General features: G+C 43.7%; 1 long non-coding RNA gene across 1 annotated transcript; it reads right to left on the minus strand.

The window, feature by feature from the left end:
- Window positions 1-10,598: 10,598 nt before the first annotated feature.
- Window positions 10,599-34,370, minus strand: LOC102554003 (uncharacterized). The gene is made up of 3 exons (XR_015627406.1): window positions 34,088-34,370; window positions 14,346-14,447; window positions 10,599-11,594 (listed from the first exon to the last, which is right to left on the minus strand). It is a non-coding gene; the product is annotated as an uncharacterized LOC102554003 (long non-coding RNA).
- Window positions 34,371-72,089: the final 37,719 nt, after the last annotated feature.

Genomic DNA, 72,089 nt, shown 5'->3' on the forward strand with positions numbered 1-72,089 from the left:
AAGACATAACTCCTAATGGGTTGAAGTTGAAATCAAGTCTCCCAAACCCCAAAAGCTATTTTGATGTTATTACTACATCAAGTAGGAACTTTGACTCTAGGGATGTTTATATGTCAGATAGAAAGCTGGCCTTGCTGGGTGAAGGTAGAATGAGCCTGCTCCAAAGAGCAGCTCTCACCATACCCTTGTCATGCCCAAGGGTCTTCTTTGGGCTACGTGATCCAACAGGGCTTTTCAGGTCAGTGCCTCAAGCCTTTAAAGATCCTTAACCATGCTTCCTAAGCAAAATTCTGGAGTCAGGGTTGACTTTCTAAGAATAGGAATTAAGCTGTCTGTGGTAGTGAGAAAAATCTAGTGTCTCTTGCATAATCCATCTGCTCATGACTGGAGTGGGGCTTGGTTAACCTGAGATAACTCCGCCTTAGTCTCTCCAGGAGGGAAACAAGTGCAGGCTTCAGTTCCCATCTTTGGACCCCAAACACAGCCAGTGCGATGCATAGAGAGAAGAGAAAGAAAAGGTGGAGAAGTGGTTCCTTCTCCATGCCCAGTGTCTTCATTCTTCCTAGAAACAAACAGGAAGAGAGTTTGAGAGAAGGAAGAGGACTTTGCCAGCCTCTCTCATCAGGCTCTGAGGAGCCAGGACTATCCCTAGGGTGCTCTTCAGTTAAGTGAGGCTCAATGGGGAAACTGAGGTTTAAAGGAGCAGCATAAATCAAAAGCAACACGGGCATAGAAGAGCTAGAGATGTGGCATGCAAACTATGAGATTTTGGACACCTTTCATAAGCTTCTGGGAAACGTGCTCATCAGATAACTGAGCCCATAGCTCCTTAGGATAGTTCAGGATGATAAAATGAACTTTATTTACAGAAATCTTAACATTCAGTTGTCTTGACTTGGGTGACTGTCCTCCACCCATGCTCTATTGTTTGATCCTTGCCTTAGGGCATAAAATATTTCAAGGTCTCAAGAATCATACACAAAATTCAGTCAGAGTCCATTATGATACTTGGAGTCAGTGAAAACAGTGCACAGTGCTTCTACGTCCCAATGAAAAGCCTCTGCCTCCCCTCAAAGTGCCTTTGCCTTTCCATCCCTGAGTTTGGGTATTCAATATGGAGGATAAAGAAGTTAGTCACTGAGAGTGTGCACTAAGCTTGCCCTCAGACTGGCAGTCAATCCATGTTTCTCAGAAGGAAGATGAACCTTCTTTCTGATCCCTTCTCCCTGGATACCAAACATGGAGGAATGTGAAACAGGAACAATTTCAGATTAACCATGAACACAAACACTGGGTGCTCTATCCATGCTACTCCCCAACAGTAAGCAAAGGGAAAGCAAGATACAAGGTAGCAGTAAACCCTCTCTCTGACTGTGGGACCCACTCAAGCTGACAGAACGACAGCATATGAAGATCCTCTTAGGCCATTTTCAGCACAGTGAGAATGTATGCCTGGGCCTTGAATTCTATCTGCACGAGAACCAGCCTTACATGAAACATTCTCAACTCGCCTTAGGTACTGCCACTTTTCGAAATATTATTTTATTAGTTTCAGTTATATGTGGATGTCTGTACATTCATGTGTACGCCCTATGTAAATGTGTGTGCCACATGTGTGGAGGTCAGGGCCCTCAGATTCCCTGGAGCTGGAGTTATAAGCATTTGTGAGCCACTTAATATGTGTTCTTGGAACTGAACTTAGGTCCTCTGGAAGAATAGTACGTGTTCTTAACCGTTGAGCCATCTGTCCAGCCCAACTACTAGAAAGGGTTCCCTCTTCTAGCCTACATGGGTTCCACATGCACATAGTACATAAGAATACATTGACAAAACACCCAAATACATAAAGCAACAATAAATAAAATCTTAATATGAGAATTTTTATAGTCAGAATTTTTTATATCCACAAAGAACTCAAAGAATGAGACTGATATACTACTTTAATCAGAGTAGTTAAAATCAGCTGCTTCATCAGACCCACCGTTTCTGTGATGCATGTTTGTTATTTATAGGAGAGGCCAATGTAAAGCATTCCCTTCCTCTAGTCTTTAGTTACATAACCTGAGACCCAGCTCTTTCTTGGAGGAGAGTGCGGGATAGTTTCAAGAGACAGATCTGCCCAGAACTTCTGCCTAGAGCTCATGAGCCAGAACTCAGCTCTGGGGCCCTAACTATGGAAGTCTTGGAGACATGGAGAAGTGCAGGGATGCTTGGTCAGTTTTGATGTGGATAAACAAATGGATGGCAATGATGCTGTGGGTTAAGCACACATTGGAGTTATAATAGGGGATGGATGTTGCACCATAGTAGCTTCTATGGTGGGTCTTGGCATTGTTCTATGGAATGTTATCTATCCCTTCTTTTCTTGAGACAGAGTCTCTCACTGGCCTGGAGCTCACTCGTTAGGATATGCTGTCTGGCCAATGAGGTTCAGGGATCCTCCTGGCTCTACCTCCCCAGCGTTGAGACTACAAGCACCTATCGCCATGTTTAGAACTTTTACATGAGTTCTTATGATCAGACTCAGGGCCCCTTGCTTAGAAGCCCCTTCCCAACTGAGCCATCCCCCAAGTCCCCCATTAATCATACTTTAAATTACAAATGCATAAGGATGGGGCATGTGGAGAAAGAGAAGTTTCCTTGTAGGAATATAGGAAAGCATAGGACAGAGTATGACAGGTGATCACCCCTCATACGAAACCGCAGTACTCCAAACGGGAGCTTTTAAGCATCAATGTAAGGTCAGAAAGTTCTACATGTAACATACCAGACCTCGTGTAACATACCAGAGTCAAAATGGTAGACGCTCGCAAGAACTATTGCATGAGGATGTTTGCAAGGTTCCTGCATGTGGAACCTTATATACCTAAATACCACATTATTTATATGCAAATATTGTAAAAATTAATTCATAAATACTGCTAGGTCCCACGCAGATAAAGTATGCTCTGCTTGAATATCCCATCTATAGACTCCCACTTTTTAATCCCATTTTCCAGAACAAAGTTTTGGGCTGTCTTTCAGGGATCTACGCTGCCGGTGAGGTGTGCTTTTTGTTTTCATGACTGTGCCCTTAGGGTTGGTGTATGTAGCTGCTCAGAGGCTTGTGGAGAGACAGGGCTAGTGCCTTAATCACTTTACAGGTGCTATGATAAGACACCAGGACCAAGGCAACTTGGAGAAGAAAGGTTTCTTTTGGGTTCACAATCTCAGAGGGTGCATGCACTGTTATAGTGATAAACGTAACAGCAGACCAGCAGGCAAGGTGCCTGAGTGGTGACATGTTAACCACTACAGAGGCAGGGGGCCCTGGGAGAGTGGAGCATAAAATGAGGCAGACCAACGTCTCATGCAGTAGCCAACTGTATTCAGAGCATCAGTATACTCTGAGGGCTAAGAAAGATCCCATGAGTACAGTTCTCACTAAGTTCAAGCTGTATATAATCATAATAACAAGCAAGCCACATGTGGCAAAAAAAAAACCCATGTTTTTCCATAGAACCATATAAAATTTAATTGAATAAGACCAGCAAGAAATAATTAGTAATTTGAAGTAAACTCCTATTCACCATACCTAGGAGAAACGTGAAACCACATTCCAAGAACAATTTTATGTTTTGAAGAAACTGAAGTCACAAAACTCTTTTTTTTTTTCTTATAAACACTCACAATGGTCCTCATATGATTCCACTCTTGGGCCTTGTTCTGACATATGCATAAGTAGCAGGTAGGCGAATCTAACTGGGAATGACATGACCTTTTGAAATCTCCCAAATCTGCCTCTAGTGACATGCCTCCTCCAACAAAACCACACCTCCTAAACCTTCCTAAAGAGTTCCACCAACTGGTGACCAACAATTCAAATATATGTGCTGATTGAAACAACCCTCATTCAAGCCAGCATTTCTGTTTCTGCTTCCCTTGTTTCATTTCAAAAGGGAAAAAGTGGGGACATAGAAGGAAATACTGGACCAAGGCAAGACTGAAATGCACCAGGACAAATTCCAGATTCTATAATGCCATGTCTGATGTCAATGAACTTAGAGGGCTCTGCCTTTCCAATGCTGTTAACTACAACCTGTTTCTTTCCTTTGGGATGGTTCCATAACCTGTTTGCAGCCCTCCTTGGCAGGTCTCCCACACTTCTAGAATCTCAATATCCTGGGTTCTCCAAACCCCCAGACTTTACTTTCAAAGCTTCATGCAATGGTCTCTCTGGACCTTCATATAGGAATTCTCTTGCCACACGCCTGACCTCAGTTGCTTCCCTTAACTGCAGACAACCCCCTCAGTCCTGTATCCTTCATGACTCTAACATCAGAATCATATGGTCCATGCTGTTGAATTCAGTCAGCTGCATGGGATAGAACCTGGCCTTCTCCTGGAATTACATTTGGAATTTCCTTTGGAAGTCTAGCAGGGTGAGGCCCTGCCCTGAGGATACCACTCTCTTTGTTCTTACTCTTTTTCATTGTCGAGCTGCATAAGAGTGATTACCAATAACCCAGTGATGAAGTCAGTTATTAGGTCATCTTGAAATCTCCTCTGCCAACAAAATTAATTCAAATTTTCCAGTTTTGCCTGAGGTAAAAATTTTTTGACAAGGACAGAAATTAGCTACATTCTTTGATAAAATATTACAGGAAAGATCTCTAGCTAGTTAATAATAATATCTCTCTCTTTCTGACACCTACTGAGCTGGGCCTCCACAATCCACATCACTCTCAGCACTATTGCCCTCTAAGCTCCTACTAAAATGGACCATTAAGCCCCACTTACAGCATTCAGCTGTTCCCTAGTTAAAAGTCTTCCACAATCCTCCAAAAAGAAAACAGACAAACAAGCAAACAAAACCACAGCAATGATCAGGCCTGTCACAGACATAGTACCAACTGCTGTCTTAGTTTTGTATTGCTGTGATAAGGCACCATGTCAAGACAACTTACAGAAGACATAGATTATTGAGAGATTTACAGATTCATACGGTGTGTCCATGACCATCATGGTTGAGAAGACAGTGGGCAGGCAGGCATGGTGCTAGAGCAGGAACTAAGGTCTTTTATCTATATTTTCAAAAAAGAGGGAGGGATGGAGGGAGGGAGGGAGAGAGGGAGAGAGAGAGAGAGAGAGAGAGAGAGAGAGAGAGAGAGAGAGAACACAGAAAAACAATGATTTTGTGATCACAAAGCCTATTCCCAGTGACACACTTCTCCAACAAGACCACACTCCCTAGTTCTTCATAAACTTTTATTAACTAGGGATCAAACAGTAAAATATAAGAGCCCACAGGGGTCATTCTCATTGAGTCTACCACAGATAGGATGCTGAAGCCCAACATCAGCTCCTTATTCCTAAGCTCTGGTAAAGCAAAGCTATAATTTCCTTAATGCCACACTGAACACACCCCACTGGGCTCTTGGAATTACCAGACCTGTCTTTTTCTAAAGTAGCCTGACTTTGGAGTCCAGAAGTGTTCTCAGACCTATGATTAGATTACATCTTGACAGTGATTTTCTGAATCAGACAACATCATTCCCATTTTATGGTTGAGGCAAACCACAAAGGGATTTGCAGGGATGGGGGGGGGCAAATAAAGCTGCCAAATGCTGTCCTTGATATAAAAGTGAGGAAGGGTTAACTCTTTTGTACCACCTCCTTAAATGATAGTATGAAAAGGCGGAAAAATGGTGCCAGGAAATGGGACCACTCTAAAGACTAGTCTAACAGGTTTTCCTAGAAACCATGTTTTCTCAGAGCTCTGACCTGCACACAGCCAACTGCAGAGGTAAACCATACGAGCATTGCTAAATGGAATGGCATCAACTTGCACAGAATGAAAATAAACTGGACCCAAATCACAAAGTAAAGGACCACATCTGGCCAGTAAGAGTACTAGCAAAGAGAGATGGTGCTGAGTAGGTGGCTCAGTGGCTAAGGGTACTTGTTGCACAAGAATGAGGGTCTGAGGTTTGGTCCAGTGCCCATGTAAAAAGCCAGACATGGCTGCCACTGGGGATGGTAGAATGCATATCCCTCATATTTTATATATGCCATGTGTGGTTCATCAGTAGAACGATTTCTGCTGCAAATGAGTGGATCCTGGTCTCTTCCCTCCCTTCTTATTTCCCTCTTCCTCCTTTCCTCTTCTCCTCCCCCCACTTCTCAGAGAGCCAGGAGGATTACTAAGGTATGTTTGCTGCTAGTATAGGACTGGGTTCAGTGAGAGATCCTGCTTCAAGGATCTTCAAGAGAGAGAGAGAGAGAGAGAGAGAGAGAGAGAGAGAGAGAGACAGAGACAGAGACAGAGACAGAGAGACAGAGAGACAGAGAGACAGAGAGACAGAGAGGAGGGGAAGGGAGAGGAGGGGAGGGAGAGGGAGAGACATTTAATGTCCTCCTCAGGACTCCATGCATGCCTATAGGCATGAATACTTACATATACACAAGTGTACATAGCACACACATAAAAGGAGAGAAGGCAGAGATGAGGGAAAGGAGGGGGAAGGGAGAGACCCCCTCGCTTGCAGTAAGGATCATTCTACTAGGGAACCATATATAACATATATAAAACGCACAAGCATACATAGCCACAACATTTTACATCCATCACACACTTGCTCACATACATGCAGAGTCCAGTGGACACAAACAACCTAAATAGTTTCTATTTGTCTTTACTTTGACGTGGGTGACTATGGTGACAGAAGAGGAAGGGGACAACCTGCCTTCCTTCTTCCAGGGAAGACAGAGATTGAGAAGGGAACGTGGGGTGTGAATAGACAGCATTGTGTGTCTTGCATCTCTGAGTCCCAGAGTCTCATTTCCTCTGTCGATTCCCAGAGCAGGCTACTTTCATGGCTTTTCCTTTCCCTGTGTGGCCCACAGAGCTTATCGCTGCTTAGAGGAGAACAGGGGAGAAGATTTTATTAGAGCATAGAAAACATATTGGTGGGAAACATATTGGTGGCTACACCACTGGAAAAATAATGGCATGCCCTTACCCGGCAACCATTAACTGACAAGGCTTCCTCAAGGAGGAGTGGGGCCTCATGGGGTCTCGTGCATAAGGAAATGTTGATGGAGCCACTCTTGTGCAGATCACCACAGCTATGGTGAGCTCATGAGCTCAATGGCCATGTCATTCCCAGAAGGTCGCTTTGACTACACATATCCCCACTCTCTGGCTTACATGCTATTTCTCTCTCATGCCAGTGAGCCCTGAGCTTTTGGGGGGTGGGGTGGGTAGAGATGTTCTGTTTAGGGCAGTATCTTTCAAGTTTCAACCTGCTTAATTCCTCAGCATCCTGCAGCTATTCTCTCAGAAAAATAGCTACCTCACATGTCCTGCCCATAAATGAACAAGCAGGAAGATCTTGTGAATGGCTCAGAGCTCTCAGCCACTCCTCCCTACCTTGCTTCAGTCACCCTTCATTGTTAAATATGCCACAGTCTTTCCTAAGACTGAGTCTCATGGTTCTGTTCACCTTTAGAGTTCTATCAGAAGACTATAAAACGATCCATGGAAAAGCATTGGACAATTAGATTATTATTTGTGACTTTCATTTTACTTTGATGCTATGGGTTTGCTTGTGTGTGTGTGTGTGTGTGTGTGTGTGTGTGTGTGTGTGTGTATTTGTGTGTGTGTGTTTGTGTGTTTGTGTGTGCATGTACCATGTGCATGTGAGTTTTCTTAGAGGATAGAAGAGAATGTTTGATTCCCTGAAGCTAGAGTTACAAGCGATTATGGGCTGCCCAGCACAGATGTTAGGACTAACTTGGGCCTGCTGGAAAAACTGTACTTGCTTCTAACCACTGCGCTATCTCTCTAGCCCCAGTATTGTGGTTTGTTTTTTTGTAATCGTCTCATCATATAACTCAGGGTAGCCTTGAACTCTCAGTTGTTTTGCCTTGGTCTCCAAGTGCTAAGATTACAAGTGTGTACCACCTGTTTTTGATCCAGAGATTATCACACAAAGAAGGGAAGAGGTGAATATTGACAATAGTTAATGACTTTAAGAAGCCGAGAGGTATTCGACTCATAGGAAGCTCCCACTGGTAGACCCATTTATGTTCAAGAAATGGAAGCTTCTAGAAACTCATCTGGTGGCCACTGATATCCATTGTGTGCCTACACGGTTACTCATTTGCCCCACCACCAGAGGAACAATGAATGATCAGCTTATCCACTATCCAAGTCTGCATGAGGGTCTCACTCACCAAACCTAACAAGAACCCCTGCACCAGGGGCCTAGAACATGGACTTTTCAGTCTCTCCACCCAAAATAAGAAAGGCTTAGAATTAACAGCTAATACCTAACATAAGGAGATATTATTATATTCATCCTATTATTGAAGGAATCGATGTTTAAAAACTAAATAACATTTCCAAGACTCCTTCTACTAATTATCAATAGAAATATTGGCAGTGTATTTTTGCTGGCATAATAGAATATATAACAGAAATCACGGATACTTATTTCTCATAGCCCTAGACATCGAGAAGTTACATGATTATTCTGACAAATTTGGCACCTGATAAGGGCCAGTCTCTGCTTCCAAGATGGTGCCTTGACCACTGTAACATAAAGAGAGGATGAAAGCTGTTCTTCATATGACAGAAGAAGGCAAAAGCCAACCAACTCCTAGAAGCCCTTAGTAGAGCAGCATCATTCTATTCTTAAGGCCAGAGCTGTCACAGCATCTCCCTGCTGTGCCCTCTTCCCACCTCTGGTGCATTGGAGATGACATTTCAACATGAGTTCTGAAGGGGGCAAGAACCATTCAAACCCTATGAAATAGAATACACATAAACCTAGAGCACTCGGCCTCCAGGAACCAAGAAAGTGAATGGCATTTTGATTGATGTGGAGCCACAGACTTGCCCATCTAGATCCAGAGGGGACTTTTCTGTGCTCGTACTGCAGGCTCGTTTGCCAACTCTGCCAGCATGAGGGAGGTAATTAAGGCATGGTCCTCATCAATCATGCTAACTTCTGGTAGATGTTTGTTCTTAGGAAGTAGGAAGCATCCAAAGGAAATATTAAATCCTGAAAAACATTCAAATTTAGGGAGCTGAGGAGACAGCTCAGTCACACAAGCATGAGGACACAAGTTCAATTCCCAGCACCTATGTAATAAGAGAAGCACAGTGGCACACTGGAGGAATGAAGACAGGCACATCCTTGAGATTTACCTGTGCACATTCACGTGTATTCACATGTGCATACAGCTGCATGGTTACCTGCATCCACACATTCACATATGTGTACACTGCCTTTCCAGGGTAATAAAGAATGCACATTAAAACCACTTATCATTAAAATCACTTATCTGAGATTTGTGCATATGAAGTGTTAAGAAGGATACAGAGCCCCTCCCATGCTCAGACATCGCAGGGAATGGTCAACATAGGAATTGGTAAACTACATCAAAAAGCAACTTGATGTCCCCTCATATTAAATGTGCTTACAGTTCACATAAGGCTGGCAAGCATGTGTCCTACAGAAATCCTCATTATACTTCATAACATAAAACGCATATAAATGCATGACATGGAGAATCCATAGAAGTTTAAAATTTAAAGTAAATCTAACTAGCCATCAAGCCAGACAAATAAATTAGAATACATTCAAATCATAGCATATGTTTCTGGATTCAGTAAGCTATGGCATAAGCCACAATCCAATTTGTAAATCAAATCTTATGGGAACACAGCAGTGTCTACCCTTTGCTAAACTTCACATGACTGCTGCCACAGTATCATTCGTGATAAGCTTGGGACTGGAAAGATGACTCAGTGGCTAAGATCAAATACTGTTCTGGCGAAGATCCAAGTTCAGGTCCCCAGACTCCTGGGAGCTAGTTCACAATCACCTGTACTCCAGCTTTTGGCCTCTGTGGGCACTGCACACATCTGTACCACAGAGATACACAATTATACACATAATTTTAAAAAATAAAACTTAAGTGATGGAATCAACCCTGGGGAACAAAGTTCATTAATGCAGTTCAAGTACATACACATAAATAATACACACACATACACACACACACATACACACACATATACATACACACACACAAATACACACACACATACACACACATATACATACACATACACAAATACACACACATACACACATACACACATACACACACAAATACATACACATACACATACACACACAAATACACACACATACACATACACACCCACATACACACCCACATACACACACACATACATACACACACACAAATACACACACACATACACACACATACACACACACATATACATACACACACATACACACACATACACACACACAAATACATACACACATACACTCACACATGCACACACACATGCACACACATACACACATACACACACACAAAAAGGTAAAAACAGGCAAAACTAAAAACTACCATTCCATTTGGTATGCATATTTTTAGAACTATAAAGGAAACCAAGGGAAATATTAACTAAATATGGAAATAACTCAGTTTTTAGGGGCAAGGGAATGGAGTAGAAGCACAAAAAGCTCAGAGGGGAATTTTACGGTCTTAATAATTACTCGTTCCTAAGTGGAATGGTGAGTTCAAGAGTGTTTATTTTGCAATTTTTCTTTACACCGTAGTTGCAGTCATTCTGTTAGTGCCCTAGAGATCTCCTGCTCTCTCTGCCCTTCCCTCTCCACACAGAGAATTGGAGCTGGAGCCAGTCAACCTGCAGTCTCTTCACCCTACCGGGCTTTCCAAGTGTGGTGTGCTCTGAAGGACAGGAAATCATGGCAACTCCATCCTGGGGTTTCCCCTGGCCACATCTTTCTAGCCAGACACTTCATGTGAGATAATTAGAGTCTAAACATCCAGCCCTGCCTGCTACTCACTAGCTTCATGACTTTGGGAATGTTATAGAGCCTCGGTGACACCAAGAAAATATTATGTGTGCCATTGCTTTTATTATGAAGATGGACTGTCTGGTGCATATAAAACTTAGAAGAGAAACAAACATGGTGTCGGCTGTGACGTAATGGTCGTATTTCACTGATATTGGTCTCCTTCATCTTGTCAAAAATCTTGATCGCCCTTATTATTCAGCCTGTGTTTCACTCATTAGTTTGAACTTGGTTCCAGATTCAACAGACTACAGCCTGAAGGTCAAATCTAATTCACCATCTGCCTTATAGAGTTTTGTTAGAAGATAGTCATGTCCATTCTTTTCCAGACAGTCTGTGACTGCTGCCATAGCAGCAGAATTGAGGGTTGAGTCAGACTCACCACAATACACTCTTATGAAGTTCAGGAGTCCTGCCTAAGGGCTGCTGCTGCCCACAGTTGGCTGAGTCTTACCACATCAAGTATCTTTCTTAAAACAATTCCTCAGAGAGATGCTCACAGGCCAACCCAATATATACCATCCCTCACTGAGACTCTTAGGTAAGTCCAAGTTATGCCCAGTTTTAAACAAACCATCACCAGGATGGAGCACAAAGTCAGTCCATTGTCTGTTAGCCTGTTAGCATGAGTGGATCAGCAGGCACATGTAGTGTCCAAACCAACACAGACTCTGATGTCTCGCTGTCCTGCAATCAAACATAGAATACATGTAATTACTTCATTCTGGAATGAAGTGTATAAAAGCATCACAAACATGAGACCTACACATACACGAAATTCATGCAGAGATCAGTATTTCCAGTACTCTGCAGCCACAGCATTTGCTAAGCCTCATCGCTGCATCCTATCAGGAAAGCAAAGCAACAATTGTGGTATCGTGTTCTTCTGGCAAATAAGTCTTAAGCCATGTGGTGCTGAGGTGGGACGGGGGAAGCATGCTTTTTCTGTCTAATCCCTATCATCTTCACCAACTCAGCCACCCAAGACACCTCATCTACTTCACTGAAAGACAGGTCCTCAAAGAAAGGGGACACAAAGACCAGTCTTTAAAAAGAAATTAGAAAAGGTGCAGAGACCAGGAGTTTTGACAAAGCCCCCGCCCTGAGAAAAGGAAACAAAAGAACTCTTCTTTGTGTGCTATTTTGGCCACATGTGATTAATAACCTGTCACGCACGGTCAAATAGCACACAAAGTCAAGAGAACCCAAGCTACAGCAAGCTAGCATGGCAGCTCTGTTCATCAAGTAGGGCACATCTCTCTGTGTAAGGTGACACGCTGTATATACAGAAACACATTCCCGCCACTCTGCTTCCCTTCATCCTGAAATTATTTTCCATGCACACTCTCTCACTCTGTGTGTGTGTGTGCATATATATGACCATGTGTGAGCATATGTATATTTGTGTGAGCATGTGTATATTTGTGTATGTGTGTGAGCAAGTATGTGCATGTGTGCGAGTAATGTATGTGCATGTGTGTGCATATCTGTATGATGTGTGTGTGGCTGTGTGTATGTATATATTTGTGCTTGAGTATATGTGTGTGCATGCATATGTGTCCATATGTGTATGTATATTTGTGTGTGGATGTGTATCTATATGTGTGTGGGTGTGCATGTGCATGAATGTGTATGGGTAGGAGTGTGGGTGCACATGTGTGAATGCATGTGCCTATATGCATGTTTATGTGTGTGAGTGTGTAAGCATATATATGTGCTCGTGCGTATATGTATATGTGTGTGGATGTGTGTGTGTTTGTGTGTATATGTGTCTATATGCATGTTTATGTGTGAGCGTGTGTGTGCATGTATCTGAGCGTGTGTGCATGTGCCTGTGCATGTGTGCGCACATCTGTGTGTGTGTATGTGTGTGTGTATGTGTGTGTGTATGTGTGTTCTCATTTCATTCAATGGGCTGCTGCGAAGGCCGTTATACTGTCTACATAGCCCCAGAAACAGATCTTCCCAGGGTTGAATGAGGAGGAGGCTCAACAAAGGATAAGGAATTAAACTGGGGAACTTAGAAAAGAATGAGATAATGAACAGATCACCATGGAAACCAGGTCATCATCTACAATCTGATACGGCTCTGTCTCTAACATGCTGTGTCCTGAGAAATGGGAGAATCGTTCCGTTTTTATTCATGAATGTTAGCCTCATAGAAATACTAAAAGTCTGGTCAGAGAGCTTCAGAACTCCTCCTATTAGAAAAGCAATACGTAAATGAGGTTCTTAAATTCCCTCTAGAACAGAGAAATGCAAACCTCTTTTTGGCTCCTGAAAGGGTTCTGATTTCCTTCTGATTCCTTATTAAACTGACTGCCACATTTCACTTGGCTTCCCATAAACATCCTTACCTTCCAAGCCACCCTTTAATAAAAGACGCTCACAAGAGCACCCAGAAAAATTGATGCCAAACTATAACGTTTGGCTTAAGTGTATGAACTCAGACTTCCTGTTTCAAAAGAGTCCTCCACTACCCCTTCCCCTAAATGTCCCTAGGCTGGCTGATTCCCTAATTTGGACTTATTTATAGTAAACTTAAGCAGCTTATAGTAAATGTAAAGTTACTTTAAAGTGTCTATTAAAATACTGAAATGTAAATCAATGTAGGACACCAAAAACCTTAAGTATAAACAGAAGATGAGCATGACCCAAAGGGGGGACGATATGCATCTAATCATCCCAAGCTGTTCTCAGTGAAGCAACCATTTGATGGATGCCTCTTGTGGCCAAAACCATAGAGAAAGAAAGCAGAAAGATGGGTAACTTAGAGGGGTATAGCATCCTTTCAAGCAAGCCAAGCCACTCACTGTGTGTGCCCAGAGCCAGGTACATAGTTATGGTTCTTAAGCAATTCACACATGAAGTCATGTGCATCCGGGCCAACCAGCCCCAGAGGGTAAAGAGGAGAAGGTATGGAAGCAGGAGATTGCAAAGAATACCTACAGAGCACAGAATGGCATCTCACTTGGTCTAAACAATGTTAGCAGTGGCCATCTGACCTCTCACATGCTCACTCTCAACATATTGATTTCTAGCTGCTATGAGGAAAAATCTGGAAGAATATTTTTTATTCTCTGACTCAGATCTATTCCAAGTGTGGTGCTGGTAAAGATGATGATCATGACAGATGATGATGATGATGTTGATGGCAATGGCGATGATGGTGATGATGGTGGATGATGGTGATGATGATGGTGCTGATGATGATGGTGGTGGTGGTGATGATGATGATGATGATGGGGAGGGTCATGGTGACAATGACAACAAGGATACTGTGCAGACAGGCAATATTTTTATGAAAATGGAAGGCAAGTTCAAGAGTCTCCAACCAATTCCCAGGTGAGAGAGTTGTTGCCAAGCAACTGAGCAAATTGCTCAGATAATTTTCAGGCAGTCATAGTGCAACTGGGCCATCCCAGAGTCCTGGCTCACCTTCATACACCAGATAAAGCACACAGTGTAGACGCTAACAACGCCTCCATGGTTTCTCCATCTTCTGCCTTCCCCTCAAGTTGAGACTTGGTCCAAATGAACCTGGGTAAAATATGATACAATCCCTTAGGAAAGTACAAACTGACCCTTCTTCCCTTTCCCTGGTAACTGCAGAGCACACATGCTCCATGTCAGGTGGCTACAACCCCAGGTGACATGAGGAGGACAGAAACTTCATTGTGCTGAGTCACGGAGATTTCAGGGTCTTCCCTGTGGGAGAGAAAGCACCTTACTTTTTACAGAGACCCAAGGTTGCATTACCAGCATGCACATGCACACACAAATACACACACGAGAGAGAGAGAGAGAGAGAGAGAGAGAGAGAGAGAGAGAGAGAGAACAACTCACAACCATCTGTAATTTCAGTTCCAAGGGATCTGACATCCTTTACTGGCCTCCTTGGGTACCAGGCACTCCCATGGTTCACAGACATGCATGCAAACACTCATGAAAATAGATAAATTTAAGAGAACAGTCACTTCACTTTTTACAAGACATAATTTATTAATTTTATTGGTACTAAATATTTCAGTGTAAGTATTTTTATAAAACTATATACTTAGAGATTCATAAGGTGGGAATATCTTTGTATATGTACTTTAACCAATGTAACAGAGAGAGAGAGAGAGAGAGAGAGAGAGAGAGAGAGATCTCATGGCTCCCTATAGCACGCCTTTTTAGTGTAAAATGATACAAACATGATTGGAAAGATAAATGGTGGGTGTCGGCCTAGATAATAAACAGAGAAACAGAACACTTAGGCGTGCTTGTCACGCAACTTCCCCAAGTGGCACAAATGCCACCCCTGTTAATTTATAAACACTGGCATCGGATACTGACCGGCAGAGTGATTGCAGCAATTAGAAAGCAATAGAGTAGTTTCGCTTTGTATTTTTAACATGAATACACTTCTGCCCAGAGCCCATATCGAATCCACCCTCTACTGCCTCGACTTAATTGTTTCTCGTTCGCCAGTCAATTTCACCGACAGCCAATGCTGCTTAAGCAGCCAGATGTTCCTGCTTCTGTATCCTGACAACTCATGTCCTTCTCACCAACAGGACCTAAGACAGATATCATACAGCATGGTGTAGACTGCCTGTTTTCTTCAAGAATATCTATTTAGGGCTGGAGAGATAGCTCAATCGTTAAGGGCATTGGTGCTTTTGCAGCGACCCCCGGTTCCATTACACACACACACACACACACACACACACACAGAGAGAGAGAGAGAGAGAGAGAGAGAGAGAGGGAGAGAGAGAGAGAGAGAGAGAGAGAGAGAGAGAGAGAGAGAGAGAACAGCTCACAACCATCTGTAATTTCAGTTCCAGGGGATCTGACACCCTTTACTGGCCTCCTTGGGTACCAGGCACTCTCACAGTTCACAGACATGCATGTAAAACACTCGTGAAATAGATAAATTTTAAGAGAACAAAGCACTCATTTACTGGTTTGTTATCGATCTTGGCAAACTTGTCCTTTCAAACTCATGCCTCTTCTGTTTGAGAATATTTTTCTAGCCTTTCCTTTTAGTTTATTTAATGATTTTCCTCAATTGCCTTCAACTTTTTCCTTAAGGGTCTCATCGTGATTGCCGAGCGCTGCTGCCTGAAACCAACAGGAGTACACACTTTACACTTCCCACGTGTGCCAACCGTTCAACTCCTCACCTCAACAACCTCGGTCTGCTTCAGAGCTACGCCCATTGGAAGGCTATCGGGGCCTTAATTTTGCTGAGGGCTTTTTCTTTTATTCCTAGTCAGATTCCCAAGGGCACAAATGAATGTCTAGCCTGTCTCTTGGATTTGAAGTGCACCTTCACCATATGCCGCATCACCTGCAGCACAGCGGGGAGGGTGCCCACGCTCAACCCCTAGAGGAAACGACTTTAGTGTCTCCATTTCCAGTGATACTTGAGTGTTGGGGCAGACCTAGTTTTATTACCTCGGGTACTGTTATTTATTTGTAGTGGAGGACGACCATGGCCTTCTAATCCTCCTGCCTCTACCGTGTTAGGATCACAGGAGAGTACCGCCACGCCTGCTCGATCTCGAGTGACTGGAGAATTTTGTGCTCTGTAATGTTTGCCAAGAAATCATTCTTGAAATCCTTGGGGACTGGCATCTTTCTAGGAACTAAATTTAGATGTGTCTTTTGTGATGTCTTAAGTTCTATACTGTGATTTTCCCCTATTTCTCTTATAATTAATTGTTTTAACAGCGGCTTGTTTTTAAAGTATCTATGTTTTCACTTGTGTGATCTTCATTAGCATGTATTCATTCAGAATGCTGCTTTATCTGATCGGTGTGCATAGCCAGATCGAACTGACTACATGGTTACATCTTACTCATTACTGGTAACTTATTTTCTTAACTCTTTGTATCTCTCTAATTACTTTTACAAGAATTTTGTCTCTTTTATTGGTCCCCATTCTTTAAAGACAGAGGGAGGCTGGAGAGATGCCTTAGAGGTTTAGAGCACCTGCTGCCCTCCCAGAGGACAGGAGTTCAGTTTCCAGCACCTACATCTGGTGGCTCATAATCACCTATAACTTCAGCTCCAGGAGAAATGATGCTCTCTTCTGACCTCTCAGGGCACAGCATGCACAAGGGCAAGCACACACACACACACACACACACACTCTCACACACACACATACACACACACATTCACATACACACACACTCACACACATCCACACTCACACACACATACACACTCACACATACACACATACACATACACACTCACACACATTCACACATACACACACATATACACTCACACATACACACTCACACACACACATACACACACTCACATACACATACACACACACTCACACACACATACACATACACACTCACACACATTCAGACATACACACATATACACTCACACATACACACACACACACAGATACACACATACACACACACTCACACACACATACACACACATACATACTCACACACACACATATACACACACACACACACACACACACACACAAAGGTGGGGGCGAGGGAAGGAGGGAGAGTGCCAAACCCTACTGTGTTGCTTGCTGTTCTCTGATGTGTTGATTCCTATCTTCATTTTGGGTCATTTCTTCCTTGCAAATGCATTAAAGTAATCATTAAATGCAATCCATCAAGCTCTATTACTGATCTGTTTTCATTCTGATATCTAGGTCATATTCAAAGTAATACTTCTTACTATTACTTTTACTTTGGAATTTCTTTTTTTTCTTTTTTTTCTCCTTTTTTAAAACTTTACACATTACGGAGTCAACTGTAGGCTATTCTGCTGGCTACCTTTCTGTCAACTTGACACAAGCTAGAGTCATTTTGGAAGAGGGAACATCAAATGAGAAAATGCCCCCACCCAACTGGCCGGAGGACAAGTCTGTTTGCACTTTCTTGATTGGTGATTGATGTGGAAGGGCCTAACTCACTGTGTGTGATGTCACTCCTACACTGGTGGTGCCGGATGCCATAGAAAAGCATAGAAAATTGTGTGTCCCCTTTCGGTTAAAATCGCATGCAAAAAAGTAATGTTCATCCCATCCTTTCTAGGATTTCTTCCTCCAATTCAGTTATCAGTACCTCCAGAAAGTCTCATATGGCTGGATAGCACATATTCTGTATGTTTTCACAATTGGGTTTGACAGATAGGTCTCATGACCCCTAAACATCTTATTTTCATAGTATTCTGCAAGATGTTTTTTAAACATGGGAAACTGCAAGTAAGACCAGAATGGACATGCACACCCGAGTGCCTATGCACACGCATTTATGTGCCCAACACAAGAATGTTCCTCTGCTCTTGTATGTGTGTGCACATGGGTGTCAGTGTATACATACATGTTTTGTAGCCCAAAATGACCACTGTGTTTGAAAAGTGACCAGACCAAAAAGGGTCAAAAAAAAAAAACCCCACTTCCTAAATATCTGTATTGATTCTTTAAACACACACTGTGTTGCATAACAACTAAGGCAGGTCCTATAAAATACAGTGAGTTCTGTTTCCTAGGTAGGCAGGGGCATAAAAGGAAACTTAGGGGTTACTAGTTCTGGCAATTCCAAAGGGCGGGTGAGAGAGGGTTTTAAATAAAAGACTAAAATTTAGAGACTGAGATGATGCTTGCTGTGAAAACATGATCTCCCCTGTACCCACAAAACAGATGAGTGTGGCTGTTCACAGTTACGGTCCTAGCACTGGGGAGGCAGAAACAAGATGATCCCTTGAAATCATCCAGCAAACACACACACAGAGGCACACACAAGCATGCACACACAGAGAGACAGACAGACAGACAGACACAGACAGACAGAGGCACACACAAGCATGAACACACACACACACACACACACAGAGGGAGGGGGTGGGAGGCACACTCAGGCATGCATAGAGAGAGGAGCACATACAAGCTTGCATAGAGAGAGGCATACAAGCGTGCACATATACACACACAGAGGCTCACATAAGCACACACACACACACACACACACACACACACACACCCCTCTGCACTCAAGACCTAATGACAGATAACACTTCAGTTAATACAGAATTTTCTTTTAAACCCTGTCCCTTTAGGTGTCAAGTGGTCATAGCTTGCTGTGCCTTTAAATAATACCTTGCTGTATCCTAAAATAACCAAATTTGTAACCATGCCCTATGGTGCCTTTCAACTTCATTCTCGATCTCACATTCACGGGCTCATGCTGGCTCCCACCATCTTGCCTGACTCCACAGAAATGGTCCCTTTGGAGTCCACCTGCACTCCTAAATGCATCTGAGGTAAAACTCAGAAAGATCACTGGCCCCACAGGGTCACTGCCATCTGCCAGACCCTGTGGTTGAGCCGATTCTGTCGTTTGTTTGCAGGAAGAGTGACTTTGCTCCATGGCTTGCAAAAGTGAAGAGGTGAAATCTAGGCTCCCTGGAATGTATGCGTGAAACACGCTGCATTGGCATTCAGTAGCGGACAGAGAGGAGCTCTCTTCATCCATCCTGCAGAAAAAGATGTATTCCTATAATCTCAACTCTCAGGGTGCCAAGACAGGAGAATCATGAACTTGGTATCACTCTGGGATTCCTATGAATCCTGAGGCCAATATGGACTGCATACAAATCCTGTACAAAGAAATTGTGTAAATATAGAAAGACACATCGCAAAAGAGATCTGGATATTAGCACAAATGTTTGAAAGTGAGTTTGATGTGCTGCCTTCCTTTAAAAAAAAAGTGTTTGTCTTTTCTGCACACTGTTTTTCCCTTTTATGGTCCTCAAGTGGATTGTACCCGCTCACAAACTAACAGAGGTATCGGGGATGGGTCATGTATGAGTCATGTATGTAAATGGCCATCTCAGGAGGAGAGCATCATGGGTAACAAGCCATCCTCACAGGTCTGTTTCTTCCGGAGGGCAACTGCACCCATAAGATGCACTGTGCCTTTGATGACAAGTGTCCTGATAGCCTAGGACAGTGCCTGCATGGGTACTAGTCCATCTCATCAGCATCCAGCTGTGGGTAGCTCAAAGGGCTACCTTTCCACCATAGATGGCCCTGTTCCAAGAGGCCCTGGACACTCCACTAACTTTGCACACTCGTCTCTCCTTCTTAATCGTTTTTTAGTCATATGGTGAAAACCCAGTGAATACCATAAAGAGAAAATGAGACACAGGTGTCTGAACACAATCAACCCAACCCATTAAAGAGATTTAAGCGAGCTACTCTGTCCTTCAGTGGGATTTTGTGTGTAGAATACACCCACTTTCACAAAACAGAAGTCAGGTGTGTGTTCCTGAGAGATGCCTGGCTGGTAGGCCCGAGTTAGAAGAGAGCCGTGTTGCTCCAGGGGAGATTCCTGACGGGCTATTTATGTGACAGTAATTCTTGAGAAACAGGAACAGGCATCTACTCACCCCAGAGAGGGAACTGATGACAGGACAAAGTAAGGATACCAGTGAACTCCAATCTGGGAAACCAATGAGCGCTACTGGGGTGAACTACTGGAGTACCAGTGAGGGGTAACAGAGAGGAGCGTGATTGACAGAGACAGGGGCATCACTCTGAACCCCACTGCAACACTGGTAATGAAAGCTGTGACCCTGGAACTCTGGAACGTGTGGATCGAAAGGTCCAAGAGTCTCTCTCCTCAGCTGCCTACTCTGCTTATGGAATCTTGAAGATGGAGAGCCTTGTGAGTCTGGCAAGTGTCATAACTTCTGGACACTTCTGAGTTGTTTACTTCCTGAGTCCTAATGAGCCATCTACAGAGTTTACTGGGTTACTGGGGCCTTCTCTCCAGGATGGGAGTTTTCGATTCAAAGCACACTGCTATTTAACGCTGCTCTCTCCAGGAGCTTGGGAAGCCACTCCATGCCCAAGTCCAGAAGCAGGCAAAGCCGGATTTACCACCTTGTTTCCTCCTAACCCCTCTTCTGAAGCCAGTGTCCATTCGTAACCACAAAGAGTCATCTTTCTTAGCCATTATCTGTCCCTGGTTCCCTGAATCTCAGCCAATGGCCAACCTTGATATATACATAACCCTAATCCAGCTTGAAAACGTTAGGCTGAGTATAGAAGACCGTTGAATGGCATATGGACATTGTCAGATAACATGTGACCTGGATGTGGAGGTGTGACTGTTTCTCTGGTCCATTCGGCCAGCTGTGACTTGTCCTAGTGTCAGGACAGAGGTCAAGTCAAGCCTTCCATAGTTCTCCGTCCAAGGGATCTCAGGAGTGAATGCTGTCTTACAGTGGTAAAATCTCAAAGGAGCCCTCATATGGGTCATTAAGACAGATGCTTTTGGAAGGACATCCTCATGTTGGGTAGAGGATGCAAATCTGAAAATGCTACTGGTCCACGCGTCTATAATTGACATGGCAGTCCTTCCACGGAGTTCATTTCTCCATCTTGAGGAGGAGGCTAAGAGAAGAGAAAAATAGGTAAACAAAGTCAAAGCCTAATTAACAGTCTAGTGGCCAAAACAACTGATGAGACAGTTTACCTCTTCTCTGGTCTTCAATTATAAAACACCCCCCACACGGTAAAAAGGCCAAGAGTATCAATTATAAAACACCCCCCACACGGTAAAAAGGCCAAGAGTATCAATTATAAAACACCCCCACACGGTAAAAAAGCCAAGAGTACTTCGACGGCGGATTTGCCTCATCTTGGAAGACCACCGTTCAGAAGAGCCTCTCAAGGAAACCCACCACGAAGGGAAACCACGCCACTGACCATGCTAAGACAGCTCGCTAAGGCACAAGTTTCACAGCGGGGGGGGGGGGGTGGAATGACAGAAGGAGCCTAAGACCGAAAACTTCCTGCATGGTTGTTGTTACCATGGTTACCAGCAGAGGCACCAAAAAATGAGTGCGCTCCGAAAACACCAAACAGGAGTATGGGAAGTATAAATAGTCAGTGCTATTTTCAGCCCAGAAATAAGCGAGCCATCACCTCCTGACTTGTGCTGCTTCAGGGCCTTAGCTGCCTCACAGCATGGATGACTAACTCCCCAGAGGCATCCTTTCTCCGAGACGGGGAAGGTGAGGCAATCATCACCCTAGTCTTCCTGACCTCAGACAGGGCCTCTCCACGGCTTGGTTCTGTTTTCACAGCCCTTCATGTAGCAAGAAGGTAGGAAGTAACACTCCGAGCGGCCCTCTCACACCTCAATCTTAAGGAACTCGCGGCGGCGACAACAGTTCTCAAGCTGGGTGGAGCGGGGGAAAGTTTGCTACGGTGTCACGGTTATCTTTTAAACTTCTTAAAGATTTACTTACTTTACATGTGTATGAATGTTTTGCCAGGATGTAAGTGCACCGTGTGCGTGCCTAATGCCGGCAGGCAGAATTTAGGAGAGAGCATTGGATCTCCTGAGGGTAGGGTTACAGAAGGCTGTGAGCCACCATAGGGGTGCGGGGAACCAAACCTGGGTCCTCTGCCAGGGGAACAAGTGTTCTAAACCACCTCGCCATCTCTCCAGCCCTGTGATATCAGCTTGATGCAACCTAAAAGGCACCAGGGTCGAGGGACTCAATGATGGGGTGTCTACTTTGTGAGCATGTTTACGGGGCATTGTCTTAAGTAAGTTAATCTACGTGAGAAGACACAGCCCAGTGTGGGCGGCACCATTCTCTAGGTAGGGGGACTGAAATGTATAGGAGTGGAGAAATCCAGTTCCGCATAAGCAAGCAAATGAGCCCATATGTACTCATTTCTCTCCGCTCTTCGCTGGACCTGTATGACCAACAGGCTTAAGTTCCCGTTTCTGTGACTTGACTTCTCCACAGTTACAGACTATACTCTGGTATTTGAAGCTGGAATAAACCGCTTCCTCTACTCCATTGTCAAGGGCATTTCATCCCAGCAATAGAAGTGAAGCTAGAACACATGGTGTGGGCTGAAGATTCAACACCCCCAACACCCTGCGCTCTGAACAACGTATTTATTGTTGTACTTTGGATTAAACAAAAGCCGTGCCGATAAAGTCTATGTAACAGCACTGAGTGAGCGGTGTTCTCAGAATGACCAAACAATAATGCTAACATCCCATCTAGCCACATTGTTCCTTGCCATCTTTTGCCATTTTCTGCCCCCATCCCTACCAAAAATAAAAAACAAAAAAATAAATAAATACAAGGCAAAAGGTTTGGGTTGACATGTCCTAGGAAGGAAGTTAGCATTGTGAAGGTAATTGCCAAAACCCAGTGCCTTGAAAAAGCTGTGAAGGTCTTTTTAGATACAAAAGGAAAATAAACACTCTATGGGACTTGCTGGAAAACAACTAAAATAGGAGGGGATATGGAAGTAAAGTTTAGAGCAGCGACTGAAGGAACGGCCATTCAAAGTCTGGCCCACATGTGGCCCATATATATATATACAGCCACCAAAACTAGATAAGGTTGATGATGCTAAAAAATGCATGCTGAAAGGGACCAGATATAGATCTCTCCTGAGAGTCACATCCAGAGCATGTCCAATACAGAGGTCAATGCTAGCAGCAAATCACTGAACTGAGAACAGGACCCCGTTTAGGGGAATTACAGGAAGGATTGAAAGAGCTGAAGGGGCTTGCAACCCCATATGAACAACAATGCCAATAAACCAGAGCTTCCAGGGACTCAACCACTACCCAAAGACTATACATGGACTGACTCAGGTCTCCAACTGCATATGTAGCAGAGAATAGCCTTGTTGGGGCACCAGGGGAAGGGGAAGTCCTTGGTCCCGCCAAGGTTGGAACCCCAGTGCAGGGGAATATGGGGGGCAGTAAGGGGGATGTATGGGGGGGAATACCCGTATGGGGGAGGAGGAGGGGAGGGGATGGGGCTTATGGATAAGAAACTGGGAAAGGGAATAACATTTGAAATGTAAGTAAAGAAATATGTCTAATAAAAAATTATTTTTAAAAACTACAGCATATAAAATAATGCCGAGAATAAGCCGTGATCCGGGAATAGGACAAGAACCTTCTTCCATCCCCAAAGCTCCAGCAACATCAAGGAAGAGAGAAGAGAAAGAATGTAACATGGATACCCGAGGAGCTATTGCAGGCCCTACCTCTACCTGAGGAGCACCAATGGGAGCAGAGGGGAGGGAGACCCATTTTACTTTAGGAGTGTGGCCACGAGTAAATTGCTCCAACTCCAATTGATGTCCCCAGGTTCTCGCAACACTAACTGGACTCAGTGGGTTATAAATGAGAGAGGGAGGGTGGGAGGGAGGGAGGGAGGGAGGGAGAGAGACAGACAGACAGAGAGACAGAGAGAGAGACAGAGAGAGAGACAGAGAGAGAGACAGAGAGACAGAGACAGGCAGGCAGACAGACAGGCAGACAAACAGACAGACAGACAGACAAAGACAAAGAAGCTGGGACAGAGACCAACTGGAAGAGGAGTGTCTGGATTAAGTTGAAGGGGAAGAAAAGGAAAGATAAGATCAATACATGCTATCTACTTGAATGAACTTTTCATCACAGAATAAATAAAACTATTATTGATTTTTTTTTTTAGTGCAATTAGTCCTGTTAAGAGGAGGCGGTAAAGAAAACAGAAGTAAGCAGCAGTAGGAAGCCCTGTACAATGACAGAACTTATCTGAGCTACACCAAGCTGCTTCTGCCAGCCGGGACCAACAACTTCAGTCGCCGCCCCCCCCCCCCCTCGTCCCCGTGTTCTCAAGGAAAACTACAGAGCGGACTGGGGCCTGGCCGTGCTCATGATGGGATGGATAAGGCATGCGCAGAGAGCAGGCTAGGGCCTGGCAGTTGCTCACGTTGAACTACGGACCCTTTCCTGTCAGTGCTGTCTGGCCAAGCTACATGGAAGTCACGAAGGGCGCTATGGAAGCTAACAGTGGACAAAGGAAACTGAATAAGATGGGTGGGTTTTCCATGCTCTGTAGGGACCTCCATCACAGAAGGCACTATATGAGGAAAAGAACCAGCTCCCACTCAGAGACAAGGTAATGACTCACAGGCAGGGAAGCTCAGACCAGAGAATTCTGACAGAGAACGGACTTGTCTGAGGACATTGACTTAACTTGTTTCAGTTGCTGAGACTGAAGGAAACTGACAGGGAGGGTAATTAATCTGAGTGAAGGAAGAAATACTGACCCAAGTGAGGAAGAAATACTGACAGAGAGTAAAACAGCCTCATACTTCAGATTAGTGCTTATTTTATTTTATTAATTTATTCATTTGAATTCGGTCTTTACTTTCCTATTTTTATTTTATATCTTATTATTATTGATAACTTGGTTCTTTGATTGTTTTATTGTTGTATTTTGGCTTGAGTATTGCTGAAAGAAGATGATGATTGTGCTAGTTAGTTTTTATGTCAGTTTGACACAAGCGGGAGTCATCTGGAAAGACAGATCCTCAACTGAGGAAATGTCAGTCAGATGTGCCAAGTCTGAGGGCATTTTCTTGATTAACCACAGTTGTGAAAAGAACCAGCTCGCTATGAGTGAGTCTACACTTGGGCAGGTGATCCTAGGTTGTTTAAGTAAGGAAGCAGAGCAAGCCACAAGAAGCGATCCAGTAAGCAGCAAGTTATCCCTTCATACCTTCAGGTTCCTGCATTGATGACCTCCCGCATTGATGGACTGTGACCTGGGAGGCTGTATTAGTTAGGGTTTTATTGTTTTGAAGGGACACTATGACCACAGCAATTCCCATAAAGGAAAGTATTTAACTGGAGCTGGGTTACAGCTCAGAGGCTTAGTTGGAGGTGGGGTGGGGGTGGGGAGCAGTAAGGAAGCATGCAGGCCAGCATGGTGCTGGAGAAGTAGCTGAGAGTTAAACAGCGGGATCCAAAGGCAGCAGGAACAGAGTGAGACACTGGGTCTGCCTTGAGCAACTAAAACTCCAAGCACCGCCCCTAATGACACACTTCCTCCAACAAAGCCACGCCTACTCCAACAAGAACGTACCTCCGAACAGGGCCCCTCCCTATAGCTCTATGAGGACCCTTTTATTCAAACCACCTCCAAAGCCAAACAAACGCTCTCCCCGCCCAGTTTTATTAGTCATGGTGTTTCTTACAGTAATGGACTGCAGGCAGAAACAATCATTGTTGTTTCTTCACACTGGCAATGAATATAAAGAGCATCGCTAACCCAAGTTCAAGTAGGAATGAAAACAAGAGTTGATTACATATATATTATATATATATATAATATATATATACACACAAATTAATATTATAAAATTATCAAACTCAGGAAGGGACATCTGGAATTATATTTACAAACATAACCAGCAAACTTGGATATTATTTTTTCTTCCTTGCATGCCCCATTTGACTACATTTGTATTAAAAATTAACATACATGTTTATAAAACACAGTAGTCATTGTTCTCTCAAAAAAAAAAAAAACGAATAATGTAAACAAAAACACAGCCTATACACAAAAGCCAGGGGAGGAAGTATGTTTCCCTTAGCAACAGGGAAGCAGATTTTTTTTAAACGTAATCAGCATTCTATGAACATATAATTTAGCAATCAACAAGTAACTGACAATCAGCTTGTAAATTATTCATGTTTTAATTTTTCGGCTGTTTACTCTGCTCAAATATTTATTTATCCCTTTATCCAAACACATTCATTCAGGAGTCCTGGACTTTTGAAAAGAAGAAGAAAACTTTGTATCAAGCTGAGTTTAAAGGGCAATGCTAGAAACTGAAGTCCAATAGGAAGAAAAGGAGCTAAAGTTCACAGGAAAAGGCACACCCATGTTAAACAATCTACAGGATAATTGGCTGATCAAAACTGTGAACTGTTAGAAGGCTGAAGGTCCAGGACTACATTACCTTTGGTTATTAAAAGTGTCCTCAATAGTCATTTATTACCCTCCTCAGTATTTGACTTAACATTCTCCTGACTGTCAGAAAATCTTTTTGGACCGTGGGAACAAGACCCCTGCATCCACCAGCCCCAAGGCTTAGAATGTCATCAGACAGCGCCTGAAGCCTCTAGCAGTTTCTCCCCACCTTGCCATAGCCCTCCTACCTGGTGTCTTCACCAGTGTGTTTTTAAGGTAACTTGTTATGGCTTTCTCTGTTACCATTACCATGAAACCATTTCTATATTGAACCAAGGTATAGCAGTTCCTAACTGCAGTCCCCAAGGCATAGTCACCACACAAGTGACTCCAGAACGAGCTGTCTCCTCTTCTCTTTGAGGTAACATCCAACTGGGGACAATAGCCCAAACTCTACATGGTTCCAGTGCTGCATACTTGATTGAATTTAATTTCTTTAAAGCCCAATTTCAACTTCAAATACTATCTTGTCCCCTTACCGACATTCAGTCTTCTAAGCCACATGAGAAATGCCTGCCACTCAATGTCCCCTTCTCTGTTGTTCATGACATCCAGACATGGCTACCTTTGACTCATTCCCAAAAAAGTATACAACAGGTTCTCCTATGGATCCATCCCCATGGTCCCGATTGTGTCGTACCCAGGCTGGCTCCCTATTCAGGCTACTCTCCTCTTCCCCTTTATATCCATTATTATAAAGTGTGTGTGTGTGTGTGTGTGTGTGTGTGTGTGTGTGTGTGATTGTGTGTGACTGTGTGTCTCTGTGTGTGTATGTCTGTGTGTGTATGTGTGTATGTGTGACTGTGTGTCTCTGTGTGTGTATGTCTGTGTATGTGTGACTGTGTGTCTGTGTGTATATGTGTGACTGTGTGTCTCTGTGTGTATATGTGTGACTGTGTGTCTCTGTGTGTGTATGTCTGTGTGTGCCTGTGTATTTATGTGTATTGCATTTGTGTATGGATGTATATATGCGTGTCTGTGTATCTGTGCCTGTGTCTGTGTGTATATGTGTCTGTGTGTGTATGTGTGTGTTTGTTTATGTGTTCTATGTATGTATGTGTGTGTCTATGTGATTTGTGTAGGTGTGTCTAAGTATGTGTATCTGTGTGTCTGTGTGTGTTTAAGTGTGTGTGTTTGGTGTGTTTGTATTTTGTGTATATGTGTTTGAGTGTGACTGTATGGGTATGGGTGTGAGTGTTTATGTATATGTGCATCTGTGTGTGTCTCTTCCTCCTCTGTGTGTGTGTGTGTGTGTGTGAGAGAGAGAGAGAGAGAGAGAGAGAGAGAGAGAGAGAGAGAGAAAGCCAGAGGTCTCAGAGACAGAGACAGGGAGAGATGTGGGGGAACTGGAAGTGAGGAACAACTCTGTGATGTTACCCTTTCTCTCCTTGTACCTTTCTATGGGTTCTGAGAGTCAGGCTTGCACAGGTCACCAGGCTTGCAGACAGCACCATGACTCCCTGAGCCCTCTTGCTGGGCCCTCTCTCCCCCCTTTTATTCCACTTTCACCCATTCCTGGGTAAGTTAGTTTCCTCCTTGTAACAAAATACTTGACAAAAATAACTTGAGAGTTTTCTGCTCACAGTTTGACACTGCTAGGGGGTGTGAGCAGGAGGAAGGGGAAATCACAAGGAGATGGAAATGGCTGTCTGCTGGAGGTCTGTGTGTGGTATCCAAGGTGATCATGAAGAGGGGGTGGGGAACCACAAGGAAAGAGAATGGTTCAGTTCATCCAATCTCCACTGTGTTAGGATGCTGAGATGTTGGGGTCCCAGCACCCACACTATACCACTCAAAATTTTCTGTACCTCTAGTTCCAAGCGATCTGAAGCCCTCTTCTGGCCTCCATGAGCAACTGCTGTAACTTGCACAGAGTCCCACATATGTACATACATGGAAATATTTTTTAAATGAATCTCAAAAGAACATGTAGTTTTTAACTCTATCATCCAAAATATATATCTGACAGGAAATTGAGACAAGATCAGAAACTTCAATTTTCCCTGTTCTTTATCAGACAAAACAGATTTCTAATGTTCGATTAATATTTAATTGTGATATAATCATTAAGTACTATAAAAGACAATTAAAAAACCTAAATGCCTATTATGAATATATAAAAACACGACATTTCTGGTACATTCGTGGTATAAAAATATTACTGAAAATTGATTCAGTAATTCTAATTAATTTTTATTAAGAAAAAATATATTTCTCAAATGAATTTTGAAACCCTATAGTTTAATATTAATGACTTTTCTCCAGAACATGGGATTCAAGTTCGTTTTAATTAGAGTTTTTCTATGTGCAATGTTTTTGTGGTTATTATTTATTAAGTTTTAAATTGTACAATTAAAAAAAAGAATTGCCTTGTCAGAGAACAAGAGAAGAGGAGAGCTCTGATTTATGGATGTATATCCCTAAATAAGTTTGATCACAAAAGTTAATCTGCTCAGAACAAAAGGACTTTTAAAATACAAATACACAATGCTAAGTTTCACAAGGGGAAAAAAAAAGACCTAAAATGACTCTCATCTCAAAGGAATAAGAGCTACTTTATTCTGAAGCCAACTGTTCAGGAACTCAAGATTCAGACAGCATGTCCCTCTGTCATGTCATGAAGTTTTTTAACAGTACCAGAGAACAACAACAACAAAGATAATAAATCAAACTATTTAAAAACAATACTTTGGTTGGGGGTGGCAGAAGAGACGGAAGTGTGGTTCCAGGGTTCTTTCTGTGATTCCAGAAGACTGGGATTTGGTTCCCAGCTCCTAATGAAGGCTCACTACAATCTAACTCCAGTTCCAGGCCATCTGATGGCTTCTTCTGACCCCCACGGTCACCGGGTATGCACATGGTGCAGACAGACTCATGCAGGCACTCCAACACACACGTGAGATAAAATAAATACATCTAAAACCATGCGTAAGTAGGAGCATCACAGAGATGGGTTACAGCACAGCAACAAACATTCCAATTCTCCCCAACACCAGTCAGCCAGCCAGCCACGCAGAATTGTTAACACAGACATGGCTTCTCTCCACCTGAGAACTCCTGTCCACAAACCCGAACCAGTCAGGGAAGTTTAAGGCAGATTTGAAGTTCCTCTTAAGGAGTCACAGAATGCCCATCTTCGCTGAATAAGTGAAAGAAAACTGAACAGGTCTAAGCATTGAAATAGAGATCTCTTTTAAGATGGCCAAAACGGCGTTGAGAAAGCCTTTTCATGATCCGTCCTCTATCTCTAGAGAGATGAAAAATATTAATTTAACTTAAATACGAAGGCTTTTAAATCTGCAGTAAAGGCATCTTTCCTTCCTTCAGTAAAGATTCATGTTGTGATTTTCTTGTATCTACAGATACAAGTTCAAGCATCTGTCTCATCATGTGAGGAAGCATGTCTTCCTCACGTACCTCTGACGTGTTGCCTACGGCAACTGACCCTAAGGAAAAGACTAAAATACCCCAACAGCCACGTAACTGACTCTAGTCCAGTTATAATACTGTCACAAGCCCTTTGGCAACCTGTACCCTACTGCTGAATGACCTGTTCATTCTTCCCGATGCTGATATCTGAGAGAATCAGAAGTTAACTCTCAAGAGAAAGCCAGACACCACAACCAAAATAACCAAAACCAAGAAAAAGACAAAAGCTGGAGTTCTCAAGTCTGTCTGAGGATATTCAGAGCAGCACCGTTAAAGAGATGGAGCTGGTCAAAAGCCTGAAGATGGGTGAGCAAGCCAAGCAGAAAGGCCTGACAAGTGTCACGGTTTGCTGTGATGACCACTATGACCAAAAGCAACTTAGTGAGGAAGGGATCTAGCTGGCTTATACTTTGCCATCATAGTCCATCTTTGACGGAAGTTGGGGCAGGAACTCAAACAGGAGCAGAGGCCAGAACCAAGGAGGAAAGTTGCTTGCTGGTCTGCTCCTAATGGCTTGTTCAGAACCGACTTTCTCATACAACCCAGGACCTGCTCAGGACGGCACCACCCACCCACATAAACCATCAATCAAGAAAATGCCCCACCCACATCAACCATCAATCAAGAAAATGCCCCACCCACATCAACCATCAATCAAGAAAATGCCCCACCCACATCAACCATCAATCAAGAAAGTTACTCCTACTTTTTTATTATAACTGTATTTTGTTTATGTGTTATGGTTTCCAATTCGGTGTTCTTATGGTGCGTGTGTGTGTGTGTGTGTGTGTGTGTGTGTGTGTGTCACATGTGCATGTCTGAATATATGTGTATATGTGTTTCTCTGCTTTTTCTTTGTTTCTGTTTTTTCCCCTGTTTGTTGGTTTATTTTGTTTTGTTTGTTTATTGGCTTGTTTGTTTTCTAAACAGAAACAAGACAGATAGGACCAAAGGCCAGGAACACACTCGGCTTTGCATCTTATTTCCATTCCTTAAAAAAAAATTTAGATTTTTTTCATTTGCTACAAATTTATCTTTAATGTCTTACTATTCTCCTAAATTTTCATATACAAACATATATATAGAGAGAGGGGGAGAGAGAGAGTCAGTTTTATGAACCCTTCACAATATCCCATCCAAAATCCCCCCACTATCCCAACATGCCTCCCTAACAACTGAGTCCCTGTGTGTGTGCATGGCCAAGGGGCCACCCACTGGGAACCTACCAGTAACCACGCTCCCAAAGAAAAATCACTGTCATAAACAGGAGTCAGCTGTCTGTCAAGAAATTACATATTTACATATTTATACTTACATAATTACATATTTAAGAGGTGCAGCATCATGTTGCGATATGTAGTAAAATAATTGAATCAGGTCATTAGTATATCTTGCTCCTGCTCTCCCACACACCTTTTCCTCCCGTACAGTCTATTGACATCTTCCTTTTTCTCTGAGCTCTAGCAGTATTTATTATGTTATATAATATAGCAATATTCTATAGCTAGAAGGCTCTCAAATCTATTTTCTGCAAGGAGCTTCATTGTTCATTGGTTTATATAACATTTATTTAAGTTACATTTATGGTGATCTTACCCCCAGGAGGGTAAGGAGAAAAGAAACTGTGTGTCAAACTGCATAGGACATTTTTCAACCAGTTATTATTATGGTTTTCTCCTTTAGGAGAAATTACAATAAAAATTATATAACTGTGTGTGTGTTAGATATTAAGTGTATTTTAGTTTGAACTATGCAATAAATCAGTGAGATCTAGCGAAGTATATGTTTTTATTTGTATTATATGTGGAGGGCCCAGTAATCCTATTTTATTCTTCTTCCTAGCATGATTATTAATGGCTCTCATTTCCACTCCCAGAAAGCTCTTGTTTTGGAAAATAAATTATATGGCCATTCTAATCATTTAACTTTTGTCCCCTTACAAAAGCAAAAAGTTAAGAATAATTGGGGCAAGTGCCTCTGAGGATGTGAGCTATTGAGAAGCGATTCTTCACCTCTGATGTTACAACCTTGGGGAAAATGAACCCATGCAAAGCTAGTCCTGATTTGTTGAACAAGACCAGAGAAGGCGGTGCGTTGTGACAAAGGTAGTGTGAGGACAGACAGGATTGCCGCATCGGATGGGCACATCCACACTCCCTCAGCCTCTTTAAATGACCTTATCCATCATCAGAGAACGGACCTGCTTCCTGTGACACCCACCTGGGCCACTGGAGCTCGTCTTCCATTAGTATTGTTACCAACAAGTGAGACACAGTTTCTTTTGGTAGATTTTGCAAGGGTTCATGGGAAATTAAGTACTGAGTTAGTAAATGATACAAGTCTATCCAGAAAACAGACTTCAATAGCCTTCATTAAGGATACTTTTCTCCCATCACATATTTTTTGATATAAGATCTTTTACATTTATATTAAAGAGAAACTTTCCAAGATTCTCTAAATTTGTTTGGGGGCTTTTGTTTTGTTTTTTACTTAATATTAACACTCTGTGACCTTGATGAATTATTCTGACTTATCCTATTAATGGAAATTCATCTGTTTAAAATAATTTGTCCAAATTGATTTCTTAATTTTTACTACTGTTTTGATGAGACAGAAGAGAAAGGTAGAAAGGAAAAGACACATGGACACACACACACACACACACACACACACACACACACACACACACACACACACAGCTTATATATGCAATGCTAGAAAAAGACCTTATGCTTGGATATTCTTATTCAGCACTAGGAGATCTATATGTGCCCAGGATTGGGGTCTGGGTGCCACTAAGCCCTCAAATTTAAGTGTCCAAAAATTTAGAGAACAATGAGAGGAGAAGGAAATATTTTTCATTTACTAGCAGGAGTCTTTTTTAATAATATGCAGATATTTTGGGCACCAGCAGAATGACCCAGAACAGGCAATATGCTGGTTAGTTTTGTCAGTTTGACTAAAGTAGACAGATAGGAGGAGCCAGAGCCTGGCTGAGGAATCGCCCCCATCTGCTTTACCTGTGTCGAGTCTGCAGGGCATTTTCCTTGATTGGTGATTGATAGGGAATGACTCTGCTCGCTGTGGATGGTGCAGCTTCTAGACAGGTAGCTCTGGGTTGTATAAAAAAGAACACTGAGCAAGCCAGGGGGAGTAAGCCAGTGAATGGAGTCCTCCATGGCCTCTGCTTCAGTTCATGCCTGTTGATCTGTCCTGACTTTCCTCAGTGACTGACTCATCGGCAAACATAAGCAAAACAAAACAAAACACAAAAACAATAACCCTTCCCCAGGTTGTTTTTGGTCCTGGTATTCATTGTGGAAAAACAGACACTAGGAGAGACAACAATATTGCTGGGAGATAAATGTTTTCTTAGCTCATAAATCATCTGTCCTTTCTCAAGGTATTCCATCTAATCAAGCAGAAGAAGGCCAGCTCATACCAGAAACTTCGCCCCAGATACCCCAGGTCATGGGCTTCAGCTCATCACCCACATCCCTGGTTACTCCTTCTGGGAAAACCATTTCACACTATACTGAGTTTGTTGGAAAACCTAGCATGACCATATCCCCACTTCCTCTCCCACCCTCATACACAAGGAGCCTCCCACTTCCTCTTCCGGCCACATACACAAGGAGCCTTGGTGCACTTAACTGTTTATCTCGGACTGGCTTCAGTGGGAGTCCACAGATATGTTTCTAGTGTGTAAACCAATGTCTAAATCCATCACAGCACATGGATGCTTCAGGAGAGTATGAGCCACCTGTCTTAGTTGGGCTTTTATTGCAGTGAAGACACACCCTGGCCATGGCAACTCTTAGAAAGGAAAACATTTAATTGAGGCTCGCTTATTGTTCAGAGGTTCAGTTCAATATCATCAAGTCAGGAGCCATGGCAGCGTGCAGACAAACCTGGTGCTGGAGAGGTAGCCGAGAGCTCTACAACTGGATCCAGAGGCATCAGGAAGGGAGGGAATGTCACGCTGAGTCTGGCTTAAGCATCTAAGACCTCAAAGCCCACCCCCAATGACAGTTCCTCCAACCAGGCTACACCTCCTAGTATTACCATTCCCTATGGGCCTAGGAGGGCCATTTTTATTTAAAGAACCACATGACCCAAAGAGAATTCTTTAGTCAGATTACATGGCCAAGTGGTCAGTATCTCCCTTCCCTATCTAAGACTGTTAGCAAAACTGCTTCTATTATCGTCAAGGTTACCAACAATGAAACCACTCTGACATCAGCACGTGGGACATACCAAGTAGATGGGGTGCCTCTCTCAGCCTTGCCTAGCTCTAGAGCCAAGCAGGCCTTTTACTGAAGGGACTGGCATTCCATGACTAATGTATTAAATGCAAGTTTCTTTTTTTTCCATCTTTATTAACTTGAGTATTTCTTATTTACATTTCGATTGTTATTCCCCTTCCCGGTTTCCAGTCCAACATCCCCCTAATCTCTCCTCCTCCCCTTCTGTATGGGTGTTCCCTTCCCCATCCTCCCCCCATTACCGCCCTCCCCCCAAAAATCACATTCACTGGGGGTTCAGTCTTGGCAGGACCAAGGGCTTCCCCTTCCACTGGTGCTCTTACTAGGCTATTCATTGCTACCTATGAGGTTGGAGCCCAGGGTCAGTCCATGTATAGTCTTTGGGTAGTGGCTTAGTCCTGGAAGCTCTGGTTGGTTGGCATTGTTGTTCATATGGGGTCTCGAGCCACTACAAGCTCTTTCAGTCCTTTCTAAGATTCCTTCTCAGTTCAGTGGTTTGCTGCTGGCATTCGCCTCTGTATTTGCTGTATTCTGGCTGTGTCTCTCAGGAGAGATCTACATCCAGTTCCTGTCAGCCTGCACTTCTTTGCTTCATCCATCTTATCTAATTGGGTGGTTGTATATGTATGGGCCACATGTGGGGCAGGCTCTGAATGGGCGTTCCTTCTGCCTCTGTTCTAAACTTTGCATCCCTATTCCCTCCCAAGGGTATTCTTGTTCCCCCTTTAAAGGAGTGAAGCATTCACGTTTTGGTCATCCTTCTTGAGTTTCATTTGTTCTAGGCATCTAGGGTAATTCAAGCATTTGGGCTAATAGCCACTTATCAATGAGTGCATACCATGTGTATTTTTCTGTGATTGGGTTACCTCACTCAGGATCAAGTTTCTAAGAAGCTCTTTAGTGCTACAACCCTGCTCAGCCTGGGATCCAAGGTTGAAATCATCATTAAGACAGACTACACCATGATCACCATAGTCTACGACTTATGTCCCAGATGATGCTTCCTATATCACTGCTCTGTGGTCTAGAGAGGCTGATTTAAAGCTGAGATGAGAAGGTAGAGTGTGGTATTAGAGGCCAGTGCTTTCGTTGCTCATTCCATTGAGCTACTGAGCAGACATTGACAATTTAAGACCATCAACTTAATGGTATTTTTTTTAAATGTATCGGTTTAGTATTTTTAACTTTGAACTCCACCTACGCACACTTGCTAAAGCTGTGGGTGACTGGGGAACATGTAGTGACAGTCTCAGGGATGAAAGGAACTTAGGAGAAGCTTGAGGGCTCCGAGGTCCTCTTGAGGGATTTGCAAAGCCTGCAAAGTGTTTCATCCATGCGCCTCTCCTCTGTTTTAAGCATCAGAGAAACCAGAGGTAAAGTGAAAGGGTGATTTAAATTTCCAGAAGGAAGCATAAATGTGTGGACCTCTGGACCAGACTGTCCCCACCTGGGAAAACTCGCAAAGCATGTATATTAACAGGGGAGAGAAGAAAGCAATGTGGCTGTATTCGCAGCAAGGACACCAGTCAGTTTAATAGATAAAACAAGAATGTGGATGGTGACACTCCCCATGTTCTCACCATTCGAACTCTCCCAGAATGCACTGCTGCTTAGCTTTGTCTATTAAACCCCACAGAGGACACTCACAGAGCAAAGGAAGCATTCTGACCAAATCTAACTTGGAGAACCAATCAGCTTACTGGGGTTGCTTACCATAGCACGCTTAAGCAAGAGGTTGCTTACAAGGGATTCAGTGATGACACGAAACCAGTATCACTGGTGTCGCCTGCACAGTTTGGTAGGCAATTACACCATAGGCAATCTCCCTGGTACCAGCAGAGAATCACCACTTACGTGACCTCTGAGTTTCTTGCCAGTTTCCTGGGCCTTCTAAGCCCCCCCTCCTCCTGCAACGAGGGCATGTTTCAATCTGTAGGAAACAGCCACACAATGGTCTTCCAATGATAGTCTTGCTAAGCGACGATAGGTCGTGGGGAAGGCTGAGGAGGTGTTGTTTAGGCTTCCACGTCTTGGCCTTTCCTGCTCCACTGATCGACTGGTGCTCACCTTTTTTGGAGTCTCCAGCATTTGGAGGTGACACCCACAGGGTCCTTGCTCTTCTGTCTTTCATGTCTCTGGCTATTAAAGTGCAGTCACTAGGGCATGGTGCTTTGGTTTGCAGGTTTTTGCTTTGAGCCTTCGTTAGGAGGTAACAGAAAAACATGTTTAGGAAAGGCCAAAGCTTTGCCCTTTGATAATTTTCTAGAATAGCACTATATACCCCGACAGCCACTCCCTCATAGCACTAGGCAATGACCATTCGACTATTTCACTGTTCGGCTGAGCCATGAGGTTGGGTAGATTAGGGACTATGAAAGAGAATTCGGCCCATAGTCACAGGCTTTGAACACTTGCTTTCTAGTTAGTGGTGCTATTTGGAAGCATGGGGGCAGCAGGGTGACTGTGGTGGTTTGAATAGTTATAGCTCCATAGACTCAAGTGTCTGAATGCTTGGCCCAAAAGGCAGTCATACTATTAGACGGTGTGGCCTTGTTGGAGGAAGTATGTCACTGTGACATCAGGCTCCGGGGTCTCCTATGCTCAAGCCACACCCAGTGTGGCACACAGTCTCCTTCTGCTGTCTGTGGGTCAAGATGCAGAACTCTCAGTTTCTTCTCCAGCGCCATTTCTGCCCTCGTGGTACTATGCTTCTCACCATGATGGTAATGAACTTAAATGACAAACTACCCCCAATTAAATGTTGTCCTTTATAAGAGCTGCCTTGGTCATAGAGTCTCCTCACAGTAATGGAAACCCTAGCTAAGACAGTGGCCTTGCTAGCGGAGACATAGAACTATGTCATCGGTTGGAGAAATGGATTTTGAAAGTTAAGATGCTCAAACCATTTCCAGCTCACTCTTTTTGCTTCCTGTTTGTTGTTCCGGATGTAAGCTCTCAGCTTCTGCTCCAGCTTCCAGACCTGCAGCCCTACGGCCTCGGCTCTGGCATCGTGGACTCTAGCAAACCCAAATACACTCATTTTCAATCAGTTGCCTTGATCATGGGGTTATATCCTAGCAATAGAAAAGTAACTAGTGCATGCAGATCACAGAACTCATTTCTGAATTGCAATGTTTTCGACTTAAAATGTGTCTATTGAGACATAATCCTTTCATTATCAAGGATGCCTACGCATCCCATGGAGAGATTATGATTCACTGTGTTGCTGAGCAACTTAGTCTGAATTCTCTTCTCTTACAGATTCCAATCAAAAGCTCTTAGCACAGGATCCTAGAATCTGAAAGGAGTCTTATCTTGCATGACTCCTCTTTACCAACTCTTAACATTTGTCATTGAAGAATATCGAGAAATAAAAAAAAAAAACCCTTCAAAGTTTCCTTTTAGTACCCAAGACCTTCTTCCTTCTGGACTTTTTCCTTTCACATTATCACAATTTGAAACATTTAGTTCTGGTGAAAAAATGAAGCAATAGTTAATTCTGATACTTGTCCATTCCATTTGCTTATAGGCTGTAATCAACTGTTCCACTCTCTCTAGATTATTAATTCCTTAAGAGGAAGAACCGTGAAGTTCACCATTGGGTCATACACTGTCTCGGAAAAGAAGCTTCTATACCACTGTGCCTACCTTGAAATCCCACAGACAAGTCTTTCAGAGAACCCTTTGTGGCTTAAATATCACACGATCTGGTAGCAGCAAGCCCAACCTGAGGTAAATCATCAGGATGGCATTACAGCAAAGGTCTGCTCCCTGCCCACCTGCTCTCAGTCTCCTCCCCAAAATGATCCAAACCAGAGAGACTTCTTCAATGACTATGACCAAGGCAAATGAAGGGTCGCCTGCATAAAGACTAGAACCTAATGACCTGACTAGAGGGTTTCAAGAAAAGAAACAAAAAAGTCCTGTGTTGGTTTTCCCAGGAAGTCTCCTGACACCAGTTTAAATAAATGTGCTTGAAAAAATGCAAGTCATGATAAGAGAAAAGGACCTTTTCTAAGTGAAGGCCCACATAAAAAGTCTTCCTAGTGTCCATCTAGAATTCAACACTCAGCAAAACACACTCGAAGGATGAAGGTGGAGTTCTAGGTCAATAGAACCTTCAGGGATTAGTCAGTAGTAGGTGGTCCATTGAACTTCCAGACCAACTGAGGCTGCACTTCAGAACAGAGAAATTGATCTCGTATGGAAGCTTGGAGACCAGAAAAAGAACAAAGAAAAACAAAAAGTTTTATGTGTGTGTGTGGCGATATAAATACATGTTTTATAAGAACTAAGAATAAGAAGCAATAGCCAGGTTTCTCGTGGCTTCAAATAAAGGAAACAGAGAAATTATACAGAATCTTTATGAAAAAGAATCAAAGAGGTTATTATGTTATATGCAGTTTTCTCTCTGTGTGTGTGCATGTGCGAATGTGTGTGTGCTTCTATGTGTGCATGTGCATGCATGTGCATATGTATGTGCATGTGTGTGCATGTGTGTGTGCATGTGCAAATGCATGTCTTTGTGCATGTGTGTACATGTGTGTACATCTGTATGTGCATGTGTGTGCATGTGTTTGTGCATGCATGTGTGCATGTGCAAATGCATGTGTGTGTGTGTGTGTGTGTGTGTGTGTACATGTGGGGAGTTGCATGCTCATGTGCATTCATACACACAGGAAAGAATCCTGGTGATTCTCAGTTTTACCTCTGACAACAATATCAGAAGACAAGAGTGTGATACCCATAAAGCCCTGAGCTAAAGGAGGTGTGATTCAGTAATTACACACTCTGCCAAGTCCTTTTTCAAAGACAACTCGAACTGGGAATTATTCTGAAATATGCAAGGACTCAGGAAGTCCTGCACATTATATTATAGTGTGTGTGTGTGTGTGTGTGTGTGTGTGTGTTAAATCAAAATAAAGAAATGACATTGAAATGCCAAGTTGAAATAATGATGATAGGTTTAGAAGTAAAGACTGACAAGCACAGAAACCAATATCATAAAACAGCATTAAAACATCAGACAACTAAAAATGTTAGAAACACTGGGGGCTGCAGTGAGTGGGTTTGATTTTGCTTTTACCTTTTATTACACAGGTTCCCAAAAATACATCCCAAAGTAAAATCACACAGTTGAAAATGTCAGTTGAAACATATAGAAAAAAGAATCCTGTGACGCTAATGTATTTCATGGGGTATACCTACCATCACATAACGAGATAACCAATTCAAATGAATTTATATTGAATTTTTCAAAGTAGTCCTTTAAAGCCTCTATCTAGACACATAATTAGTTACCTACTTAGTAAATAATGGAGAGTTCTTAGTACTGAACGGAGAGATGTTTGAATGGTGCTAATCAAAGTCTGTGGGTGCCTCTGTTTTTTGTTGTGTTTCTATAACGTAGAATTTGGCTCAAGGACGGCACAGATCTTCCTGGTTGCTGCCGCCGCGGAGAGCTCGTAGGCAGCACCCCACGAGCAAACTTGAGCCTCGGGACCACAGGGAAGACCAACTTTTCTGCTGCAAGCGACCTGCCTGGTGAACTCAGGACACACAGAGGCAAAATTCCTCTAGGACTGGGCACTTCCAGTGGTTAGCAGGAGTCCCAAACCCAAGGATCCCTGCCCTCAGCAGCTCTCTGCTCCCAAACCCAATGGAAGAGAGACCTCACCGCCTGGTCAGGTGGGCACTCCTGAGGCTGCAGAGCAGAAGAGACCACCAACACTGCCCACCCCTGCCCACATCCCTGGCCCAAGAGGAAACTGTATACAGCCTCTGGGTTCCCGTAGAGGAGGGCCAGGGAGCGGCAGGACCCCTGCGCCTGAGACACCGCCGGAACCTGAAGGGACCTACCGGATAAACAGTTCTCTGCACCCAAATCCCGTGGGAGGGAGAGCTAAACCTTCAGAGAGGCAGACACACCTGGGAAACCAGAAGAGACTGCACTCTGCACACATCTCTGATGCCAGAGGAAAACACCAAATGCCATCTGGAACCCTGGTGCACGGAAGCTCCCGGAAAGGGCGGCGCAGATCTTCCTGGTTGCTGCCGCCGCGGAGAGCTCGTAGGCAGCACCCCACGAGCAAACTTGAGCCTCAGAACCACAGGTAAGACCAACTTTTCTGCTGCAAGTGACCTACCTGGTGAACTCAAGACACAGGCCCACAGGAACAGCTGAAGACCTGTAGATAGGAAAAACTACACGCCCGAAAGCAGAACACTCTGTCCCCATAACTGGCTGAAAGGAAACAGGAAAACAGGTCTACAGCACTCCTGACACACAGGCTTATAGGACAGTCTAGTCACTGTCAGAAATAGCAGAACAAAGTAACACTAGAGATAATCTGATGGCGAGAGGCAAGCGCAGGAACCCAAGCAACAGAAACCAAGACTACATGGCATCATCGGAGCCCAATTCTCCCACCAAAGCAAACACGGAATATCCAAACACACCAGAAAAGCAAGATCTAGTTTCAAAATCATATTTGATCATGATGCTGGAGGACTTCAAGAAAGACGTGAAGAACTCCCTTAGAGAAACACAGGAAAACATTAATAAACAAGTAGAAGCCTACAGAGAGGAATCACAAAAATCCCTGAAAGAATTCCAGGAAATCATAAATAAACAAGTAGAAGACCATAGAGAGGAGTCACAAAAATCCCTGAAAGAATTCCAGGAAAACACAATCAAACAGTTGAAGGAATTAAAAATGGAAATAGAAGCAATCAAGAAAGAACACATGGAAACAACCCTGGATATAAAAAACCAAAAGAAGAGACAAGGAGCTGTAGATATGAGCTTCACCAACAGAATACAAGAGATAGAAGAGAGAATCTCAGGAGCAGAAGATTCCATAGAAATCATTGACTCAACTGTCAAAGATAATGTAAAGCGGAAAAAACTACTGGTCCAAAACATACAGGAAATCCAGGACTCAATGAGGAGATTAAACCTAAGGATAATAGGTATAGAAGAGAGTGAAGACTCCCAGCTCAAAGGACCAGTAAATATCTTCAACAAAATCATAGAAGAAAACTTCCCTAACCTAAAAAAAGAGATACCCATAGGCATACAAGAAGCCTACAGAACTCCAAATAGATTGGATCAGAAAAGAAACACCTCCCGTCACATAATAGTCAAAACACCAAACGCACAAAATAAAGACAGAATTTTAAAAGCAGTAAGGGAAAAAGGTCAAGTAACATATAAAGGCAGACCTATCAGAATCACACCAGACTTTTTGCCAGAAACTATGAAAGCCAGAAGATCCTGGACAGATGTCATACAGACCCTAAGAGAACACAAATGCCAGCCCAGGTTACTGTATCCTGCAAAACTCTCAATCAACATAGATGGAGAAACCAAGACATTCCATGACAAAACCAAATTTACACAATATCTTTCTACAAATCCAGCACTACAAAGGATAATAAATGGTAAAGCCCAACATAAGAAGGCAAGCTATACCCTAGAAGAAGCAAGAAACTAATCATCTTGGCAACAAAACAAAGAGAAGAAAAGCACACAAACATAACCTCATATCCAAATATGAATATAACAGGAAGCAATAATCACTATTCCTTAATATCTCTCAACATCAATGGCCTCAACTCCCCAATAAAAAGACATAGATTAACAAACTGGATACGCAACGAGGACCCTGCATTCTGCTGCCTACAGGAAACACACCTCAGAGACAACGACAGACACTACCTCAGAGTGAAAGGCTGGAAAACAACTTTCCAAGCAAATGGTCGGAAGACGCAAGCTGGAGTAGCCATTCTAATATCAAATAAAACAAATTTTCAACTAAAATTCATCAAAAAAGATAAGGAAGTACATTTCATATTCATCAAAGGAAAAATCCACCAAGATGAACTCTCAATCCTAAATATCTGTGCCCCAAATACAAGGGCACCTACATATGTAAAAGAAACCTTACTGAAGCTCAAAACACACATTGCACCTCACACAATAATAGTAGGAGATTTCAACACCCCACTCTCATCAATGGACAGATCATGGAAACAGAAATTAAACAGAGACGTAGACAGACTAAGAGAAGTCATGAACCAAATGGACTTAATAGATACTTATAGAACATTCTATCCTAAAGCAAAAGGATATACCTTCTTCTCAGCTCCTCATGGTACTTTCTCCAAAATTGACCATATAATTGGTCAAAAAAACAGGCCTCGACAGGTACAGAAAGATAGAAATAATCCCATGCGTGCTATCGGACCACCAAGGCCTAAAACTGGTCTTCAATAACAATAAGGGAAGAATGCCCACATATACGTGGAAATTGAACAATGTTCTACTCAATGATAACCTGGTCAAGGAAGAAATAAAGAAAGAAATTAAAGACTTTTTAGAATTTAATGAAAATGAAGGTACAACATACCCAAACTTATGGGACACAATGAAAGCTGTGCTAAGAGGAAAACTCATAGCACTGAGTGCCTGCAGAAAGAAACAGGAAAGAGCATATGTCAGCAGCTTGACAGCGCACCAAAAAGCTCTAGAACAAAAAGAAGCAAATACACCCAGGAGGAGTAGAAGGCAGGAAATAATCAAACTCAGAGCTGAAATCAACCAAGTAGAAACAAAAAGGACTATAGAAAGAATCAACAGAACCAAAAGTTGGTTCTTTGAGAAAATCAACAAGATAGATAAACCCTTAGCCAGACTAACGAGAGGACACAGAGAGTGTGTCCAAATTAACAAAATCAGAAATGAAAAGGGAGACATAACTACAGATTCAGAGGAAATTCAAAAAATCATCAGATCTTACTATAAAAGCCTATATTCAACAAAACTTGAAAATCTGCAGGAAATGGACAATTTCCTAGACAGATACGAGGTACCGAAGTTAAATCAGGAACAGATAAACCAGTTAAACAACCCCATAACTCCTAAGGAAATAGAAGCAGTCATTAAAGGTCTCCCAACCAAAAAGAGCCCAGGTCCAGATGGGTTTAGTGCAGAATTCTACCAGACCTTCATAGAAGACCTCATACCAATATTATCCAAACTATTCCACAAAATTGAAACAGATGGACCACTACCGAATTCCTTCTATGAAGCCACAATTACTCTTATACCTAAACCACACAAAGACCCAACAAAGAAAGAGAACTTCAGACCAATTTCCCTTATGAATATCGACGCAAAAATACTCAATAAAATTCTGGCAAACCGAATCCAAGAGCACATCAAAACAATCATCCACCATGATCAAGTAGGCTTCATCCCAGGCATGCAGGGATGGTTTAATATACAGAAAACCATCAATGTGATCCATTATATAAACAAACTGAAAGAACAAAAGCACATGATCATTTCATTAGATGCTGAGAAAGCATTTGACAAAATTCAACACCCCTTCATGATAAAAGTCCTGGAAAGAATTGGAATTCAAGACCCATACCTAAACATAGTAAAAGCCATATACAGCAAACCAGTTGCTAACATTAAACTAAATGGAGAGAAACTTGAAGCAATCCCACTAAAATCAGGGACTAGACAAGGCTGCCCACTCTCTCCCTACTTATTCAATATAGCTCTTGAAGTTCTAGCCAGAGCAATCAGACAACAAAAGGAGGTCAAGGGGATAGAGATTGATAAAGAAGAAGTCAAAATATCATTATTTGCAGATGATATGATAGTATATTTAAGTGAACCCAAAAGTTCCACCAGAGAACTACTAAAGCTGATAAACAACTTCAGCAAAGTGGCTGTGTATAAAATTAACTCAAATAAATCAGTAGCCTTCCTCTACACAAAAGAGAAACAAGCCAAGAAAGAAATTAGGGAAACGACACCCTTCATTATAGATCCAAATAATATAAAGTATCTCGGTGTGACTTTAACCAAGCAAGTAAAAGATCTGTACAATAAGAACTTCAAGACTCTGAAGAAAGAAATTGAAGAAGACCTCAGAAGATGGAAAGATCTCCCATGCTCATGGACTGGCAGGATTAATATAGTAAAAGTGGCCATTTTACCAAAAGCGATCTACAGATTCAATGCAATCCCCATCAAAATACCAATCCAATTCTTCAAAGAGTTAGACAGAACAATTTGAAAATTCATCGGGAATAACAAAAAACCCAGAATAGCTAAAACTATCCTCAACAATAAAAAGACTTCCGGGGGAATCACTATCCCTGAACTCAAGCAGTATTACAGAGCAATAGTGATAAAAACTGCATGGTATTGGTACAGAGACAGACAGATAGACCAATGGAACAGAACTGAAGACCCAGAAATGAACCCACACACCTATGGGCACTTGATTTTTGACAAAGGAGCCAAAACTATCAAATGGAAAAAAGATAGCATTTTCAGCAAATGGTGCTGGTTCAACTGGAGGTCACCATGTAGAAGAATGCAGATTGATCCATGCTTATCACCCTGTACAAAGCTTAAGTCCAAGTGGATCAAGGACCTCCACATCAAACCAGATACACTCAAACTAATAGAAGAAAAACTAGGGAAGCATCTGGAACACATGGGCACTGGAAAAAATTTCCTGAACAAAACACCAATGGCTTATGCTCTAAGATCAAGAATCAACAAATGGGATCTCATAAAACTGCAAAGCTTCTGTAAGGCAAAGGACACTGTGGTTAGGAGAAAACGGCAACCAACAGATTGGGAAAAGATCTTTACCAATCCTACAACAGATCCTTATATCCAAAATATACAAAGAACTCAAGAAGTTAGACCGCAGGGAGACAAATAACCCTATTAAAAAATGGGGTTCAGAGCTAAACAAAGAACTCACAGCTGAGGAATGCCGAATGGCTGAGAAACACCTAAAGAAATGTTCAACATCTTTAGTCATAAGGGAAATGCAAATCAAAACAACCCTGAGATTTCACCTCACACCAGTGAGAATGGCTAAGATCAAAAACTCAGGTGACAGCAGATGCTGGCGAGGATGTGGAGAAAGAGGAACACTCCTCCATTGTTGGTGGGATTGCAGACTGGTACGACCATTCTGGAAATCAGTCTGGAGGTTCCTCAGAAAATTGGACATTGAACTGCCTGAGGATCCAGCTATACCTCGCTTGGGCATATACCCAAAAGATGCCCCAACATATAAAAAAGACACGTGCTCCACTATGTTCATCGCAGCCTTATTTATAATAGCCAGAAGCTGGAAAGAACCCAGATGCCCTTCAACAGAAGAATGGATACAGAAAATGTGGTACATCTACACAATGGAATATTACTCAGCTATCAAAAACAATGACTTTATGAAATTTGTAGGCAAATGGTGGGAACTGGAAAATATCATCCTCAGCGAGGTAACCCAATCACAGAAAAACACACATGGTATGCACTCATTGATAAGTGGCTATTAGCCCAAATGCTTGAATTACCCTAGATGCCTAGAACAAATGAAACTCAAGACAGATGATCAAAATGCGAATGCTTCACTCCTTCTTTAAAAGGGGAACAAGAATACCCTTGGCAGGGAATAGAGAGGCAAAGATTAAAACAGGCACAGAAGGAACGCCCATTCAGAGCCTGCCCCACATGTGGCCCATACATATACAGCCACCCAATTAGACAAGATGGATGAAGCAAAGAAGTGCAGGCCGACAGGAGCCGGATGTAGATCGCTCCTGAGAGACACAGCCAGAATACAGCAAATACAGAGGCGAATGCCAGCAGCAAACCACCGAACTGAGAATAGGACCCCGTTGAAGGAATCAGAGAAAGAACTGGAAAGCTTGAAGGGGCTCGAGACCCCGTATGTACAACAATGCCAAGCAACCAGAGCTTCCAGGGACTAAGCCACTACCTAAAGACTATACATGGACTGACCCTGGACTCTGACCTCATAGGTAGCAATGAATATCCTAATAAGAGCACCAGTGGAAGGGGAAGCCCTGGGTCCTGCTAAGACTGAACACCCAGTGAACTAGACTGTTGGGGGGAGGGCGGCAATGGGGGGAGGATGGTGAGGGGAACACCCATAAAGAAGGGGAGGGGGAAGGATTAGGGGGATGTTTGCCCGGAAACCGGGAAAGGGAATAACACTCGAAATGTATATAAGAAATACTCAAGTTAATAAAAAAATAAAATTAAATTAAATAAAAAATAAAAAGAATTTGGCTCAATTGTGTCTCTGGTTGATAAATGTTTTCTGAAGAGCAAATAACATTAAAAAATAATAATAAAATTTGACCCAGGTCTATTGGCCCACATCTTTATTCTCCTGCACCCTGGAGGCAGAGACAGGCAGATCCCTATGAGTTTGAGGCTAGCTGGGTTTGCATAGCTAGTTGAGGTCAGCCAGGGCTATCTGGTGAGATCCTGTCTCAAATAATAAAATAAAATAAGAAAAATAATTAAAACGAAATAATAATAATTTAAAGAGGCCGTTTATGAAACAGACTAAAGCAATCAAAAGCCGTTGGCATAAGGAAGACTAACTCGAGGCAGCTTACATGTCACCAGGAGAAAAACCAAGCCACGAGAGAACACAGGAGAGAGACAGGCAGCCATAGTTCACTACGGAACAAAAGTAGAGATGAAAAAGGGAAAGGTACGCTCTACTGTTTTCGAAGCACAAAAATTTGAAACAAGCTATAAATACCAATTTGCTAAAAATGGCGAGGTGACCTGTCCTCTAGAGGAGGAGGGGCAGATGTAACTCTAGGGCATGGGCTTAACACCCTGCAGGTAAATAGCCAGGAGGCAAAATACACTGCACTTTCATGTACAGTGAATTCTAGGTCAATATCAGGTACAGGACATGCGAGAGGCAGGATGTGGTACAGTAAAAACCCATGTATAGGAAGTTACCATATCATGTCTCTTCCAAAACAGTCCATCTTGGCTTTTGTCTAACACCGCTTGAATAATTTGTGCTGCTGCCCGGGGAGCGGGGGGGGGGGAGTGGGGGGTCACGTGGTTACCGCAAATCCACACCGACAAGCAACACTTTCATCCGCCACCAGTGGGAGTGGGAACTGGTGTGAGGGCTCTGCAGAACTGTGTGGAGGTTTCTAAGGAAGTTGAAGTACACCCACACTTACACGTGAGAAATGCCATCCCAGCCCATGTCCCCAAAAGACCTGAGTATGCCTAAGTTCACAAAATCTTGTGTAAGTGCACTCATGGTAGCTTTATTCGTAATTACCCCAAACTAAGGAACAAAATGAAGTTTCACCAACCAGAGAACACTATACCTGTTCATTGGAATGCTACTCAACCATTCTAAGGGATAAGCTGCGGGGCCATGGTGCAGCATGGAGAGCCCTCACAAGTATCCTTTGGGCAAAAGGAGCCGGACCCTAAAGAAAAGCACACAGCATTTTATTTCGCGTATATGAAATTCTGGAATAGCACAGCGAGTCTATGGATATAAATGTCACAACAGAGCTTATCTCGGAGATCACTCCTGACAGAAAAGGAACATGAAAGAATTTTAGTAGAGTTTTCAGGTACTCAGGTATGACTATGTGCAAAAGTGAGATTTATGACTGAACACTGAAAGTCTCTGCATTCTATTTGAATCAGTTTTACACCATGAACATAATACTGGCTTAAGAGAAAGCTCACCCATCCTCCTGTCAAAGGAGCACAGTGCCGGCTTCTTCCTCTCTCTCTCTCTCTCTCTCTCTCTCTCTCTCTCTCTCTCTCTCTCTCTGCACTTCTCAGGCTGCCCGGGTACCTGCTCTACCCTACACTTAGGAGTCTGTGTTCCTGGGTGGGTCTGGAGAGCTTTGTGGATTCAGTCCATAGAGAGAACGGGCAGCCGACCTCATTTCGTTACTTGGGCGGAGTGGTATCTATACCGTTCCTTAAAACAGCGCAAATGTAAACGAGGTGTAAACTGCCTTCACATCTCATTTATGGAACAGATGAGCCGTGAAATGCATTTCACAGGCACAAGTGCTGCAGGGGTATGCTTAGCAAGTGAGCGCAGTCTCGCAGTACGGTGTTGAACATTTGTTCCTCTTCCCTCGGGATCCGGGATTATTTCTGCGTATGACTGCTGGCCGGGTGGGAGGGAAGGGGGGCAGGGTATGGGTGTGGGAGGAAGGAGGGAGCTGCTTCTCCAGTCCTTAGGACTTCTTCCTTTTTTCTTCGTGATCAACTCCTACACATCTGTCAAAGTCCAGCTTAGCTGTCACCTCCCTGTACTCATGCTCCCTGGTCCTGTTCCTCTCTCTACACAGACAAAGCATTTGGCTTTTTTCCCTCTCTCTTGGTTTATCATGGCAGCTCTGTAGGCACCCTGTAGCCCAATGCTTGATCTCAGTAGTTGCTCGATTACCTTCCTGTCCAGTATGTATGTGTGTATATTGTGTGGTGTGTGTACACATGTATATGCAGTGTATGCACCCATGTATACACATGTAGAAGCTAGAGAAGAATGTCAAGTGTTTTCCTGTAGCCTATGTTATTTTTCAAGACAAGGTCTTTCCCTGAACTGGAAGCTTGCTGTTTGGGCTAGACAGATTGGCCACTGAGCTCTTAATGTCTACCTATCACTATCCCACAATATTTGAGTTACAGATATGTGTGATTCTCCTGGACTTCTGCATGGGTGCTAAGGACATAATCTAGATCCTCCTGTTTTCACAGCAGGTACATCAAGCCACTGAGCCATCACCTCTTTAGCTCCACAGACTACAGCATCTAGAGATGCCTCTCTCCACAGAAGCCAACCCTTCTGTAAACAATCCCCAAAATACAAAACCACCACATCCTTGAATGAGAGAACATGGATGTATCAAGATAGTGCTGACCGGTAATTTTGATCCAGTTTACGTAGTGCTGAAGGTGTTGTACAGGCTGACAGAGGAGGGAAATAGTCATCAGTCTTACCCAATTGTGAATCCTACAAACTGGTATAGCCATTGGCTTGGAAAGACATGCCCACTGGTGCAATAATGGCATGAATGCTGTGGCGATAACCAACCATTCTCTGTTGAATTTAAGTTCTTATACCTGGCACCATTGCCATGCCAAGAACCTGTGGTGAGATGGGTCATAGGCCCTAGAGAAGAACTTACTATTAGTGTGTTAGACAGAGATATCATAAAATTGACCCCCCAATGACTATCATTATATCCATAGATCCCTCATTTCCCAATACTCATCAGATAAGCTTCTAGTTACAGTAAACCCAGAGACCCACAACTGGCCAACAGGGACATCTATACCCCCCCAAGCCTCAGGGATCATTTTAAACAGGGGGTGGGAACTGTGAAAGATACAGAGAGGATGGATGGATAAAAAGAAATGGTGTCTTCCATCTACAGCAGGGCAGTTGCACGTACGAACCATAGCAACTGTGATGGTATGTCCAAGCCCTGTGAAAACCCAAGCCAGTGTGGACATGAAGTCTCATCCAGCACTGGGGAGCCATTGGCAATTGATAACTGCAGAGATGGAGAGCTGGTCTTGTTTAAGAATTTCGTCCTCGATTTTATGGGGCCTCACTGCTAGGAAAAAAACCTACAGGCAACTCACAACTATTGAGTGAGGGGGAAATAGTCTTCCTCAGGGAGGAATCCCCCAATTGACTACCCAGTACTAGGGGTCATCCCTGAAAATGCATACATATAAACAACACTAAATGCACACAGTAGGCTGTTTATCTACTCATGTATATATATCAATTTATAGCAAGAATAATTAAAGAAAAAAGTCATGAACTTGAAGTGATGAATGGGACCTTGTAGGCATATGAGGAAGGGGGAAATTTTATGATCATATTTTAATTGAAGAAATAAGATTAAAAGCACAAAGGAAAAGTGTTGCCCCCTAGAAGATCAACTATAATTCAATAGAAGACTATACGTCCAAGAATATATGAGATTGGACCTAGTAGGTGCACTACAAAGAGGACATAAAGTTGAGTGGTTAGGGAAGGGAGGATGGATCTGGGGAGGAGTGTGTTGGGGCATGAATAGGATCAAAACACATTGCACAAAATTCTCATAGAACTAACAAGAAAGAAATGGGAGCTTTCCAAGGCTAATAAGAGTCCTGTCATCACATCCATCTTCAAGGTCCATATGAACACCAACCTCCGGGGCAAGTTTACTGAACAAGATCACTGTAGAAGTTAAGGGGTGTAGATCATTTAAAGCCATGTGTTGCCCTGCTTCTGTGAGAGGAAGTGAGATATCCCACACTGATAATTGCTATGTCTTCATCATTCGCTCCAAAGTAGTTGGTTAGCTCTACAGGCTTTTGACTAATACTAAAGGCAGATGTTTTTAAAGAGCAGAATTTGGGCTTATAGTCTCTGGGTACTGCCTGACAATGGTTGGATGAGTCTCGATGTCCATAGCAACCCACATGCTTTAAAGTCACCAAAGCAAGGATGAGGCCAAGCTAAAACACCACACATCCAGTGTGCCAGAGATGGTCTCTCTAGAAAATCCCCATGACTGAGATGGCAGCATTCTGGAGAGCGAATATGTCACTGACATTCAGAAGGTCCAAGATTGAGACTTGTCACACACTTAATCTTGAAACACCTCTTCAGACCCCCAGACTTTCACCTCCCTCAGCATTGAGTAGGATCGACTGCAGAATACAGTTCAGGGTTGTCCTGTTACTCAGTGCTCTCCTGAGTACGATGCATCTACTCAGATGTGTATCCCCAATTCAGATGCACACGGAAAAATGTTCATCCTCAAATGGCTTCTAAAAGCAGAGTTGAACCCAATGTGCTGCTTGTCAGTGTGGGCCAAGATAAACAATATCTGCATACAAAACAGACCTCATATCCTAACTAGATAGATCTTAAGAACGGAAGGTTGGGAAACAAAGGATGCAGCCTGGAATTTACAACCCAACAGCACTTAGGTGAATAGGCATTCAATGCAGAAGAGAATGTGAAAGAGAAGGCAAGGACAATGTGAAATTAAGAACAGGAAAGGTACCTCAGTTGGTAGAATGCATGCCAAGCACAAATGTGGCCCTGGGTTTGATCCCCAGCATTGTCTACATCAAGCATGATTGTTCTGGTGTCACTAGGGAGGTGGAAACAGGAGAATCAGGAACTCATGTTCCTCTTCACCTATACAGCAAGAGGGAGGCCAGCTTGGGCTACCTTTCATATAAAGTATTAAATATAAAAGCACCTTATAAAGCTTATAAACAAACTAAACTATAAATGAATGACTAACCAGGGACATTAAGTATGAGATCAGCAAAATGGCAGAGAGAGAGAGAGAGAGAGAGAGAGAGAGAGAGAGAGAGAGAGAGATTTCTAGGCAGACAAGGTTTCATTCCAAGTGAAAGTCAAAACGCGAGACCCTCAATCTCTTTAAACAGTTTCACACTTTTAACTAGGTCACCCTGTATCTATACCAAGAGGCTAAGCCCACATGGTACTCAGAGAGCGCACACTGTGCATTGTAAATGATAGATCGTCACAGACTTTTGCCTAGTATTGACAGTCAAGGCAGCTTTTATTGGTGATACAGTGTTAATTGGGACCATGCTAACATTTAATTAATCTCAAGTACAATAGATCATTCATCAACAAAGGGGGGTAAAAATATTAATTGAAACATATGTGAATGGTTATTTGCTGGGTGTCGGAAATATCCCACAATTAAAGTTAATCACAGTGTGATTAATTGATTCTAATTGATTCAAGACAGGGTTCCTGGGGGCATAACATAAGTCTGTCGATAAAACTTACAATTAAGCCTTATTACAAAAAAGCAAAGTAGTTACAGCAAGTAGTGTTTGGGTAGAACTTTAGTGCACTGGTTCCTCCCAGCGCAAAGAGGGGGAAGCTGGTGGTCAATGCAGGACAGCGAAGGCTCAGAGGCTGATGGTTAGTGAGGGGAGAAGACAAAGACATAGTAGGGAAAGTCCTTGGCTAAGTACAAAAATGAACTCGGGCCTGAGAGGGGAGATGCATCCATACAAACTATGAAGGAGGAGGAGGAGGAGGAGGAGGAGGAGGGGGAGGAGGAGGAGGGGGAGGAGGAGGAGGAGGAGGAGGAGGAGGAGGAGGAGGAGGTGAAAAGGAAGTCCAGATAAAGGCAGACAATGAGAAAAGACAGTACCTCACAGGGTATCCAAAATGCATGGGATGGGCAGGGACTAAGAGTTTACCTATATGTGGAGAGTCCTTAGAATCCATTGCTAGTAGGATTTCCAAAGCCTGTTGGGCCCTATATCTCCAGCGAGTGCTAATTATAACTGAAAATTCCCATGCAAGTCCTCCAGGAAGGGGTGTGTGTGTGTGTGTGTGTGTGTGTGTGTGTGTGAGAGAGAGAGAGAGAGAGAGAGAGAGAGAGAGAGAGAGAGAGAGAGATTTGTGTGTGGAGGACAGAGGTGAATACAGAAATAGGACCCCTCACTGAATCTAGTACTCACTGATTGTTGACCAGCTAGCTAGGTTCTAAAGAGCCTATCTCCATACCATGTAAGTATAAATATTTACAGTCTATTTTAATAAATGTTCAACCTTTCCTCTAGCCCACCACCCACCACAGGTAGTGGAAGAGAAAAATTATTAGGAGATGGGGGAGGGATAGACCCGTTTAGAAATAGTTCTTTGGGGGGTAAGTCCAATCTTTGTTGTCAGGGTATCAACAGTTCAGTCACGTAGCAAACCAAGTAGGAACCAGCATCTGCAGTTCAATCCTGAAGAAATTGCAAGACTCACCACTGGCCTAATGCTGAAGAAGCAGCAAGAAGCTGAAGGAAGCTCACAGTGGCGAGTTTCTCTCTAAGGCATAACCACAAGCAGAACTCAGCAACAACAGTGTAGGGCAAACCAATACCTGCATGGCATTAGTGAAGAACAGCGAGACAGAGTAAAGCAATCCAATGTTCAAGCTCCCACTGTCTATGCGGTCATATTTATATTCCTTAATCACAAGTACTTTCACATGTCTGCTTCAGCAAAACACTCTTTCACCTGTGTGCCCCAGCACACATACCCAACTTCCCAAAGAAACCAGAAGTTTCCAATTCAATTCCCCTACCCCTAGGTTTAAGGTTACGGGCACATTCTGCCACAAGCAACGTTTTTACCTGGGTGCTAAAGATCTGAACTCAAGTGTGGTGGTTTAAATAGGTATGGCTCCCATAGATGCATTTATTTAAATGCTTGCCTATAGGGAGTGGTATTATTAGGAGGTGTGGCCTCTTTGGAGTAGGTGCGGTCTTATTAGAGGAAACATTTCACTGTAGGGGTGGACTTTGAGGTCTCCTATGATCTACCTATGCCCACTGTGGCATACTGTCTCCTTCTGCTGCCTGTGGATCAAGATGTAGAACTTTCAGCTCCTCCAGCAACTTGTCTGCCTGTCCGTTTGATGATAATAAACTTCTGAAACTGTAAGCCAGTCCTAATTAAATGTTTTCCTTTCATAGGAGTTGCCGTGGTCATGGTGTCTCTTCACAGCGATGAAACCCTAACAAAGACATTTGGTCTTCAGGTCTGTGTACCAGATACTCTAACAACCCAGTCATCTCCCCAACCAGTCTTAATCAGGGTCCCCATGCTATATATGATTTTGATGGTCACTGTGGACAACACATTCATTCTATTAGTCTTAACTTTAGAAATCTAGGTGATTGTCACCTGTTTTCACTGACACACATGCATCAGGGTCTCAGCAACTCCCATGATATCCTGTCTGCATTCTGTGAGTTAAGCTTGGAACTGTCAAAGTACTTTTATAGGTGTTGATGGGAAAACTTCTCATTACAGTTTACATTCTGTCCAATGAGGATAGTGTAGTAAACACTGGTCTCTGTTCTTAGTTCCTGGCATAGGACTCCAAATGTCCTTAAAACATCCTCAGTGGTAAGAGGTCATGATTACGCCAATGAAGTGAGCATATGACAGGAATCCCTACAGAACTTTAGGATGAGGGCTGGCCACCGGAAAGAACAGTCACATGATTAGGAATTTTTGGATCAGCCCAATCTGAGGGAAGGAAACAGACATTGAATTCAGTCATATAACTAATAAATCTATGATGTCTACTAAATGAAGTACCAATAAAGTTCTAAACATTGGGGTTCAGTGGAGCTCCTGGTTAATGATGGCACTTCTGTAAAGGGATATTTCATAAAGAGGGAGCATAGAGGATCAGTGTGCCTCTCCCCATGACAACCTTGCCCTTAGCAAATTTCCAAATTTCCCAGGAACCCTGTTCCTGGGTTGTATCCTTTTAAATAAAAATCTAATCATAAGTATGACACCACTAGTAAGTTCCAAGAACTGTTCTGAAAGTTGTCACACAAAAGAGGGGGCATCATACACCCCTTAAGTCCATCAGCAACATATCAGCAGTTCTAGTGACATCTCAAGACCTACAACTGATTTCTGACATGGAAGCAATCTGATGCTCAACTCATGGGCTTTATGCTCATAGTAAGAGATGGCCAAGTCAAACTGAGACATAAGGCACTCAGCAGCAGAGAATTGGTATCAGAACACAACAGCTTAAAGCAAGAAGGAGGAGGAGGAGGAAGAGGAGGAGGGGGAGGAGGAGAGGAGGCGAGGGGGAGGAGAGGAGGAGGAAAAGGAGGAGAAAGAGGAGGAGGAAGAGGAGGGAGAGGAGAAGGAGAGGAGGAGAGGAGGAGGAGAGGAGGAGGAGGAGGAGGAAGAGGAGGAGGAGGAAGAGGAGAGGAGGAGGAGGAGGAGGAAGAGGAGGAGGAGGAGGAATAGGAGAGGAGGAAGAAGAAGAGGAGGAGGGAGAGGAGGAGGAATAGGAGAGGAGGAAGAAAATGGATACTGTTAAGACACTTTGATGAGAGGCATAGGTAGGGGGTGAGAAAAGTGAGAATAAAGAGGAAGGAAAACAATACACAGTAAACTAACCATTCATTACCTCTGTGGGCAGTGGGAGGAGGAGCTAGAAAGGGTAAGTCTCTGCAGACAGGAAGGTCAAAATGCTTTTCTGCTAAAAAGTTCCCTGTTGGTTAAGAGTGGCTCTAGGGAGACAGATGGCTAATTCCTCCACCAGTCTACTTGTGCCTGAGCAAAGCTAAATGATTCCCTTGTCCTCATAGAAATATCTAAAACATTAAATAATATTAAATTATTTAAATTAAATCAAAGAGCTCTAAACGTGATGTGTCATACCAGAGGCATACACAAACGTGAATCAAAACCTTTGGAGAGGATGTGGCTTGGGGAATGGCAAACATTAGCTGCACTCAGGAATCTCAATGTCCTCTGTAAAGTAGCCCAAGTTGTTTTTTTTTTTTTCTTGAACCAGAGCTGAGACTTAAGAAAGCCTTTTCTTTCTCTCAGTTCTACCCATGGCCCCTACAGAGGACACAGTTCTACATTGTATTGAAAACAAGGAGCCATCATTCTCAGACCAAGATATATAAGTCCTCTTGCAAGACTGGTCAATGTGCGAGAAAGTACTCTGTGGTCCAGCCAGTGGCCAGTGGAAGTAAAGACAGAGAGGGTGCAGCCAGAAGTGGAGGATAATTGAATTCTGCTAACGAAGTCCCCTGGACACTACAAGGGAGTGTTAGGATGACCCAAGGTAAGAGCTATTCTGAATAGAGCAAATATTTGATTCTGGAATTATGGCCTTGTTCCCACAGGTCCCCTGCTAAGGTTGGGTGCCTGGGACAGACTTCAGAGTAGCACCAGCACAGAAGCCAGCCTAAATGAGTATTCTTGGCCAGCACAAGAACTCCCCAGATGACAGGCAACTTCTAGTGGAAGGGCTCTGTCTTAGCTTTGTGTCCTGTTACTGCGATCAAATAACATGGCAAAAACAACTGGGGATGGGGATAAAGAGCTTGTTTTAGCTCATGCTTACAAGTTACAGTCCATCAGACTGGGGGAGTCAAGGCAGTATGAATTCGAAGCAGCTAGTCACATCAGAGCCACAGTCAAGAGCAGAGGAGAATAAATTGATGTGTGCGTGCCGCTGCTCAGTTCAATATCTACTCATAGAGTCTTGGATCCCTCATCCGGAGAACAGTGCCACCCACAGTAGGTTGGTCCCCCCATCTCAATTAACATAATAAAGATAACCCTCTACAAACTTGACCACAGGTCAACATGAACTAGAGAACCTTCGGAGACTAAGTTGACAATTAAAATTAACCATCATAGTAGCTCCCATAGATGCACAGACTCAAAGGCTATGACTTCCGGAGCAGGTTGTATGTACCTTGAGAGATACTATACTCCACCCACTTCACCCTGGGCCAACAACAAACAGTATTCCAGAGCTGCTTGACGAGCCAGGCTTCGAGTGGGGAAACCATAGCTTCAAAGACTCCTCCACTCACAAGTCAGGTATGATACACGATATGCAGGGGCTTCTAGAAACAATAGGAGCATTAACTGGACAAGCACCTTAATTCGTTCTAACTACATCTAATGAAATATTAGAGATGACATCTAAAATAAAAGTCCCTTCCTAGGAGTAATCACCATTTCCAGCTTGCCTTTCAGAGCTGAACCAATATCACCGGCTTATAAAGAAGTCTGTATTAATAATGGGGGGAGGGATGAGTCATAATTCCTAACCTAGTATATTGGTTACTCTTCTGTCACTGTGATAAAATACCATGGCCAAAAGAGGCTCAAAGAAGAGCTTCTTTGGGTTTACGGTTCCACAGAGCTAGAGTATGTCACGGCAGGGAAGGCGTGGGCCAGCAAGAGCAGAGAACTGGCTCATCACATTTTGTCACAGGCAGGAAAGAGAGAGAGAGAGAGAGAGAGAGAGAGAGAGAGAGAGAGAGAGAGAGAGAGAGAGAGAGAGAGAGAGAGAGAGAGAGGAGGAAGGTTATAAACCCTCAAAGTCTACAGCCAATGAAGTCTACTGCCGCCCTCAAGGCTCCACCTCCTAGAGGCCCACTAACCTCCCCCAACAGCGCCACCAACTGGCGACTCAGTACCCAACTACATGGGCCTGTACCTGACATTCCTCACTCAAACCACTGACGCTGGCTTTCAGCGTTAAGTTTTATTCTTCTATGTTAACTCAACAGTTTTATTCTTCTATGTTGCACTCAGATTTCATCATATAGAAAAACTCACGTTCCTCCAACGTTGGGACCAGCCACAGAAGGAAACAATACAGATTACTCAACCTGAGTCGCTTACCAGCTCTTGGTAGAAGACATCGGCCAAGAGAAGTTGCTTAGGATGAAGGATAAAACCGTGTCCAAATTTAACACCTCAAATTACCTGTACACACATCTGCCACTTCTCAATTTGTGCCTGCAATAGTCCAGACCCTATCCTGAGTAGTGAGATTAGCTGAGCAAAACCAACATACTCCCTCCCGAGCCCCAGAGCAGCATCTCCAGGTAAATACGTGGACAGGAAATCTAGTCATTCAACTCCAGCTCCTGCTCCTGTAAAAAAAAGATAATGTTATCTACCTTGCATTGTTGCAGGGAAAGTTAGTTTGGTTTTCAGGGCTCAGCACGAGCAGTTTAATCTGTACTGATATGCCCGAGAAGGACAGCAGTGGTGGCCCCATTACTTTCAATTCTGCAGTGAGATTTGAGATACTATTTTTTTTTCTGGCTGCACAGCTCCTAGACACCCTCCCCCCTGAGTCTTTAGCCTTGGTGGAGATTTTGCACACTAACTAATATCCCCTAATAAATTGCCCTTCTGCTCAAACTAGTTTTGATTGTGTGCTACTGAAAACATTAACTGATAAGGAATCTCCTTAATAAATGGTAACTATAGTTACTAATCCCTGAGCTTTTTGTCCCTTTATTAGGAAAGGCATATCTGGGAGCCAGGAAAAGTAAGAGTCTAAAGAAGCTGACCTAAGAATAAAATCTGTCCCCAACCCTGGCTGAGGCAGACATGGAGGGCAGCTCCCGAGTCTGCTTGATAGGTTGGGTGAGGAGGCCCTCTCGGTTCTCAGAGACCAGGGGAAATAAAGAAGCCGTCTGCCTTCCTTCCACACAGAGGTAAAATAATGATTTCTCTGAAGGAGCTTTCATGCGCCGCACTGATTAAAAGTACTAAGACGCTGCTGCTTCGACTCTGGATTTAATTTCAGACACTTAAATGCGTTATGGCTTTTCAATTGAGTTCTGTGTGCTCAGTGGAGCAGGAAGCTGGGAAGCTCAGATTCTCCTTGTCATCTGGGAGACATTGAGCGGGAGCCACATCCACATCCACATCCCTGACCTTCAGAGAGCAGACGCAGGACTCTATTCTCTCACTGGCCCACAGCCTTGAGTTTGGTTATCCCTCAGGACTCCAGGCGGGCCCCTCTCTGAGCACCTACCTAAGAGGAGGGAACTCCTGTCTTTCCATGAACACACTAGTTGAAGGTAAATAGTTTGCCGTCCACCTGATCTCCTTCCTTTCTTCCACCCTCACAGATATAGTACATCACTTACCAAGCGCTTTGCCACTTAACACCCTGTGATACTCTGAAGTCAACCTCCCTCATCCCTAGTTTCCTACCCTTTAAAGTAGACAAGGTAGCACTAGGGAGATGGCTCGATTGATAAGCTGTCACACCAACATGAGGACCTGAGTTTGATCTCCAGTACCCACATAAAAAGCCAGGAGCAACACCACATACCTGCAATCCCAGCACTGGGATGCAGAGACAGGAAAATCCCTGGGTACCCAGCCTAGCCTGTCAATGAGCTCGAGCTTGAGTCAAGGAACGTGTTATAATAGATTGGGTAGAATAGTGATTACGGTGGAGACATCAACATTTGACCTAAACACACACACACACACACATGCATGCATACAAGCAAGCACACACACACACCACACATGCACATTCACCCCCAACACAAACTCATGCACAACACACATAAAAGAAATAAACAGGGGCTGGGGATTTAGCTCAGTGGTAGAGCGCTTACCTAGGAAGCGCAAGGCCCTGGGTTCGATCCCCAGCTCCGAAAAAAAGAACCAAAAAAAAAAAAAAAAAAAGAAATAAACATTAAATATATAAGTAGGAATGGTTTTGTCTCACAAACTGTACCTTAAGACAACAGAATGCTAAGTGCACACACTGAAAGGTTTAGGCAAAGTAAAATCCTTACCTATAATCTCATCTAAAAGATAATAATCACAATTAATCATGGCCTCACCTTTTCAGAAAGTGGGAAAGCAAAAGATGGAGAGTCGGGGGCCTTGCATTGTGATAATATGGCTGTGATGCCCTGGTTCTGATGATGTGGTTATGATGTTCTGGTCCTGATGATGCAGCTGTGATGCTCTGGTCCTGATGATGTGGCTGTGATGCCCTGGTCCTGATGATGTGGTTATGATGCTCTGGTCCTGATGATGTGGCTGTGATGCCCTGGTCCTGATGATGTGGTTATGATGCCCTGGTCCTGATGATGCGGCTGTGATGCCCTGGTCCTGATGATGTGGTTATGATGCCCTCGTCCTGATGATGTGGCTGTGATGCCCTGGTCCTGATGATGTGGTTATATATGCTCTGGTCCTGATGATGTGGCTGTAATGCCCTGGTCCTGATGATGTGTCTGTAATGCCCTGGTCCTGATGATGTGGTTATGATGCTCTGGTCCTGATGATGTGTCTGTAATGCCCTGGTCCTGATGATGTGGTTATGATGCTCTGGTCCTGATGATGTGGCTGTGATGCCCTGGTCCTGATGATGTGTCTGTAATGCCCTGGTCCTGATGATGTGTCTGTAATGCCCTGGTCCTGATGATGTGGTTATGATGCTCTGGTCCTGATGATGCGGCTGTAATGCCCTGGTCCTGATGATGTGGTTATGATGCTCTGGTCCTGATGATGTGGCTGTAATGCCCTGGTCCTGGTGATGTGTCTGTAATGCCCTGGTCCTGATGATGTGGTTATGATGCTCTGGTCCTGATGATGTGTCTGTAATGCCCTGGTCCTGATGATGTGGTTATGATGCTCTGGTCCTGATGATGCGGCTGTAATGCCCTGGTCCTGATGATGTGGTTATGATGCTCTGGTCCTGATGATGTGGCTGTAATGCCCTGGTCCTGATGATGTGTCTGTAATGCCCTGGTCCTGATGATGTGGTTATGATGCTCTGGTCCTGATGATGTGTCTGTAATGCCCTGGTCCTGATGATGTGGTTATGATGCTCTGGTCCTGATGATGTGGCTGTGATGCCCTGGTCCTGATGATGTGTCTGTAATGCCCTGGTCCTGATGATGTGGCTGTAATGCCCTGGTCCTGATGATGCGGCTGTAATGCCCTGGTCCTGATGATGTGGCTGTGATGCCCTGGTCCTGATGATGTGGCTGTAATGCCCTGGTCCTGATGATGTGTCTGTAATGCCCTGGTCCTGATGATGTGTCTGTAATGCCCTGGTCCTGATGATGTGTCTGTAATGCCCTGGTCCTGATGATGTGGCTGTAATGCCCTGGTCCTGATGATGTGTCTGTAATGCCCTGGTCCTGATGATGTGTCTGTAATGCCCTGGTCCTGATGATGTGGCTGTAATGCCCTGGTTCTAATGATGTGGCTGTAATGCCCTGGTCCTGATGATGTGGCTGTGATGCCCTGGTTCTAATGATGTGGCTGTAATGCCCTGGTCCTGATGATGTGGCTGTGATGCTCTGGTCCTGATGATGTGGTTATGATGCCCTGGTCCTGATGATGTGGCTGTGATGCCCTGGTTCTGATGATGTGGCTGTAATGCCCTGGTCCTGATGATGTGGCTGTGATGTCCTAGTCCTGATGATGTGGCTGTAATGCCCTGGTTCTGATGATGTGGTTATGATGCCCTGGTCCTGATGATGTGTCTGTAATGCCCTGGTCCTGATGATGTGGCTGTGATGTCCTAGTCCTGATGATGTGGCTGTAATGCCCTGGTTCTGATGATGTGGTTATGATGCCCTGGTCCTGATGATGTGGCTGTGATGCCCTGGTCCTGATGATGTGGCTGTAATGCCTTGGTCCTGATGGTGTGGCTGTGATGCCCTGGTCCTAGTGCTAAGATTACACATCCTCCCAAAGAGAGATTAAAGAAACGATGGTAGTGTTGATACAGCTCACAATCACAGGCAGACTCTGCTGAGATAGGGAGGTAGCCCTTACCCTGTCCTTTACCCAGAGAACGGTACCCACTTGAAAGCCTTGTCTGTGCTCTTCTCTCAGTCATGCCTTCACTCACCCTTCTCACTAGCACTGTGAGCCACATCCTTCTCACATCTCCCTGTGACCCACCTCAGGAAGCATGCAGAGAAGTCTGGATGCGGGTGTGAAGCGGTTCCAATGCACCTCTGAGTCTACAGCTCATTGGGTGGCTAGGGAGGAGTTGACTAAAATTTAAACTGGTTTGTGCCCAGCCCTAGATTTTTTGACTTCCATTTCATATAGGGTTCACTTTAGAAAACTTGCTAGTATAAATCCTTTCTTAGTCCCTTTGCAATGTAAATGTTCCCTAGGTACTGGCTGGCCAATGTTATAAGCCTTAAAATCTTTCCAAGAAGCTGGGGAGCCAGCCCTTTAAATGTGATCCCTATACCACTAAGGCCACTATTTCCTAGTCTCTGTGGGACACTAAGAGACTAACTTTCATAAGCACCAAGTAGAACCATATGCTGATAGATAAGTAACGTTTTAACTTCCCCAATGATATCGTCCTGCACTCTTGCGCTGGCTCAACCAGGCTGCAAACTCCCTCCCCTGTCACCTGAGCATAGCCCATTGCACACTTCCTTCCCACTGAAATGGTCTTGAATGAAGCACTCCTTGCCCATTTAGTTTTGTTTTCTGTGTTTTTCAATCGGTGAAGTCATTTAACCGAATAACCTAGAAGCTTCTGTAATACTCCATGAAGACAAAAGGAAGTCAGATGCACAGAGTTAGACAGTGTGGTTTGGATGGGAGAGAGGGGTGATGTGTTTGTCAGCTGCCATTAGGACAAAACACTTGACATGCAACTTAAAAGGACAATAGGCTTGCTCTCCCTCATGGTTTCAGTCCATAATCACCTGGCCCTGTTACTTTGGCCTTGAAGGCAAACCAAACACCATGATGAAGAACAGGTGGTAGAGACAAACCTTCTCATCTTGTAGTATCTAAGAGCAAAAGCAGCAACAGAGGAGAGGACCAGTGTCCCAGTACCCTAACTCCTTCCCACTAGGACACACCTACTAAAGTAGCTGTTCTCAGCTTGTTGGTTGTGCCCCCTTTGGTGTTTGCCTACGACTATCAGAAATCACAGGTGTTTGCATTCCAAGTCATAGCAGAGGCAAAAGTTCCAGCTGTGAAGCAGCAATGAAAATAATTTTATGGTTGGGGAAGGTCATCATAACACTAGGAAATATATTAAAAGGTCACAACATTGGTAATGTGCTGACTTAGATCTTTCAAAACCTATTTTTAACAAGGATTCTTAAATACTTTAATGTCCCTTCTAGCCCACCACCCACCAGAGAGAGTGGAAAGGAAAAGTTAATAGAACAAAGGAGGACGTGTTTAGAAACATTTCTTTGGAGTAAATCCAATCTGCATTGATTGTCAGGATATCAGCAGTTCAGTTCACACAAATCAGCAATGGCAGCTCGATCCACTCACAAACACAATTCATGAATCAGCAGTGGCAGGTTGATCTAGAAGAAACCATAAGACTCTGCCAATTGGCCTGAGTTCACAGAAATGGCAAGAAGCCACCGGAACACCACCAGAACTTTTTTGGTGCATTTCTATGAAGTCATGACAAATGATGACCAGCAAAGAATGACAAGGCGTACCAATGCCATCCAGCATTGTCTATTGTCCCTTGGGCTATAATCATACTCTTTTCAAGCATCCCATGTTCTCTCAAGCATCTGCTCTAGAAAAACATCACATGGCCCTTTTCCAGGCTACCTCCAGAAAAGTACCACATGTCTGTTCTTAGCAAAAAGCATCCTCTCAAAAGACAGTTTCCAGAAAAGCATCACATGACACAACTGAGTCTCCAAAGAAACCAAAAAGTTTCCACTTTAGGAATGTTGAGGACCACTGTCCTAAAGGGTCCAGGAGTGTCACTGGCTGGAGATAAAGCCTTTAACACTTGGGTCTTTCAACGGGAACTAATTCCCAATTGTGATGGCTCATCTTGGTTGTCGACACAACATATCTGAGAAGAGAAGAATACACTGAGGAGCTGCCTCCTCAGATTGACCTGTGAGCATGTCTGCAGTGTATTTCCTTGATTGGAATTGCTGTAGCTGGGCCCAGTCCAATGTAGGGAGTACCATCCCTGGATAGATGGGCCTGAGCTCTGTGAGAAAGGCCACTGGGTGGCCCAGGGGAAGCAAGCAGTGTCCCTCCATGGTCTCTGCTTCTGTTCCTGCCTCCAGGCTCCTCCTTGCTTCCTTTAGTGATGGACTATGACATGGACATATAAACCAAACAAACTCTTTCCTGACCCCTGAGTTGCTTAAGGTCATGGCGTGTATCACAGCAACCAAGAAGCAAACCAGGAAAGAAACCACAATAAAAGTAAAAGAAAGTTTATAATTTAGAATGTTCCCCTGCCTCTGTGGCTTCTAAACAATGATCCTGCTACATTATACCTGTAACTAGAGCTCTTGACAAATTCCCATCAAGAGGAGAATGAGTAAAATGATATATGTACATTGTGGAGGGGCAGGGAGAGGGGGAGGGACAGGGACAGGGAGAGAAAGTAGGGGGATAGATAGCAGTCAAATGAATAGACTAGAATGGCATATACCGACATGAGGAAGCTTTACAAACACTTTTGTGAGTGAAGCTACAGGAATGAACAGTGTACACATTGAACAACTCCACACAGACAATGTTTTGAGATGGTTACAATCTACAGCTTTTGGGGTCAGGAAAGAGTAACCCCCACTCACACAGGAATAGTGGAGGAACTCTAGGAGATTGGGGGGCTGGCCATACTCTGTAGTTGATCAGCTGCTCAGCCCATCTCTGTTCTGTGAGGGTTCTCTCTGCTGAAGGTACCTGAACTGAACCTTCTACATATATCCTACTCTCAAGACGCATGGGCATGAAACTAAAGAGACTCCTATGGCTGGATGCAAGTTGCCCAGGAGGGAAACAGTTGTATATACTTATCCAGGACCGCAAGATAGTTTATACAACAGCATCTTAAACAATAAGGCTGGGGGCTGAAGTTATGGCTTAGTTGCCAGAGAGCTTGTCTAGCACTCATGAAGCCCTGAGTTCAGTTCCCGACACTGCACACACTGAGCAAGGAAGTGCACCACGTAATCCTAGTTCCCAGAGTTCAGGAGATAGAGACAGGTGGGCCACGTGTTTACTTCAGATATATAACGAGCTTAGGTACATCCTCAGGGCCATAAGACCTTGGCTCAGAAAAGAGGCCATAAGGAAAGGTGTTTGCATGGTGAATTTCCTCAGTGTCACAGAGAGCAGAGCGAATGGATATACCAGGGAGAGACAGCAACAATGGCGGGCACTAGCTGCATGCTAGACTGGCAAGGAGATGCAAGATGCAATAGGTTGCAAATACTAAGACCTGTGCTTCCAACGCATAGATGAGATGACACAAGCAAGAACATTGAGACTCCATAACCCCACCAAGGGTCTAGATCCCTCCAGCCGCTTTATGTGGGTTGAGTTAGAACTGCGTTCTAAAAGCAAGCCAAGCACCTCATGTGATGTGTGTAGGGGCAGACTGAGAAGTTCAGACTTCTTACACTAAAAAGCAAGCCCTCCGTGGCCCCCTCTCCAGACTTTGTTCCTCTTTCGGTCCTGGAATAGCCCCAGAAGTCTAAGATTATCAAAACTTTATGGTCTTGCCTTTCCCTTTGATGTCCAAATCCTGCCTCCTGACTCTGACATGAAGCTCTGGGGGTCCCTGGCTTGGATGAAATCAGAGGGGAACCAGCATGCTCCATTACTATCAGGCAGGAATGACATTGTTATCACCATAGTAAATGGGAACCCAGCTGTGAAGTTGTCAGAAAGGCCTCTGACTTGTGAGCTGCCGAAGGCTCCTGGGAGCTCTCTTTCCTCTGCAGTTAAAATGCTTGCAGGCAGAAGTCAAGACAGGTATGAACACCCAAGTCTTTGCAAGCCCTGGTGGCTTTGGGCTAGCAGAGATAGAGCTCACTCTCCAAAGCATGGCGGGGAGAGGGAGATTTCACAGAGGAAATACAAAGGGTGCCCAGCATCCAGATCAACAACAAAACAAAGAAATAGGAGGCTATGGAAATAGCTTGTTCAGTAGCCTGTTGTGCAATCATGAGAACCAGAGTTCAATCCCCAGAACCCACATAACAAAGCTACGCATAGTGGTACATGCTTGTAATCCCAGCCTTGGGGAGGCTAAAACAGGAAGGGTCCGGGGACTTGCTGACCTAGCCCCATCCGTGGGTCCCAATAAAAAGTGGGAGATCCAGCATCAAGAAACAAGATGGCTATCTACTGATTAAGGGCAGTTGATCTCTAACCTTCACATTCACGAGCACCTGAACTGTCTGTCCACATCAATACCCATCCAACCAGACACACAAAGGACAAAAGGCTTCCTTTCAGCATGTGGCGGCTATCTGGCCCTTCTCGAGCCCATGGGTGTAGAAAATGCATCTGTTGGCCTATGACAGTCCAGTTTCAGGGTCAAGAGACTCTAGACTAAGGGTTTTCATAGGATGGTCTCCTCCTGGCATGCAACATCAACAGCTCATGGCACTGGTTGTAAATTCACATTTCTGCATCCACACTCCCAGACCTTCAGAACCAAATACGCAGAGTGCATTCCAAAAGATGGCATTCTTTTTTTTTGCAAGCACTCGTTGATCTGATACGAGTTTGAGGTCACAAAACCAATTCTGCGTGTCCAACAGAGTACTTAAGATATAGCTTCCTTTCCTTCTCCTCTAATGACCTTGTTCTGAAGAAGTGGGGCTTTTAGGCCCCAAATGGAAAGACTGAGGGATGGAGGGATGGGGGTAGAATGGATCTCTTCGACCACCACCACTGGTCTCTCTCTGTCTGGCTTCAAAGTTCTTTAGTTTCATCAACAGGGCAGAGCTAACGGGAGTTTGTTTCTCAACCCATGTGCTGATAATACTGCCCCGGGAAGCCAAGTCACTGCCAGAGCAATTATGTAGGAGATAAAAAAGAAACAAGCCATCATGATGCCCAACCGGGAGCTCTGGCCACCATTTCTGTGCATAACGCTTGGTCCTTCCAAACTTGGCATGTGGCATGTGAGATCCACCATCATGGATAGAGGACAGCATCCCAGTTTTGCAGATATGAGGCTACAGGCTTCTGACATTCTCTACCCCTGTTATTGCTGTCATTTCTACTTCCCTGCCCTTTAAAGCCATAACATAAAGCTAGCCTATTTAAAACAACCCTGCCGCAGTCCGCTCCAGAGAGATTTGCTCTGAATTTGTCCCAGACTGAAAATGCACACGTCCAAGGTTTAAAATCTTATGTTGGGAGAGATTGAACATTATCTCCAACTAATGTTTTCCTACCATACTTAAATTTCCAGAGGCGTTTACAAAAATTAAACATCAATGGCAGCCGAGTCCTTTATTTATGAAGCCAGAAATAGACATCGATCCTGCGATAACGTTATTATTTTTCTTATTGCTCTTGTCAGTGTGTATCTCACTGTCACTGGGTGGGATCAGTTTAGGGGGGCATGGGAATAGAGTGTTTATTGACATGTGCTTTCTTGATATTTAAAAAAAAGCATGGGCTTTTGTCTTGTGGTCTTTGAAAAATTAGTTATGCACATGAAAGATTAAAATTTAGTTCTAACTTATGTTTTTAAAACTAACTCTTCAGACCCGGAGACATAGCTCATGGGCATGTTTATAGCATGCGTGAAGTCCTGAGTCTGGTGCTCAGCATAACATAAACTGGTTGTGGTGACATTTGTCTATAATCCCAGGACACCAGAGGTAGAGGCTAAGAGATCAGACTTTAAAGGTCACTCCGGGTTACATCATAAGTTTCCTGGCAGCTTGCGAAGCATGAGAGCATGTTTCATTGCATTCCATAACTGCCAAAATATAATGATGATAATGATGGTGATGATAATCCCAGGATTTTTTAATATAGCACAATAGTCACCACCAATTTTATTAACACCTAAAAATATAGTGAGCTATTTTGAAGTTGTATTAAGTGGCAGTGGGCCACTGAACACAGGGGAGGAAAGTGGGTACTTAGCACCTCTACCAAATTGAGTAAATGGAGACAGTGGCTCTATTAATAAGAAAAACAGCATTGGGGGCTGGAGAGACAGCCCACAAGTGTGGGGACATGAGTTTAGATTTCAGACACAGAAGCTGGACATGGCCGTGTAAGTACTAGTAATCTCACTGTTCCTCCCAAGGTATGGGAGGCAGACAGGAGACTCCCAGGAAGTTCATGGAGCAGTTAGGCTGGCATACACAGTGCCAATGAGACCTGATCTCAAACCACCAACACCAGAGGTTGTCCTCTGACTCATTCACAAGCACTATGGTATGTGTACTTCTGCACTAACATACATGAACACACACACACACACACACACACACACACACACACACACACCACTCTTAATAACAGTGACCACGGTCATAGAGAATAAAATGTTCCCCCATTCTGCACCCAGAGAGAGAGAAGAGTCTAGACTAGATGACGGTATAAAAGACCCTCAAGTTGCAGCTCATCCAGTTTAGTCCCAATCATAGAGAAAAGGCTCTGAAACATAGGGGTCTAGGGCATGAATGTTACAGCTGGTCAGACACTGTGGACAGAGAGGGTCTAATCCCTTAGGAAGTGGCGATAGGATCTAGGATACAGATGTGTGCCCTTTCCCTCTTGCGCATGCTTGCAGTTTCAGTTGTCTAGAGCTGAGGTCTAGAGAATGTTTGCAGTGGGCATTATGGATAAAAGAGGGGTATCCACTGTCTTGGTTAAGAAGAGCATGGTCTTTAAAGACATGTGTACCCTTGATGTGACATCTGAGAAGAGTCCTTCCCCTTCGGTCTTGGCTCTCGTCCCTGATGTCCTCTGGCTGTTGGGCCGTCCATCTCTCTGCTATCTAGTCAAGATTTCCTGTTCATCACATCTCTCAAAAACAGACTCAAGCCTTCCCTACTTTAGAAATATCTTGCCACCACCCACATTTCCTGCAGTTAGTGCTCTCTCCTCCGCCCCCTCCTCCTCCTCCTCAGACCCAGACTTCCCAGACAATTATCCATCCTGCATTCTCCATATGTTCCCGCCCACACACCCCTCAGTTCATACCATGTTGTCTTCAAGCCCATCCATGGTTTAGAAGAAGACACAGTGATCTCTAGGGGCCTCTGATACATTTTCAACCCTACCTTATGGGAATCTTAATACAGGTGAAGATCATTGTCTTCCTCTGAGGTCCATCTTGGGCCCCCCAAATCCAGTCGTCTGCCTGAGATGCTGTGAGTTTCCCTTCTAGACTCCTCCTCCCACCCATCACATCACAATCCTGACACCTTCTAGAGGTCATCTTTGATGTGAGGAACTACTGCTCCCACTACCTTACCAAGCAAATATCAACACATCTTCTGGGCCTCTCTCTTTCTCTCCAAGAAAGTAAGACATTAATAATGTGTCATTCGTCACAGTTTGAAGGACATATCAAACATGAGAGGTTCCTCTCAGGAATTTTTTTTTCCATTGGCAGGATTGCAGAAACAGGAAAAAGATCCCATGAGTGACCTCAGAAACCCCTGAGGACACAGTCTCCAGAATTTTTAAAACAATGAGCTTCTAACTCTTCCCATCTCGTCTGCGTATCAGAGGGAGCTGGTGACTACTGAGAATGGAGGGAGACAGAGAAGGGAACATCAAAGACTTCACTTCAAGGGTCAGCAAGATTGAAAACAGCAGACAAGACAGACATGCTCCCTAGAATCATCAATCCACAAGGACTGCCACATGGAAGGCAGAGCCTGCTCTAGGAGGAGAAGGGAGCCTGAAGAGAAGTTATTGATAGATGCTTGTCAGCCCAATAAGAAAATAAAAGCGCTGGTGGAACTGTCCAGGGTGCTAGAAGCAGGACCGGGCCAGGGGAGATATTTGCATGTTATCTGCCTATCACTTTGCTAGGGGTGTTGTCAGAGAGCGAGAAGTGAGATCTGGTTTTTCACACCACACTTCATGGCTGAGACAGTACTCTGGCTTGGCCTTCTCAATAGCTCACTGAGATATCCGTAGACACACTTATTCTCTGCTGATAGAGGTGAGAGAAGTCAAGCTCACAGAGTTACAGAAAAGACTCTGTTCCAAGAAAAGACTTCATCAAATACCCAACACCATTTGATGGGTCCTAATTGTGTTGCGTGTACTGAGATAGGAAAGATAGATAGAGATTGAAAAGGTAGCTCCAGGTCACTGAGCAGACGATGAATGTAGAGGAAAGACTTGTACCATCCCTCCGCATACTAGGAGATGAGATGCTGATAAGTTTGGGAGGCTAACTGAACATAATAACTTAATGAAAAGTCTATAAAGACTCAAAGAGTAGATGCCAAAAGTGACATCTTGAAAACACGGTGTATATGTCAACAAGGTAAAGTATTCGAGTGGCCGGAATGCTGTTGGTGGTCGATGCAAGTCTCTTTCCCTGGGGTTCATGTTCATCATCCATTTCCATGGGTATCAATTCCCATGACATATGCTTTCCTCTCCTCAGAACAATTGTTCCCAGCTGACAAGAAGAGATGCTTCAGCTAGAATAGAAGGACACGTCCATCATTTACAGAAGCTTCTGGTCCCATATGGGTGGTAGAGGGAGGAGTTTTGGGTCCCCCTGCCTCAGAGTGAGGTATCTCTCTGCATGACTGTAGACTCCAGAGCTCCCTAAATGATTCACTGTAGACACATTCTCCATGGATCATGCCTCTTGGCTATCCGACTCTTCCCTCAGCTTCTCCTGACTCATCAGAGGGGTCTCTTTCCTCATCTATGCTTCTAAGAATCTCACCTACGCAAAGGAGGAAGGGCATTCTGGGCTGGGACAGGTGTATGGCCAAAGCACAAATGTGACAGTTAAGAGGGTGACATAGGGGGGCTGGGGATTTAGCTCAGTGGTAGAGCGCTTGCCTAGGAAGCGCAAGGCCCTGGGTTCAGTCCCCAGCTCCAAAAAAAAGAACCAAAAAAAAAAAAAAGAGGGTGACATAGGGACAGCTGGGGGCTTAGAAGAGACAGATAGTGGCACCATGAAGAACATGTGACAGTGTATAGAGGACCCATCCTGTCCCAGCCATCTGGCTCAGTGACGGCCATCACTCCACACTACCTCTGATATTCTACGTGGCTACTTTACATACGTTCTAGAGCCTCTCCAGGTCATGACATGGTTTCACAGAGGCAGGAGTTACAAAGTACTTGGTCTCTTCAGCAGTACTTCTACAATGTAAGAGGAGAAAAAAAAGGGAAAAGACAGGCTCCTGGAATTTGCTAATTTTCAGACCACAGCTAGCTACAAACACCATCTCAGGAAGAGCAGATTATCTCCGTGTACTTTGTTCATTGTCCCCGCTTTCTTCACCCCCCCCCCCACCCTTTTCTTTGGCTCTGTTTCCTTCTGCCCTCCTTCCTGGCCTCTGGTCATAAGGTCTTGCCCCTGGGTCTCTCTTCGCACTCGGTTTTAATTCTTTCCAAAGCCACTGAAGCTCCTTAGTCATGAAGTCTGGCTGCCAAGGGAAGAATCCTAATTGGAAACTTTGCTTTCTCCAGGTCCTGGGGAGTTTGGAGCAAAGTATTTTTCTTTTGTCTAGTGTGTCGTTAGCATAGCCGAGACTCAGAGGGGGCAAAACACAAAATGGCCCTAGATATGAGAAATGAATCCAAGAAATGCCAGCTCCTATGCCAAGAAGAAACTTCTGAGCTACTAGTAATAGAGAGAATGACCCAACTGGAAGCCATGGAATTTGGTCCTATTTTCTTAGAGAAGACAAGGCTGTGGGAAGGAACACAGAAAGAAGAAGATTCCAGGTACCCAGATAAGCTTCAGCATTAGGCCGGGCGCCCAAGTCAGGCCAGACCAGAATGACCACTTGGGTTCAATGTTTGATTTTAACCTTCCATGGTTGTATGTGTATTTTTTAAGTAAAACTTAAGATTTATGTTTTTTTTAAAGTACAAGTTAGAATTGTATAAGAAGAGAGAGCCTCAATTGAAAGATTGCTTAGACAAGGTTTCTTGTTGGTATGTCTGAAGTCAGGCTGGGGATTGGTTGTTAGTTAATGTAGGAAGACCCAGTCCTTTGTGGATAACATCATTCTCTAGACAGAGGGTCCTGAATTATATAAGACAGAAAAAAAGGCTAAATACCTCAGAGGCAGGCTGCTGCATGGGTGGATTTGTTTGTCTCTGGTCTTCACTATGCATAAGGTATGTGTGACTAGCTGCTTGACTTCCCCTCAAGAATGGACTGTAACCTGAAATTATAAGGCAAGGAAACCACCTTTTTCCCATTTGCAGTTGTTTGCTCAGGGTATTTTTATCACAGCAACAGAAATGAAACTAGGTTGCTTGTTGTATATGTGCCAGGTCCCTTAGTAGTCCCAAAGCAAACCAATACAAGGCTTTACAGACAGCTGCACAGAGTTACTAGCGACGGAGGGAAGGGCAGCCCCTTGGGAAAGAAGAGGGTTCTCTTCCTTTTCATGACTGTATAGTAAAGCTGTGATTCCTTAACACACACA

Source organism: Rattus norvegicus, chromosome 8 (assembly GCF_021556685.1).
Source record: "Rattus norvegicus strain SHRSP/BbbUtx chromosome 8, alternate assembly SHRSP_T2T, whole genome shotgun sequence".
NCBI lineage: Eukaryota > Metazoa > Chordata > Mammalia > Rodentia > Muridae > Rattus > Rattus norvegicus.